The sequence below is a fragment of the Pleurodeles waltl genome, chromosome 4_2 (assembly GCF_031143425.1).
Source record: "Pleurodeles waltl isolate 20211129_DDA chromosome 4_2, aPleWal1.hap1.20221129, whole genome shotgun sequence".
Lineage (NCBI taxonomy): Eukaryota > Metazoa > Chordata > Amphibia > Caudata > Salamandridae > Pleurodeles > Pleurodeles waltl.
Window position 1 is genome coordinate 765,338,023 of NC_090443.1, and position 72,089 is coordinate 765,410,111.

Sequence of the window (72,089 nt, forward strand, 5' to 3'; positions counted from 1 at the left end):
TAATCACCCTGTCTACTTATCAGGTCCACATTTTTCTTTTGTGACTGACAGTAGTTGTTGGAAAATGGGTTATTGGTAGGGCAGGTAGGTACCTACACCTAGCAACAAGCCACTAACCTCCACATAGGTACAGTTGGGTCTCAGTAAATTAATCCCAGCTCAACATGTGGGATGTAGGGGTTATGGGTGCGGGAGTGTATTAATATTCAGGTATTAATTTAAGTACTTGTGTTTTTTTATATGTTGTAATTTATGTTGTGGGTTTAGGGGCGGGATATGTGGGATGTAGGGGTTATGGGTGGGGAAGTGTACTAATACTCAGGTATTAATGTAAGTACTTGTGTTTTTTTATGTGTTGTAATTTATGTTGTGGGTTTAGGGGCGGGATATGTGGGATGTAGGGGTTATGGGTGGGGAAGTGTACTAATACTCAGGTATTAATGTAAGTACTTGTGTTTTTTATATGTTGTAATTTATGTTGTGGGTTTAGGGGCGGGATATATGGGATGTAGGGGTTATGGGTGGGGAAGTGTATTAATACTCAGGTATTAATTTAAGTATTTGTGTTTTTTATATGTTGTAATTTATGTTGTGGGTTTAGGAGTGGGATATATGGGATGTAGGGGTTATGGGTGGGCGAGTGTATGAATATTCAGGTATTAATTTAAGTACTTGTGTTTTTTTTATATGTTGTAATTTATGTTGTGGGTTTAGGGGCGGGATATATGGGATGTAGGGGTTATGGGTGGGGAAGTGTATTAATACTTAGGTATTATTTTAAGTAATTGTATATTTTTATATGTTGTGATTTATGTTGTAGGTTTAGGGGCGGGATATATGGGATGTAGGGGTGATGGGTGGGGAACTGTATTAATACTCAGGTATTAATTTAAGTTATTGTATTTTATTAAAATTTGGCATTTATGTTGTGGGTTTAGGGGTGGGATATATGGGATCTAGGAGTTATGGGTGGGAAGTATATTAGTAGTCTGGTATTATTTATTGTATTTGGTTAATTGTTTATTATTTTTTATTGAAAGTATATTTAGAATTAGGGGTGGGATATAGGGGATGTAGGGTTTATGGTTGGGGTTTTGTTTTTATGATTAGTTTTTTTTTCTATGTTTGAGTTTTTTTTAATTTATTTATTATTATTTTTATGGGATGCAATTTGGTTTATTGGTGGATTATGATTTTGAAATGTATTGATAGTTTATAATTTTTTTATTATGGGTGAATTATTTTTTTGTGTTATATTTTTAGGTATTGTATTTTTTTGTTGTTTTTATTGAAGGTGTAAAAATAATTTTGTTTAAAAATAGTTATTTTTTAGAATTTATATTTGATTTTTTAATAGTATAGTAGTTGGTATAGTAGATTTTGGAATATAATAATGTTATATTTTTTTATTTTAATTATTTATTAGATTTTTATTTTTTTTGTGATTTTAAAAATTTGTGAATTTTTTTTATATTTTTTATTGTGCTTATTTTTTTTTATGTGATGTAATTAACATTATTAATATTTGTAATTATTTTTGGGGATGTATAATTTTATATATATATTAATTTGTTTTAATATTATTTCAAAAAATTAATTAATTAAATAATTATTTGTAGATTATTATATAGATTTTTTTTTTTTTTAGGTGTTAGAAATATTTGCATGTGCAAAAATGTTTTTTTATGCAAATTTATTTTTTTTTAAATAAAAATACCATTCGTTTTTTAAAAATATTTTTTATTTTCAACATAATCAAGTTTAAAAAATGCAAAAAAAAGTTTGTGATGCTAATTTGATATGTACAGATTTATAGAAATGTTTTACTTATTTATTTATATTTTTTTATCTATTTTCTGTGGTATTTTCTTATTTTCTCCATTATAGTCTATGAGGTATATAGTCCGTTTTCTATTTTTAGTGCTCTTCCATGTTTACGTTGTTTGACGTCTTCTGTATTCAGTTGGAGGAGCGTCGTGGTCAAGATAGGACGGAAGCGGAGACCTCGTTCAGGTAAGCGGGATTATAATTTTTTTTACAGTATGTAGTACGGTATTTTTATTACGGAAATAGTTGTCGGAGGTAGTTATAAGGTAGGTAGTAGATTTTCGGTGTTTGTTATGTTTCTTACGTTTAATTATTTGTTTTCGTATATTTTTGTATACGATAGTGGTTTCGTAAAAGTAAACAAAATTGTTTAGCAGTGTTATATCTTACAAATGATTATACTACTTTTGTAGTAGTTGGAAAGAAATGTATTTTTTTTAATGAATTTAGTTTTGGGATTTCTAAGCGAGTCAGTTGTTCGGTTTATGACAAAAAAATTTAGTTCATTGTAATAGGTTTTGTGATTAATTTTTTCTTTTGTGTTAGTAGTATCCTTTATATTGTTTTCATGTCTTTTTCTTGATAGTTAATGTTTTAATTAATGATGTGGCTTTGGTTAGTATGTGATTAATTTCTTTACTTTTTTTTGGTAAAAAAAGTATATTTGGTATTTTACGCTTTTAAGATATTTTTCGAATTTCTGGTTTGGTAAAGTATTATATTTTATTTCTTTGATTGTTTGTATAGTATATAGAGTTGTTTTTTTTATCATCCATTTAATATGAATATTTTTTAATTGTTTTTGGATGATTAATGTTTTTTTTTTTCTTCTAATTATGAGATGCTGTTTTCTATATTAATGAAGAAGATTTATTCAGCATCACGTGTTTGGATAAAGACATGAAAACGTCAAAGGTAGGAACAATTTTTCTTGTGTACATTAAGTGTAAAAGAAAATAGAAAAATGCCAATTTAATTGATGGTGTTTGTTTTTTTTAGAACTGGCAAGTAATGTTTTAGTAGGTTAGTGGTTGTTAGTAATGTAGAATATATGCTAGACTGTTGAGGTAGTCTGATGGTGTTATTGTATCAAATTGTTGTATTTTTGCCAAAATTCTTTCGGTCATATTTTTGCTTTTTTTACTTGTGCGTGGGTTCAGGCTACCTGACAGTGATTGAGCAAGTCTCATTTCTTGGAAACTTTGTTCCTTTTTCAAAATTTCCATGAAATGATACAGGTTTGGGTGGGGTTTACCTATTACTTTATTGAAGGCGTTGTGCCATCCTTCTATGGCATTGTTAGTTTTTGCACCACCTTCTAAACAGGTTTGGTAGCAGTTCCACCATTCTATTGGAAATCTTGGTTTTCGTCTGCGACCAGATCTGTTTAGGTGTCCAATCCAGGTTTGTTCGAAGTAATTTAGTAAGGGTTCTAATTTGTCTTCATTTTGTGTATAATAGTTAGACTCTGTTATTGCGTTGTAATACTCATCTACTTTTGTAGGTGGTACAAAGCATAATGCTGTGAGTTTTTTAAATTCAAATTGTAGTATGCAATCTGAGAAATATTCTCTACTTAGGGATCATTTTTGTATTCTATGCCAATATGCTTGTGAATAGTGGAAAAAGCATCCTTGAATTTGGGTTTGTGGATATATTTTTAGTATTGTATTTATCATTGATAATTCGAAATCTAGTATTACTTTTCTAGGTGTTTTATTTGATGTTTTGTTTTTGATTGTTGATAAAAATTCACTGTAAGTAGAGGAATGTTTATCAGGCAGTAATGCATACACTAGGGGGATTGTAGTGTTATTTTTTGTGGCATGTATGGTGTAAATTTGAGTGAATGGATGGGGTGTAGTTTTAAAGGTTCCATCCATCATCCAAATTTCACTATTTTGTAGGATTAGTAAGTTGCATGTTGTGCTGAATATTAAAATTCTTTTTTGAGGGTTTTCGTTGTCGTGAATGAGGAAAGTTTCTTTGGAGAAGGTAATTGTTAGTTCTGGGGGGATGTTAATGTCTTCATAGGTTTGTGGTGTTATATGTTGGGGATTACTTGCCAGTCTTTGTCGTTGAAATATTCTCCTAAGGTTTGGTACAGAAGGCATGCTACCAGAAATCTGTATTGGAATATTTTGTACTGCCTCCCTTATAACCTGTCCGCAGGAGTCATTGGAGGTGTGTGCAATGTTTTTTATTTTCTGTATGTTTTCTCTTATCTCAATTTCTATTGCAGAGGCAGAGTGGTTGTGATCTGTTGTTTTAACAACAGTGTTTTCTAGAGTTACAGCTCTGCCTCTACAATGTGAAGAGTAGAATTGTACACACCTCCAGTGGCTCCTGAGGTTGACAACCTTGTCTCTGCAATAAAGATAACCTTCATACTTTAGTAGCTGGTTTACGGTTCTTGAGGTTATGTAACTTGCTTCTCCTTGCAATGCCATTTGTGAAATATCTGTAAATAATATAAAAGAAATAGGTTAAAAGAAGTTTGCAGTTTTTATTATTAAACTTGTGGTGGATTTAGTTTACCACTTAGTAAGTTAATTAATATATAATGTGTGCTATTTGTAAGTGTTTGGTGTAGGTGGTTTGTTATCTTTTATATTTGGTGATTGTGTGTTATTTATTGAGGTAAGTAATTTTTGCTTTTAGATTTGTATTTGTGGGTCTATTGTGTTCCTAGTTTTTGTTATGAGGTAAGTAGTTAGTGGAGTTGTAATAGTATATTATTTGATAATTATTCTGCAGCACCTATTTTAATGTAAGTATCTAGTGAAGTTGCTTTGATTATTTTTTAATGTTTTGAGTATTTTAATGTGATATGAGGTAAGTAGTTGGTGGAGTAGGAATAGTAATTTTCGTGCTATTAATTGTGTAGCAGGGGCTGTGATGTAAGTATGTGGTGGAGTTGTTATAGTAAATTTTGGGAAACATCCTTTATTACGATGTCTTATTTATGAAGTCATGGTTAATTAAAGTGTAACAATGCTTTTCTTAACAATGAATACGTTATTTTGTGAGTTAACTATGTATGTTCTGAATAATGAACATGTGTGGTTAAGATACAAAGAAGGGAGTTGGTGAAGGAGGATTATGCAGCTGACAAGGGGTTTAATTAGGTTAGTGGGGGGTTTTAGGTTTTGGGGAGGAGGTGGAGGGTTAGGGGGTTTTAGGTTTTGGGGTGGGGTTGGGGGGTGGGGCGTTTTTGGTTTTGGGGAGGGGGTTGGGGTGAGGGGCTTTTAGGTTTTGGGGTGTGTTTGGGGGGGTGGTGTGTTTTTGGTTTTGGGAGGGGGTGGAGGGTCAGGGGGGTTTAGGTTTTGGGGTGGGTTTGGGGGGGTGGGGCGTTTTTGGTTTTGGGGAAGTGTTGGAGGGTGAGGGTGTTTTAGGTTTTGGGGTGGGGTTGGGGGGTGGGGTGTTTTTGGTTTTAGGGAAGTGGTGGAGCGTGAGGGCGTTTTAGGTTTTGGGGTGGGGTTAGGGGGTGGGCCGTTTTTGGTTTTGGGGAGTGGGTGTGGGGGTAGCGGGTTTTCGGTTTTGGGGTGGGGTTGGGGGGTGGGCATTTTTGGTTTTGGGGAGGGGTTTGGGGTGAGGGGGTTTTAGGTTTTCGGGTGGGGTTGGGGGGGTGGGGCATTTTGGTTTTGGGTAGGGGTGGGGGGTCAGGAGGTTTTAGGTTTTTGGGCGGGTTTGGGGGGTGGGGCGTTTTTGGTTTTGGGGAGGAGGTGGGGCTTAGGGGGTTTTAGGTTTTGGGTGGGGTTGGGTGGTGGGGCGTTTTTGGTTTTGGGGGGTGTGGGGGGTCAGGGGGTTTTAGGTTTTGGGGTGTGGTTGGGGTGGTGGGGTGAGGGATGTAGGGTGAATGATGCCTATTAGTAATGCTTTTATCAAGAATGCTTTTAGAATTAAATATTGTTGTTAAGGCATTTGTGGTAAAATTATTAGTAGTAAGAACAAGGTTGGTGTTCTGTCCTTGTTGTTAAGGCACTAGTTGTTTTGGAAGTTGGTGTTTTGTTGTAAAATTTATTTATGTTTATTGTTCAGCAGCTGTTCAGAGGTAAGTGTTTGGTGGAGTTGTAATAGTTTTTTTTTTATATAATATATGTACTGTGTTTGCGAGGTGTTTTTAATTTTATTGAATTTATGTGTGTTTGGTGTTAAGTTAAGGGGTATTTGAATAAGAATATTTGTTTAGTTTTATTTAACTAGAAAGTTCTATGGTGGCCCAGGCTTGCTCAGTAGTCAGGGAAGTAGAATTTATCCTCAAACTCAAGTGGTTCAACCAGAAGTTAGTCAGCTAACATACTACCATGACCTGAGTCTGACCAATCACCCTCATCCACCTCCTGTTGTACTTCAGGTATGCTGTAATTTGGGGCTAAAAAGTGCTGATTCATTTTGATCATAGTCATCCTCTCAATGTTTTGGGGCGAGAGACTAGTCCTTCTCACTGTGAGAACTGTACCAGCTGCACTGAATACACGGTCAGCAGGAACAATTGCAACAGGGCAAGCCAGATACATTATTACCAGTCTGCTGAGGACTGGCCATTGGTGCCTCTTCCCATACTGATACACCAATGGGTTTTGATCCAGATAGACCTCCGTTGGGTCATCCAGGTAGGCCTGGACCATCCCCTCAATAGCCATTGGTGCTCTCCCTTGCTTAACCTCTTTTGCCTGTACCTCTGCAGTGGACTTAAGCCCTTTTTTTACAAAAGCAATCACATGCAGATTTCGTGGCTTCTGCTCCTATTACTTTTGTTGTTGCTGGTGTTGGTTTTGGCTGCTGTGAGCCAACAGCACTTTCCACAGGCTCTATCGAAGTTGTAGGCTGCACCCCAGAACTTCTGTCCATGAGGGGGCCTCTATTTCCCAGCCGTTCTTTTTCTAGGTCACTGAACTTCTGTCCATGAGTGGGCCTCTAATTTCCAGCCGTTCTTTTTCTAGGTCACTGGTTTGCTCAGCAATTCATGTCTTGTAGGTTGAAACTTCCCTGTCTGAAAAAGGAATGAAAGTGGCCAGTAATTGTTTGCACCGTGGGTCAAGAAATGTGGCACAGATATAATGTTTGGATGACAATATGTCTCTTTGCAGCCTTGTATTAACAGAAAAGCAAAGGATTAAGCTCTCCGCCAACTCCTGCACATCTCTTTCTTCAACCACACATGTGTACATTTCAGATAGCTCCTTTAGCTGTTTCTGCAGCATATGCAACAATGGGATGGCTTGGCCCATGGTACAGTCCTCCTTGCTGACTTCCCAGGTTAAAATTTCAAAAGGAAGCAGCATCTCTGTCAGGCATTTGACCAGGCCCCATTGGTCCATTTCAATGAATATGACTTTCACAGTTGCATCCCCTCCTTGCATGACATATTCATTGATCGGTCTGTGCTGCAACATGTAATAAGTTGAATCCCAGTGTTTTGCCACCTCCTGTATGAGTACTTTAAATGGGATTCTATTATCATGCTTGATAATCCTCAACAACTTCCGCGCTTTAAAAGAATGGATTAAATGAGTGCAGATTCTTCTGCATGTGGACAGTAAGTTGCTGACTCTGGGTTCTTTTGTGAGAAAGTTTTGTACAATGATGTTGATGCAGTGTGCCAAACACAGGATCCTGAAATATCCACCATCGACATGACCTTAACTATATTACTGCCATTGTCCATGGCAACAAATCCAATGTTAAGCCTTCTGGGGCACAGCCATTCAAAGACCTTGTTGTTAAAGTCATCCAAGATGTTTCCAGCTGTAGGGGATTTCTCCATGGCAAACATAATTACCGTTGCATGCTTCCGACCACCATCAAAAATGTAAACAGTGTCAACACCTGCAGACATCATTTCTCTAACCCTCACAAAAGAGATCCAATGTGCAGTGATGCACATGTAATCAGTGGCTTGGCAACTGGTCCACTGTCTGTTATCAGGTGGATTGTGTGGACAATACTCTGCTGCAAAGCGTGTCTGGACAGTTCCAGTGCATCGTGATATAGTGCTGGGAAAGCAACTCTGTCACAATAGGTTCGGCTGGGAACCTTCCATTTCGGGCAGATGGCAGCCACAGATTATAGAAAACCCACTCCTGGGTGGGTGTTCTGATGACATTTGCCTCTCTGCATTGCTTACTTCTACTGAGAAGGATGTGGATGTAGGTCACAGCCGGGGCATTGTTGTAAATATGTAAGCTGGCGTTGCTGGTGGTGGTGGTATCTCTGCCACATCTCTCAGAGCAGGTTGATAAGATGGGGTAATGTTGGATTCCACTGGAGCTGGGCTAACATCAATGATGACTGGCTTGTCGACAGACTCATCCTCTTCTTCTTCATCCGTAACTCAAAGACTTTCAGGAACCATCCTTTTCACTCCTTGCCAATCCTGGCATGTCTCAGACTGAGGTGTCATCCAATTGGAATCTTGATAATCAGGAGGAGAGCTTGAAGAAGAAGATGGAGAAGATATGTAAAACAGAGGATATTGTGAAAGAGGGGCTTCTTCGACTTCCTCAGCATGAAGCTCAATATCCTCCTTATGTGCTCCTACGTCGGGAAGAACTACTAGTGCTGACTGCAGCTGTTGTCCACTGAGCTGAGTTTCCAGCAATGATTGGGTACTACTTTGAGAAAGAGATAAGTCAAATTCAACATCACTGCTTGTCCTGATTGCTCGTGATTAGAGAGGCTGCCTCAGTTCCAGACGTGGACTTGGGCCTAGTTTGGAGTGGGGGAGCTGACGTGGGAATGCTGCTTCCAACTTGCTCCCCAGAGGTCGGTGTGGAAGGCACATGTTTTTGCCCAAAAAAAGTCTGGGACGACATACCAGTGGAGGGAAGCTCCTTCTTATCACTGGCCGCTTTCTTCATAGCACCTTTCTTTGGGGCCCTCTTGAAGCTGTCAGTAGCACTTAGCTTCACATGCTGAAGAGATGTCCGTGATGTGACTGTGGTCATTCATCACATCATGCACAGGCCTTCTGTCTGGCAGTAGTGTGGGTCTCTTTCTTTTTGTGTACCTAAAAGCAAACATGCAAGAAGAATATCAGTGAAAGTTGGCATTGTTGCAGTTGAGTTAGTAGTAAAAACAATTTCATTTAGTGGTTACTTAAATTAAAAATAATTAACAATACAGTGTATCCATTCATAAAACCATACCAACATTAACTTTCATCATCATGTACACTCAGGAAGGATAAGAGAGAGCAACAACTACATCATACAGAATGTAATTGTTAGCTTTATATGCATCAAGTTGGCATGTGGAGATGTTGGTAAAAAATGGAATAATCCTTGAATAATGTGAAGCGTTGTGCCTATGGCTTGCATGGAGCTGATGCTAAAAATGAAAAAAAAATAACATAATAATAATTAAAAAAGTAAAAAAATGTTTTTTTTTAACAAATTCTAAGAAAATTACAAATAATGGTAATATGAATTATCATTATTAAATTAAATACAGTTTGTGAAACAAATTATTAAAATATATATATATATATATGATTGCTGATGTATTAGAGATAGGGGACTACAATAAAAAACCACTGGGATTTGGAAGGCAAGAAGTGAGGCAGCTAAAGAAAGCAAAACATATAAAACACTGTTCATACAGTACATTTAGTAATGAGCATTGACCAACTAGGCCTCAAGCATTACACACAAAATGGCCACCAGACACATGGTCAAATAACAACAAGCAGCAAGGAGTCATGGCTACCACAACAAAGAAGAACACATACAGGCCCACTGGCTGCCTACCTAAAGTGGCCACCAGCCGCATGGTCAAACAGCAACAACCAGCAAGGAGGTGTCAACATCAGGACAGGGCGCGTTCTACGGGCGACAAAAATGCAAAAACCCAGCCTTTATGAAGGAGCATAATTCATGCATTGTGTTTATATGCAGTATGTTAACCTTTTGCATTGTAGATTTTACCCTTGAAAATCACTATCAATGATGTTTGCAATGATTTTGTTTTTCAAGGTATTGCTGCAGGCTTACTGAGTGTGTTATGTTGTGGTCCCTTTCTAGGACCTTCTAGAAGCTTTCTCTGCAGCATGACTGGGTGTGGTTTGTGGGCTGGGCCAGACTCTATATAAGGGAGCCAGCCCAGCTTCACGTGCTCACTATTCAGAGGTCCTGGTGCAGAGCAGCAGCAGCTTCCTGAGCTCCCATTCCGGAGGCCTACCCTGATGTTCCAGGCCTGCCCCGCATTATATTAGTGATCCTTGAGCAGGGTGGTAAGGCGGAGGTCGGGCTGGGCCCGACCCCGTTCTCAAAGACTCTTGAGTTTTGGGCCTACTCGTGAAACTTTCAGAGTACGCGATTCATCGCTCTCATGTAAAACTTGGTGTTCAGATCGGCAACAGCTTGCGCGATCATTTCATGGAATTTGCATATTCTTGTTCGAATCGGCAGGGTGCGCAATTCATTTCCCGCATGTAAAACTTGGTGTTCAGATTGGCAAAAGCTTGCGCGATCATTTCATGGCATTTGCATATTCTTGTTCGAATCGGCAGTGTGCGCGATTCATTTCCCGCATGTAAAACTTGGTGTTCAGATCGGCAACAGCTTGCGCGATCATTTCATGGCATCTACATATTCTTGTTCGAATCTGTAGTGTGCGCGATTCATTTCCCACATGTAAAACTTGGTGTTCAGATCCGCAACAGTTTGCGTGATAATTTCATGGCATTTGCATATTCTTGTTAGAATCAACAGTGTGCGTGATTCACTTCCCGCATGTAAAACTTGATGATCAGATCGGCAACAGTGTGCGCGATCATTTCATGGCATTTGCATATTCTTGTTAGAATCAACAGTGTGTGCGATTAATTTCCACCATGTAAAACTTGATGTTCAGATAATTTCATGGCAATTAAAAACTTTGATGTGTAGTGTTTGTTGAAGTGCACGCATTTATCCTCAGCTTTTGGATTTTCTGTGAAGATGCTAAGTTCAAAATGTGACATTCGTTCTGCATATTAAGTCCCTAGAACAATTCCTATTGTTTTCCAGGGAATGTTTCAGATTGCCCTTTGGCCTCATGTAAAAAATGCAATGTTTGTTCTGAAACATTATTCTAGAAGGTTCTTGTATTCCTAGACAGTATGTGACATTTCATGAAAAGCTCATATGAAACATTGTATTAACCATTCTTGATTTTTTCTAGGTACCCAGAGTTCTTGAGGTCTAGTTAGAGTCACTTCTTAGGTTATCCATGGTTACAGTATGAGAACGCTTAGAACCATAGTCTAGTGAAAGTCAATGTGATAATATCTTTATATTGTGTTGTTTAACCTTTTGCTTCCTGCAGGTCTCCTTCCCAGCTGTTCCCTACCTAATCCCCTTTTCCCCCACTTGGACTCTCGCAGTCTCTGTGATATTTCTATCAGAGTTTTGGAGCTGTCTAGTGGTGGACATGTTGGGAACGTGTGCAGGCCCGAGGATCTGGTCTCCCTGACAGGAGGCATGGCTACTACAACAAAGAAGAACACAAGCAGGCCCACTAACTGCCTACAGAAAATGGCTGCTAGCCACATGGTCAAACATCAACAACCAACAAGGAGGCATGGCCACCACAACAAAGAAGGACACATGCAGGCTCACTTGCTGCCTACACAAACTGGCCATCAGCCACATGGTCCAGCAACAACCAGCAAGGAGACATGGCCACCACAGCAAGGAAGAACTGATGCAGGCCCAATGGCTACTTGCACAAAATAGCTGCCAGCCAAATGGTCCAGCAACAACCAGCAATGAGGCATGGCCACCACAAAGAACACATGCAGGCCTAAAAGCACACTGGCTTACTATACAAAATGGCCACCAGCCACATAGTCAAACAGCAACAACCAGCATGGAAGCATGGCCATGGCAAAGAACCCTTGAAGGCCTAAAAGCACACTGACTGCCTACACAAATATGCTCACCAGGCACATCGTCAAACAATAAGCAGGATGAACAGAAGAAAATAAAAAAACACATATTGGACTATAATTGACTTTACAAAAAGGGCCCCTGGCCACATGACATTGGGAACAAATGGGGAACACATGGCATGAGGAATGGTTGCCCATGGCAAACACTCTCATACACTGGCCAGGCAAAGAAGCCATTGGAGAAAAACAGCATTAAGTTAGCAATTCCAAAAAAAACAATGGGCTAAAAAAGTACATTTCACAACAACACACATCATACAAAGGCATCAAATACATCACCCCATCATACACTGTTTGTAGAAAAAAAAGCTTGAAATCTGGCCAAAATACATTTTGTAATTATTTAATCCAATACCATCCATAGTCTAAATATTGTTTCAGTTCTACAGGCACCACAAACAGTTGTTTCATCATGCACCCATGACTAGTACTGTCATGGGCCTACAGATGCAAGGTCTACTCAATTAGCAGACTAGGCCACATAGCACAGTGAAATAAATGTATATTGCAAATTTGCAAAACATGGAGAAAATGCACTGAACTGTGAAAATATTTCCTTTAAAGAAAACAAATTACAAGTAAAACAATAACCACTAGGTCCCTACTGAAACTGCAGGCCACTAACCACTATAAAATAAAAAAATATAATAAAACTACAGATATATTTTGGTGCATGCCGTCGATCAAACAATTCGTACAACACTCTTATACAAGTATTTGTGAGCTGAAATCTCAAATACAACAAAGTTCTTAAATCCAATGATACATCCAGGAGACAAAAAAAGTGATCCTTTCAGCTTGAAATCCAAGTGAAAAGTGACCAGGAGATGGACAAAGCACTGGGAGGAGCCTGCTGGAGAGAAACAGAAAGTTGGTGTTTCTGGGCCACTTCCTGTTGTTAAAAAAAGTAATTTAAAAAAAAGTACTTCTCAAACAAAAAAATCTAAGCAAACAATCCACTAGAGAAGGTTTTTAACTCAAAATTGTCTTTGTGAGGAGACTTTAGCTACTTGAGCTTCGCCATATGCAGCCGTAGTCGATCATGCTCGCTCGCGCTCTCCTACAACACAAAAGACACACCAGAAGTTCCTGGCGCAGCACAAAATCTAGAAGGCAGGAACAAAATCAAATTTGTGCTCGCGAGTGACCGGAAGTCTCTCGACGCACTTCCCATGCACCTGAAATGACATCAAGTGTGCGCTGAGGGAAAAACTTTGCTCCCCTGTAGAGTGCAAAGTCTATCGGTGACTCCGCATTCTCTGCAGAGTTGCTGAATTCCGCAAACTCCACAAGCGTTTTTGCCTATGCATAGTGATGACCAGAGGAGTTTGTTATGGGAAAAATCATGGATGGCAAGCCCTTGTTAATTCAGGTGGGAGGTGTTTGTTGAACAAGATTATGAAACATGTTGATGCTGTTTTTGTTGCTTTGCTGTGCTCTGATATTTTGTCATGGACTGTGTGCTCCAGGAGTTGACTCTCTGAATAGTCTCACTTGAATGGGTTGAAAGCAAATTTTCATTACTTATCTGTTTAAGCTATCTTCTATATTGCATCATCTTTTGGACATTTCAGAGTTGTGACAGTTTTGAATATATAGTGTTGTTTGGATACACAATGGTGACAATGGTTGGTCCTGGGTATGACATACACAGACTTGTGGTGTACAAATCCTGTACCAGGTACGCTTGCACAGTGATATGGTGGAATTAATGATGAAATGAATGCAATGTGTGTGCTATCATGTGCTACATGTGTTGTGGTGGAGGCAAAACATGCTGTTCTCCCTCCAGAATGGCAAATTCCTTACTGTGTGTGATGTCTATGTAGCTGTTGATGTGTTTCATCATTGTAGGGCAAGGTGATTGTAGCACAACACAGATATTGTTGACATTCCGCCAGATACTGGGAATCTAGTTTGAAATTATCCTGTGATCAGACAATGTAGTACTGCCATGTGTATATCTATTGGTGTTATTGATGAGGGATTACCTTTGTGGGCTAGGTGAGATGGCTCCAGCTAGTGACATAGACCAACTAAAGTTTACCTAATCACAATGAAATTGTCAGATGTATTCCCTTCTTCCATGTTGTGAATTTTTCAAAATAAATTGTGAACACTCTTTCTTCAAACTCTGGCCAAGTGTTCTGCCAGATCGATATGTAGATCCTAAACTTTTGTGACACAGTAAGTAAACAACTAGGAGGAGAAAAAAATAGATAGAGGTTACTATTGTGATATATTTCAGTCGTCTTACAGTTTTTGACAAGACATTTGTAGACATAAAATACATATCCTTGAAATATGCAGCTCATTAGATATACTGAGGTGTTGTCCTTTTGGATTGAGTGATGAACATGGCATCTCCCCAACATTCTAGTCAACACAGTGGAGAGTTAACAGGTGTATATGACCATTCCAAAGGCCTAGCTGGATACAATACAAGCAATCACACAACTTAGTTGATATTTCAATTAGTCATCATGTGACCGGTACATCATTCACCAGCAATTTCTAGATAGATGAGTTGAGTTCATTCCTTGCAAGACTTTGCCACACACACTTGGTATGAGGTCACTCATCCCATCATTTGTTTCAGGTGGGGAGGCCAGGACAACATAAAGCAAAGTATGCAGAAATGTCTCTGAGTAGATCATTGTATGTTGATTGCTCACTCCTTGTGAAAAGAACATCAGTTGTCACATGTCAGGCAAGTGAGAATTGTCAAAATCTCATTTTTGTTATGTTTTGATTTGCTAAAACAAGGCCTCATGATAGTTGTAGTCCTTTCAATATCTACTTCACAACACTCACAAAAGGGTTGGTGTAACATACCTGCTCACAAACTGCATTTGGGATAGTCCATCTAGTTACCAGTTAACACATATAATGGGTCCCGAAATTTGATTACAGACTACATTGCAACAAGTGGCATGTGATGATAAGTGATACATTTGATCTTATCTGCAGCAACACACATTGACAATGATGAGACAACCTCTCTGCTATTTTGTGGGTTGCATGTTGGGAAACTAGGCAGACAACACAATGGCAAAAGCTGAATGGGGGCGGACAGGACATTGAGCTTTGGTGGCAGTTAGTGAGATGTAACTTACCAAAGTCTACTCCCTTAGGTATTCTCGTGAAGACTTCAGGATGCAGGGTGGCCAAGACCTTCTCCTTCCATGGGAACCATCTGATTGGGTTGCTGGGAGGACCACCACCAGTCCTTTTGGACTCCATGTGTTGCTTGGAGGCCAGGGTATGCACCTTCCCCCTCAAGTCATGCCACCTCTTCCTAATTTCCCCCTGTGTACAAGGTGGTGCCTACTGTAATCACCCTGTCTACTTATCAGGTCCACATTTTTCTTTTGTGACTGACAGTAGTTGTTGGAAAATGGGTTATTGGTAGGGCAGGTAGGTACCTACACCTAGCAACAAGCCACTAACCTCCACATAGGTACAGTTGGGTCTCAGTAAATTAATCCCAGCTCAACCCTTGGTAGCTTGGCATCGAGCGTCAAGGCTTAACTTAGGAGACAAAGTGTAAAGCATTCAAATATCACAAAACAGTAATTAAATAAAACACAGGAAACAGTTTAAAAATCCAAAACCAATTTATAAAAATAGTTTATATTTTTATCTTTAAAATGACACAAAAACTATTAAAATCGGTTCAGGGGAACCGGAGATATGAATTTTTAAAGAATTATTACTTTTCTAGCGCTTAGAAACAAAAAGCGCCAATCGGGTCATCTGGTTGCACCTCGACCGGGGCAAAGTCAAACTTTCAGGCCGACCGCGATGGAGCCCTGCTCGGCCACAGGTCGCGGGAGGCCTCGGTTAAAAAGTTACCTTCTGACTTAGTCTTTATTTTGAAGTTTTTCTTCACCGGGACGAACCTGCCAGTTGAATCCGACCTCCTGGAGCCCTTGTCCGGATACGCGATGTGGGTTTCCTCGGTGGAGACTTTTACCTTCGGACTTAGTCGTTTTTTCGAGATGAAAATCCTTCGACCGGGGTAAACCTGGATCTTGATCCGACGTCCATGGAGCCCTTCTCGGATACGATGGCTGGGAGGTCCCGGTCAACTTTTTACCTTCGGACTTAGTCTCTTTTTTGGATGTTTTTCTTTACCGGGACGAACCACGAAGTCAGGCCGGGTCGCGGTTGAGGCAAGCCGGCTAGAATTTCTGCGGCGGGTCGGTCCCTCTCTGGAGCTTTTTTCCAAAAATTCTCAAATCTTTTCCAAACTTCTGGGGCTTCACCCATATGTTCTTTTAAGGTTCTTTTGGTGTCCACAGCTCACCCCAAGGGTCCAGAAGTTCTGTGATGGTCCTTGGGGGTGCGGACTTCAACTCCCAGAATGCACTTGGCGCAAACTCCTTTTTGGCCACTGGGCAGTGGTCAGCTGGTCGCTTCTTTCAGGAGTTGGTGCAGGGGACTCTGGTTAGCAATTTTTCACCTGTAGCAAACAGGGAGTCCCTCCTTGAACCAGTTGAAGCCAGGCAAAGTCCTTCTTGTGGTGAAGCCCAAGTGTGCAGCTGGTGCAGTCCTTCTGAGTGCAGGGTCCAGGTGCAGGCCAGGGGTCCAGCAGGGCAGTCCTTCTTCTTCCTTAGTTCCTTTCTTGTTGAATACTGGAGGGGATCTGAGGCGTGGGTGCAGGTCTGCCAGTTTTATCCTTGCTCCTGGGTGAAAAGCAGGGGGGCCCTGGTTCTCCAATCAGGGACAGGGTCGTCCCCCTGTGATGACCACTTCCTGGGAAGTGTGGCAAAAATCCATCCCAGAAGGCAACAGTCTCTAAAAATCCAACATGGATGAATCTGATTTTTGGAGGTTACATCTGGCTGAGCCCACCCACTGGTGTGGCTAAAAATCATAAACACACCCCTCTCCTGCCCTCTCCTAATCTAGTCAAGGGGGCACCTAATTGTCTGGGGTTGCAGGATGTGGGGGTGTTGCTGGGTGCTCCAAATGTCCTTCTCTGCCTTTGAAGACCAGTTTGGCAGCCCTCCCCCTTCCTGCCTCACCATCTGCTGAGGGGAGATTCTCTCCCCCAAGCACATTCCTTTGTGTGAAGCTAGGCCACTTCACACCTCATCAAGGCAGCCTGGCAGAAGCTGCTGCAGGCTGGCCAATCAGAGCACAGCAGCAAAAACAATGCAGAGCTGAAATTGGCAACTTTTTAGGTAAAGTCTAAACTTTTTACCTGGACAAGTTATATTAAATCCCACAACTGGAAGTTGTGGGATTTATTACAACAATCAATTTGATACCAAATTCTTGGTATGTAACATTTAAGGAGACTTTAAAATGTAAAATAAAGTCTGCCCATTCTAGCCTATGAAGGCCATTTACTTCAATGAGGGGAAAACGAATTTGGCTGTTTTTACCTCACCAAGGCTTATAAATCTATTTTTATAAAGTCCCTGCTTATAGTTACATGGCACCCAGCCCTAGGGGCACATAGGGCACACCTTAGGGGTGACTTATATGTAAAAATAAGGTAGTTTAAGACTTTGGAAGTACCTTTAATTCCAAAGTCGAATTTGCATATAACTTTAATTTAAAAGCAGCCAGCAAAGCAGGCCTGCCTTTAAAATGACACTGGGCACATCAGCAGTGCACCTAGGTGTGCACCACCTATGCTGTGGTCCCTAAACCTACATTCCCTACCATATACTAGGGACTTATAGGTAGGTTAACTTAGCCAATTATAATTAGCCTAATTTGCATATCCATTTTACTCAGAGCACAGGCCCTGGGACTGGTTAGCAGTACCCAGGGCACCATCAAAGTCAGGAAAACACCAGCAAAAAGAGGAAAATGGGGGCAAAAAGTTATGGGGCCTCTGCAATCAGCCCTGTTTTCTCACAGTAGTATTTTGGAATTGGGCTCCGAACAAATGTGTTCTGGTCTTAAGATTTTATCCACCATGACTGTCAACTCTGCCTCCGAAAAGTGTAGGTTTTTAAGCCACTGCATTTCCCCAAATTAAAGTCAGTGACAGTGCAACAAAACCTACACAAAGGGATGGAAATAAGAGTGCTGACAAGGTCTGTGATGAGTAGTAATAGGGATGGGTAATCAGAATAGCCCTGCCTTCGCTCATCAAAATGCTGTGTCCAAATGGCTGTACTGTGGGGAAATGGCAAAGGATCATGGTCGGAAATGGGGTGTGTTTTATAGTGTGATTTGCAGGTGTATTCACTTTGCAGATGTACATCAGTTGTGTTGTGTTTACCTCCATCCAATTTCCACAATTATGGTACTATGCTGAGCGCAGACTGCGGCGGTCAACTGCTGTCAGTGTTCGCTGCCAGAGTCTCTGTGTTTTCAGAATCTGCTCGGAGGGAACACGCTGTCCTCACAGCGACAGAGTTCATATAGACAACATTGCTGTCCACCGCTTCACTGGTGGCACTCACTAGATCGAAGGGGGCTGCAGTTCAGGCTGCATGCTTTGTAATAGGCTGTGCATAAGACCGCTAACATGACGCTATACTTGGGACCTCAGCTACGGCGGACTGGCGGTCAGCCCACCAAACTCGTAATCGGGCCATACTTGCTAATCTGAATGTATCTGGAAGAAGCTACTTTTGTTTACATATCTTAGAAAAAAAAACACATTTTAAGCAACTTGGTGTATCTGACATGGTCAAGATTTTGTCACAGGTAAGAGAGGAAGGTGTCCTCGTTCTTGACTCCTACAACCCTAAAAGATGGGTTTCCAACCCAATGTTTTCTAAAAAATGCCACTGTCTGTACTAATGTATCTTATAAATCTAATTCAGTAGAGGAGGGTACAGAATATACCAGCACAAAATGATGGTACTGTACAGAATGATGGCTCAATGAGTTAAAGGTTTGTCACTGAAACTTGGTTATCTGCAAGCCACAAGTTTAAATCCTAGCATGGAAGACATCACCTTGCTCCTGCTGAGGTGGGTAATTTGAGTAGCATTAATTTGGGTAATAGCAACACCTATTTATTTCAGTACATAGAAATGGCACAAGTACACACAAAACAAGTTCATATAATATTTAAAACTATGACAAATCTCTGTAGTTGGCCAATCTTCCATCTCGTAAACAAATTCTTTGAACTGAGTTATAAAAAATGTATGTGGATAAGATATAAATCTATTTGAAAGAGATACCAAATGACTTGTGATAATTCCAATTCTGATGCCCAGTTAAGCATTTCTGTAGCAAGCATAGCTGCTTTCAAGCAGTTTGCCTCCACAGAGAATGTTGTAGTGTCAACAATTATAATAAAACATAGTAAAGTCAGGTATATTGTTGGATCATTACACAGTCAAGATTATCAAGCTAGGTTAATAAGGGCCTCATGAACAAGGCCCGTGGTGTGGGATGATCAGCATCTGTCTTGCTGCCCTACCCTGGAACACAGAGAAAAGGCAGAAGTGCACCTTTTATACAAGATACAGTGCATTTCTGTCCTCTCACCCTGCGCTGGCGCACAACTTGCTGCCTAGCACCAACGCAGGCACCCTTGCACCATGGAGCAAGGATATTTGCATTGCAGGAATGATTGTTTTTGTGCAATCACAAGAGGTGCTATCCTCTTTCTATGTGTGCTGAGGAATGGTGGTGCAAGTTGGTGCTAAAAAAGCAGAGCCACATCACAATCTTCTGCAATGACGGAAATCACACTAATGGAAGAACCTGCATTTATTAATTCCTTGATTGGTACAGTGAAGAATAGCACCTCTGAGACAGCAGTTGGGTGGAACTGGCCAAATTCAAAGCACGCTTGGACTGAATGAAGGCTGGAGGTGGAGAAGACAGACTTGGGCCTTATCAGCATGTGGATGGACTTGAGGCAGAAAGTATACAATATAAAAAAAAGTCTAAAAAAATATTAGTCCAGCAGGAAGAGAGAAGCTGATGCAATAGCGTAGGGATCATAGGAATGCCAAAAAATGGAAGAGCAATCATAGTAAAATGTAGACCTGAATGAAGTATAAATTAGATTGGTTTAATTTGCATAATTTTGGGAATTTCACATATGTTTCTTATGCAAAAAATTACAAATTTATGCTATTATGCATTTTAGAAATGGTGTCTTTGATTGGCAGTCAGGTTGCCCCCTGTCCAAGCAAGGACCCTCACTCTAGTCAGGGTAAAGGAGAATCACCCTCAGTTAACCCCCGCTCACCCCATTGGTAGCTTTGCACGAGCAGGCAGGCTTTACTTCAGTAGCAATGTGTAAAATATTTGTACCAATACAAACAGTAATCCGGTGAAAACACTACAAAATGACACAACACAGGTTTAGAAAAATAGGGAATATTTATCTAAACAAAACAAGACCAAAATGACAAAAATCCAACATACACAAGTCAAGTTATGCATTTTCAAAAATTAAGGTGGTCATTATGACATTGGCGGTGAGTGATAAAGTGGCAGAAATACTCTCAACAGGCTGCCGGTAATTACAGCCAAATTATGACCATGGCGGTGATAACTCCCATAGACAGCCAATGTACCACACCATCCACCAGGGCGTTAACACCACTCACCACGGGGGTAACCCACAACAGCCAGCAGGCAGACAAGGTACTGCCCACCATATCATGACCTTGCAATCCTCCATGATTTCCAGGGTGGAACCAACGCCATCAAAAGCCTGGCAGAAACACTGCACAGAAGACCAAAGACTCACCATCAGAGACACAGAGAAGAACCACGCCACCATGGAACTGGAACTGCAAGTCTTCCCGAAGCTTTCCTACGCCATGCTCCACCTGGAACACCAGCGCTGATGAAGACGACGATGGTGAGTACTGCCGCCTAGCAAACAAGGGAGGGAGGGAGTGAAAGGACCGTGACACATACACACGCACAACACACACCATCCACACACACCATACACACACCAGCTGTAGACGTAAACCAATGGCACACGACACACGTCATAATAAAACAAGGACTAGATTTCAGAAGTACTGAAAATGTATTAGCAAGGCAAAAGCCACTGTAGGAAGGTAGCCTCTTTCTAGCCTTGTTACCCCCACTTTTGGCATGTTTTTGAGTATATGTCAGGGTGTTTTTACTGTCTCACTGGGATCCTGCTAGCTAGGGCCCAGTGCTCATAGTGAAAACCCTATGTTGTCAGTGTGTCTGATATGTGTCACTGGGAGCCTGCTCATAGGTTTGTGGCCTATATGTGTTCCCTTTGTGGTGCCTAACTGTATCACTGAGATTCTGCTAACCAGAACCTCAGTGTTTATGCTCTTTCTGCTTTTAAAATTGTCACTGCAGGCTAGTGACTAATTTTACCAATTCTGAATGGCACACTGGAACACCCATATAATCCCCTAGTATATGGTACCCAGGTACCAAGGGTATTGGGGTTCCAGGAGATCCCTATGGGCTGCAGCATTTCTTTTGCCACACATAGGGAGCACAGACAATTCTTACCCAGGACTGCCACTGCAGCCTGAGTGAAATAATGTCCACGTTATTTCACAGCCATTTCACACTGCACCTAAGTAACTTATAAGTCACATATATGTCTAACCCTCACTTAGTGAAGGTAAGGTGCAAAGTTACTTAGTGTGAGGGCACCCTGGCACTAGCCAAGGTGCCCCCACGTTGTTCAAGGCAATTTCCCCAGACTTTGTGAGTGCGGGGACACCTTTACACACGTGCACTACAGATCGGTCAATACCTCTATGTAGAGTCACAATGGTAACTCCGAACATGGCCATGTAACATATCTAGGATCATGGAATCGTTCCATGCACAATTCCATTCATCCCTGGGGCTCCATCATAGAGCCCGGGTACTGCCAAACTAACTCTCTGGGGTTTTGTCTGCAGCTTCCACTGCTGCCAACCCTCAGACAGGTTTCTGCCCCCCTCGGGCAGCCCAGTCCCAGGAAGGCAGAACAAAGGATTTCCTCTGAGAGAGGGTGTTACACCCTCTCCCTTTGGAAGTAGCCTCTCCTCGCCTCTAGAAATGCTTTGAAGGGCACAGATGGTGCACTCCTTGCATAAGCCAGTCTACACCGGTTCAGGGATCCCCCCAGCCCTGCTCTGGTGAGAAACTGGACAAAGGAAAGGGGAGTGACCACTCCCCTGACCAGCACCTCCCAAGGGGAGGCGCCCAGAGCTTCTTCAGTGTGTCCCAGACCTCTGCCATCTTGGATGCAGAGGTGTGAGGGCACAATGGACATCTCTGAGTGGCCAGTGCCAGCAGGTGATGTCAGAGACCCCTCCTGATAGGTGCTTACCTTTCTCTGTAGCCAATCCTCCTCTGAGGGCTATTTAGGGTCTCTCCTGTGGGTTTCTCATCAGATAACGAATGCAGGAGCTCACCAGAGTTCCTCTTCTCTACCCTCTTTGAATTCTACCAAGGATTGACCGCTGACTGCTCCAGGATGCCTGCAAAACTGCAACAAAGTAGAAAGTAGACTACCAGCAACATTGCACTGCTTCATCCTCCTGGCTTTCTCGACTGGTTCCTGGTGGTGCATTCTCTGAGGACTGTCTGCCTTCACCCTGCACTGGAAGCCAAGAAGAAATCTCCCGTGGGTCGACGGAATCTTACCCCCTGCCAATGCAGGCACCAAACTTCTGCATCACCGGTCCTCTCGGTCCCCTTTCATCCTGACAAGCATGGTCCCTGGAACACAGGAGCTGGATCCAAGTGTCCCCGACAGTCCAGAGGCCCTTCTGTCCAAATTTGGGGGAGGTAAGTCCTTTCCTCCCCACAGCAGACAGTAATCCTGTGAACTGCAGCTGCTAGGGTTTCTGTGCACTTTTGCAAGACTTCCTTCGTGCACAGCCTAACCCAGGTCCTCAACACTCCATCCTGCATTGCCCAACTCGCTGAGTTGGACTCCGACTTCGTGGGACCATCTTATGTTGTGCTGAGTCAACCATTGTGCTCAGATTTTCTGAATGCCTGTTCAGGTCATTCTGCGGGTGCTGCCTGCTTCTGCGTGGACTCTCTGTCTTGCTGAGCGCCGCCTCTGTCTCTTCCTCCAAAGGGCTACCTCCTGGTCCTTCCTGGGCCCTGGCAGCACCCAAAACCTTTAACCGTAACTCTTGCAGCTAGCAAGGCTTGTTTGCGGTCTTTCTGGGTGAAAACAACTCTGCATCCTCCACCACGCCGTGGGACATCTTCTGACCAGAGGAGAAGTTCCTGGCTCCTTCCGTTGTGGCAGAATCTTCGGCTTCTTCCACCCTGAGGCAGCCCTTTTGCACCTTCATACAGGGTTTAGTGGGCTCCTGCCCCCCTGGACACTTGCTTGACTCTTGGACTTGGTCCCCTTCCTTTGCAGGTCCTCAGGTCCAGGAATCCATCTTCAGTGCTTTGCAGTCAGTTGTTGTCTTTGCAGAATCCCCTATCTCGACTTTACTGTCTTTTTGGGGTTGTAGGGTAACTACAGGAATTCAGGATTTTGGGGTGGGGTATCTTGGACTCCCTTAGTGTTTTCTTACACTTACAGCGACCCTCTACACACTAAACTATGTCTGGGGTACATTCGTAGTTCGCATTCCACTTTTGGAGTATATGGTTTGTGTTACCCCTAGGCCTATTGTCTCCTTTTGCATTCTATTGTGTTCTACAGTGTTTGCACTGCTTTTCTAACTGTTTACTTACCTGATTTTGGTCTGTGTGTATATTTTGTGCATATTACTTACCTCCTAAGGGAGTATATCCTCTGAGATACTTTTGGCATATTGTCACTAAAATAAAGTACCTTGCTTTTTAGTAACTCTGAGTATTGTGTTTCTTATAATATAGTGCTAAGTGACATACGTGGTATAGTAGGAGCTTTGCATGTCTTCTAGTTCAGCCTAAGCTGCTCTGCTATAGCTACCTCTATCAGCCTAAGCTGCTAGAACACTTGTAATCTACTAATAAGGGATAGCTGGACCTGGCACAAGGTGTCAATACCAAAAGGTACCCACTATAAGCCAGGCCAGCCACCTACAGCCACCACATGAACCAAATAGGTACAATTGTCCACAAAGGCTACAGGGCACAGTCCAAGGCCCAACTCGTTTCCTGATGACATCCTCACAGAACTGTGCAGGGGCATCATTATGAAAATGGGCAGCACCTGAGAGGGGAGGGGGGTGGGTGGCACCTCAGCCGAAGGTGGGAACTTGCCACTGGTTCTGGAGGGGGGTATATACCCATTTCTCAATGATGGGGAGTGCAAGGTCACGGTCTCTGAGGTAGAGAACTTGCCCACTGGTTCTGGAGGGGGATCCATGCCCATTTCCCTTTGCTGGGGAGTGCAATGTCACAGTCTCTGACGTGGCGAACTTGCCCACTGGTTCTGGAGGGGGCTCCATGTCCATTTCTCTTTGCTGGGGAGTGCAAGTTCACAGTCTCTGAGGTGGGGAACTTGCCCACTGGTTTTGGAGGAGGATCCATGCCCATTTCCCAATGCTGAGGAGTGCAAGGTCACGGTCTCTGAGAGGGGGAACTTGCCCACTGCTTCTGGAGGGAGCTCCATGCCCATTTCCCTTTGCTGGGGACTGCAAGGTTACTGTCTCTGAGGGGGGGAACTTGTCCACTGGTTTTTGAGGGTGCTCCTTGCACAGCAGTCCCTGTAGTGCGGCCCACATGTCCACTGCTCGAGGCGAGGGCTGCACCGTCTCAGCTGGAGGCGAGGGATCCGTGACCACTGGTGGTGGTGATGTTGGTACCCTGCCAGCCCCTGCTGGAGGTGAGGGCTGCTGTGTCTCAGCTGTGGAAGGTGCCTTCTGGGCAGCCTCCGATGGAGACTTGGGCTGCTGTGTCTCACCTGTGTAAGATGCCTCCTGGGCAGCCTCTGTTAGATGCGTGGGCTGATGTGTCTCAGCTGTGGAAGGTGCTGCCTGGGCAGCCTCCGCTGCAGGGTTGTTGGAGTGGGATCCTTCCCCTTCCTGGCTGGTGGACTGGGATCCTTCCCATTCCTGGCTTGTGGAGTGTGATCCTTACCCTTCCTGACTTGTGGAGTGGGATCCTTCACTGATTGCCTCCACGACTAGGAGGGGCCTCCACTATCCCCATGGACTGTTTGGCTGAGGTGGTGGGCTGAGTCGTTGGGCAGAAAGGGGGAGGGGGAGGGAAGAGGTCAGGTTGGGCAAGGAAAAGGTTCTTAGGGATGGTGGGGCGGGAGGAAGAAGGAGGGATGGGAGTGGAGGTTGAGGGAGTGGTTGTTGAAGGAGTACGTTTGCTGGGCTTGGGTGCAGGTGCATAGGCACTGTGCTGATGTGAGGTGGATGGCTGTTGGGTGTCTGAGTGCTTGCGTTTGTCTCAGTTAGTGGGGGCTGACAGGATGGGAGAGGACACAGGGGAAGCTTGGATGGATGTTGTGGAGGTGTCTGCTAGCGAGGTGTGTGTGCCGCTTGGTGTGTTGATGCTGGTGGTGAATGTTGAAGCAGTGCATGCAGGTGTGAGTGTGGACGTGACTGTGAGGGAGGTCAAGGAGGAGAAGGATGGGGAGACAGTGGAGGCAGTGGATGTGGTTGTGTCTGCAACTGTCTGGTATTTGCATGAGTGCTTGTGGGCTGAAGTGTGGTGCCTGTGTTTGACTGTGCCACTCTTGTGTGATGTCTTGTGTGCATGCTCGTCTGTATGTGTGCATGTGATGGGTTGGGGTTGAGGAGACTGGGACTGGGAAGCTGTCGATGGAGGGGGAACGGTAGAAACAGGGACAATGGCCAGAGCCTGAATCGATCTCTGTTGGGCTGCCAATCCACCGTGGATGCCCTCCAGGAATGCATTGCACTACTGTATCTGGGATACCAGCCCCTGGATGGCATTACCAAGGTTTACTGCCCTACAGAGATGGATATCAGGAGGTCAATAGCCTTCTCACTGAGGGCAGCAGGGCTCACTGGAGCAGGGCCTGAGGTGCCTGGGGTGAAGGAGTTGCCCAGCCTCCTGGGTGAGCGGCACAGGCAACTCACTGAGGGGCTTCTGGGAGGGCGGTGCTGGTACAAGGGTGTTGTCTGTTCCTGCAGTTGGGGTGGTCACAGAGGTGTCCGCCCCCACCAGAGAGCTTCCATCGGAGGAGGTATCTGAGTCAGTGTTGTCACCTCCTGTCTCCGCCGTGGTGCTCCCCTCACCCTCCTTCCCACTGGCTCCCTCGGCAATGGTGGACTTTGCCTCCTGGGTCCATTGGGATTCAGCTCCCTCTGTCACCAGTGCCCCTGCTCCTCTGCCAGATGATGCTAATGCACACATGGACAGGATGACAGAAGTAAAAAGGGGGGAGAGAGAGAAAGGGTACAGTGGCTCAATTACAGCACCAACACCACAGCTGGCATACACAGTACCTTCACACACAGGGATCAAGATGGAGCACTATGCATTGCACTGCTATTGATTTGGGTAGATGCCACAGCAAGATGAGGGCCAAAAACCGCCAACTGCACCCCTCCTCGAACCCACAAAGCCGTGACTGACATGGAATGCAAACAAGCTAGGTTACCTGCATTTACCATACACCCATTACCCTTGAGCTGGATCATGCTGCAATGTCTGGCCTGGCATTAAAGAGCACCCACTAACTCACAACCACCACCCGGATCCCATGCCACCTACCAATGATTGTAGTAATGCCCACTGTACTCACCCCCTTGTGGCTGCTGTGATGCCCTCAAAGAAACCCATCCAGCTCCGGGTAGGCCACCGCCAGTATGCAGGCCATCACGGTGTTCAGGTTCCGAAGGGCACCCCTTCCTCGTTGGGAGGCCATCCCCAGCTGGGCCTCAGCGGTCTTCCATGCCCAGCGTCTCAGGTCCTCCCACCGTTTCCTGCAGTGGGTGCTCTGCCTCCTGCAGACCCCCAGGATCCACACGTACTGACAATGGCATGCTACAATCACTTCTTCTGATGGGCGTTGACCTGCAGAGAAAACACAGACAGAAGGACACCATTGACTCAACAATCGACCCAGTCACACATATGGCCAACCATTCCTGTTTCCATCAACATTGGCACACATCGTCTGACACTCACCATGAATAGTACCACTAAACATCCCCGATCACATGATGCTTGCACACACATTCCCATGCGTTCTTCCCACACGCATCGTGCCCATAGTATACTCACCAGTTGGTCTGGAGGCCCATACAGCAGTCCATACTGGGGTAGGACCCCATCCACCAGTCGCTCCAGCTCCTCCGAAGTGAAAGCTGGGGCCCTTTCCCCGGTCACACGGGCCATTTTAGGTTCCAGACACAGGTCACAGCAACACACGCAGTGTAGGTGTCGTCCTGTGGAAAGTCAGGAAACAAGTAAGGATTTGGATAGAAAATGGCGGTCACGTCCGCGGCGGAGTATACCGTCAACACCAGGGTAGATCTCCATTGGCCACTGTACTCCATAGAGCCCCATATTAGACAATGAGGAATTGCACGGCAGTGCAAGACCGTCTTCCACCACAACACCTAACGTCGGTGGAGCTACGTCCACCTCTTCCAAGATACAGGACCGGTGGTTGTCATTTCATGGTGGTGGACAAAGATCAGATAAACCATAACTGTGTCATTGCCTAAAATAGCACATATTGCCATTCCCACTGTCCTATCACATTGATGCTGTATGTACACTGAGGTGGTGGTTCTATTGTTCAAATTGTGACAGCCTACTAACTCTTGCGTCCCTTAGATACCTACCACTGGGGATGAATAGGAGGAGGAGACAAACCCCAGTGTACAGACCCCTTGTGGTCTTGGCTACGCTGGAGGACAGGCACATTATACTCACCTGTAGACTGGACAGGGCCACAATCACAGAGCTGTGTGCCCAATTGGAACCTGACCTGATATCAGCCATCCGTCATCCCACTGGGATCCCCTATCCTCACAAATGGTTCTTTCCAAGTGACAGTGGCCTTGGCAAAAGGAATGTCACAGCCAATGTTCTCAATCATGCTGGCAAGGGTTCTGTCTGCCCTTGTGAAGCACATGTGCAGCTACATTGTTTTCCCCCAGATGGAAGATTTGGCCACTGTTAAGGCAGGATTCTATGCAATGGGCCATATCCCCAATATTATTGGGGCAATTGACTGTAGACATATTGTGTTCATCCCCCTCGCCAGAATGAACAGGTGTTCAGGAACCGGAAGAGTTTCCACTCACCGAATGTGCAAATGGTGTGCCTGGTTGACCATTACATCTCCCATGTCACTGCCAAGTATCCTGGATCGGTGCTTGACGTCTTTGTCCTGAGGAATATCAGCATCCAAATTGTGATGGGCCAACTACAGAGGCGCAGGGTGTAGCTAATAGGTGAGCAAGAGTCCCACCCCACTGTATGTCAGAGTATGCTTTGAGGTGTTATCCCATATGATTGTGTAAGGCTAAAGTTTGTCCCTCACTATTTGCAGGTGACTCTGGCTACCCAAACCTTTTGTGGCTCCTGACCCCTGTGAGGAATACCAGGACAGAGGCTGAGAACTGTTATAAGGAGGCACATGGGCAAACCAGAAGAATAATTGAAAGGTCCTTTGGCCTCCTGAAGGCCATGTTCAGGTGCCTCCATCTGACAGGTGGATCCCTGTGCTACTCACCCGGGAAGGTCTGCCATATAGTAGTGGCATGCTGCATGTTGCACAACCTGGCCCTCAGATGGTATATGCCTTTTCTGCAGGAGGAGGAGACTGGAGATGCCCCTGTGGCAGCAGTGGACCCTGAGGAAAGTGAGCATGAGGAGGCAGAGGGTGAGGATGTTGACAACAGAACATCAGTTATACGTCAATACTTCCAATGACAAACAGGTGAGACAGCTGAACTGGTCATTGCTCTGAATATTGATTTTATCTGTGTGACTTATGGCATTTGCTTCCTTTGCATCTAAACTTACTGCCACCTATGGCTTGTCATTTTACAGATGGTGGTGATATGACAACAGTGTTCTGATGTGATTACTACAGACAGATACAGCTCATTAATTGTATGTTATCACACTGTCCATATCATTTGCACCAGATGTAACTGTTTCCCTAAATGCATATTTTCAACACATAAAATACTATCAGTCAAATTGTGTTTAATGGTGTTTTTTGTGGTGCTATAAAATTGAGGGTAGAGTGCAATGGAATGGGGTGATGGTAGAGGAAAGTCCAGGATATTGTTCCAGTCTGTTTGTAGCACAGGTTCAGTATCCAAGGGGCCATAGGAAGGGGAGCAAAGGCAGTTCAAAGTGGACAAGGTGACAGGGTGGGACACAAGGGGGACAATCAGGAGAGGCTCATTTCCTTGTGGTGGTCTTGGTCTTGGCAAGTGTCTCTGGCTTCTGTCTGGGTCACAAGGAAGGTTTACGGGGTGGTTCACCTTCTGCAGGGGGAGGGGTACTGGTGGTCTGTGGGGCCTGTGGCAGGGCCTCCTGCCCACTAGCTGCAGCGGAGGTGGTGGGCTAGTCAATAGACTGGCTAGTGGTAGGGGTCCTCTGGTGCACTGTCAATTCCCTCATGATGTTGGCCATGTCTGCCAGCACCCCTGCTATGGAGATGATGGTGGTGTTGAGAGCATGCAAGTCCTCTTTGATATCCTGATTGTGTTCCCCCTGCAGACGCTTGTTCTCCTGCATGTTGTCAAGGATCTAGCCCATCATGTCCTGGTATTGTTGGTAGGCATCCAGGATCTTGGTGAATGCCTCCTGGAGAGTCAGTTCCCTGGGCCTGTCCTCCCCTGGCGCACATTGGTCATCCCAGTGTCCCTGTTCCCCTGTGCCTTTGTCCCCTGAAAGGTGTGCCCACTGACCCCAGGTACCTGATTCTCTTGGGTGTGAGTTGTGGACTGGGGTCAATGTACAGGTGGGCACACTGCTGATTGATGTGTCCTGGGGACAGAGGTGTGGGCACGCTGGGTGGGTGCTGTGGTGTTGGATACTGATGGGGGAGGCTCTGTGGTGGACTGTGAGTGGGCTAGGGTGACAGACTGTCCAGTGGTCCCTGATGAGCCAGGTTGTTGATCCAGATCCTGAAGTCTAGAGTTACTGTCATCACTGGGGGCATCTTCTGTTGGGGGACTGGTTTGTTGTGGCACCTCCTGTAGGAGGCTGGCCTGGCTTATAGTGGGTACCTGATGATACTTACACCTTGTGCCAGCTCCAATTATCCCTTATTAGTAGATTAGTAGTGTTCTAGCAGATTAGGCTGATAGAGGTAGCTATAGCAGAGCAGCTTAGGCTGAACTAAGAGACATGCAAAGCTCCTACTATACCACTTATATCATATAGCACTATATCATAAGAATCACAATACTCAGAGTTACTCAAAATAAAGGTAATTTATTTTGGTGACAATGTGCCACAAATATCTCAGAGGATATACTCCCTTAAATAATATACACACAAACCAAAATCAGGTAAGTAAACAGTTAGAAAAGTAGTGCAAACACTGTAGAACACAATAGGATGCAATCGGCCTAGGGGCAACACAAACCATATAGTCTAAAAGTGGAATGTGAACCACAAATGGACCCCAGGCCTAGTGTAGTGTGTGGAGGGTCGTTGGGAGTATAAGAAAACACAAAGGATGTCCAAGATACCCCACCCAAAAACCGTGAAAAGTAGGAATAAAGTTACCCTACTTCCCCAGAAACACACTAAAGTTGTGATAGGAGATTCTGCAAAGACAGCAACTGACTGCAAAGCACTGAAGATGGATTCCTGAACCTGAGGACCTGTAAAGGAAGGGGACAAAGTCCAAGAGTCACGAAAGTGTCCAGGGGGGGCAGGAGCCCACTAAACCCCGGATGAAGGTGCAAAAGGAATGCCTCTGGGTGGAAGAAGCTGAAGATTCTGCAACAACAGAAGATGCCAGGAACTTCTCCTTTTCACAGAAGATGTCCCACGGCGTGCTGGAAGATGCAGAGTTGTTTCCACGCAGAAAGACTACAAACAAGTATTGCTAGCTGCAACAGTCGTGGTTGAATAAAATGGGTGCTGCCCGGGCCCAGGAAGGACCAGGAGGTCACCCCTTGGAGGAGGAGACAGAGGGGGCACTCAGCAGCATAGAGGGCATAGGCAAAAGCAGGCAGCGCCCGCAGAAGCACTTAAACAGGCGTTCAAGAAGTCTGAAAATGGCAGTTGTCTCAACACTACAGAGGGTCCCACAAAGCCGGTGGTCAACACAGCGAGTTGAGCAATGCAGGACGGAGTGCTGGGTACCTAGGCTATGCTGTGCACAAAGGATTCCTTACAAAAGTGCACACAAGCCCTAGCAGCTGCAGTTCATACTGTCTGGAGTGGGGAGCAAGGACTTACCTCTACCAAAATTTGAACATAAGGACCTCTAGATTGTCGGGGTCACTTGGATCCAGCTCCTGTGTTCCAGGGACCAGGTTCATCAAGATTAGAGGGGACCCAGAGGACAGGTGATGCAGAAGTTTGGTGCCTGCATTAGCAGGGGGAAGATTCCGTCGACCGATGGGAGATTTCTCCTTGGCTTCCAGTGCAGGGTGAAGGCAGACAGCCCTCAGAGCATGCACCACCAGGAAACAGTCCAGAAAGCCGAAAGGATGAGGCGCTTGCATTGTTATCCCCATATGATTGTGTAAGGCTAAAGTTTGTCCCTCACTATTTGCAGGTGACTCTGGCTACCCAAACCTTTCGGGGATTCTGACCCCTGTGAGGAATACAGTGTTACTGGCAGTCTTCTTGCTACTTTGTTGTGGTTTTGTAGGCGTCCTGGAGCAATCAGCGGTTGATCCTTGGCAGAAGTCTAAGAGGGAGATGCAGAGGAACTCTGGTGAGCTCTTGCATTTGTTATCTGATGAGAAACCCACAGGAGAGACCCTAAATAGCCCTCAGAGGAGGATTGGCCACCTAACCAGGTAAGCACCTATCAGGAGGGTTCTCTGACATCACCTGCTGGCACTGGCTACTCAGAGGTCTCCATTCTGCCCTCACACCTCTGCATTCAAGATGGCAGAGGTCTGGGACACACTGGAGGAGCTCTGGGCACCCCTGGGGTGGTGATGGACAGAGGAGTGGTCACTTCCTTTTCCTTTGTCCAGTTTCGCACCAGAGCAGGGGCTGGGGGATCCCTGAACTGGTGTAGACTGGTTTATGAAAGGAGGGCACCATCTGTGCCCTTCAAAGCATTCCCAGAGGCCAGGAGAGGCTACTACTCTCAGGCCCTTAACACCTATTTCCAAAGGGAGAGGGTGTAACACCCTCTCTCAGAGGAAATCCTTTGTTCTGCCTTCCTGGGACTGGGCTGCCCAGACCCCAGGAGGGCACAAGCCTGTCTGTGGGTTGGCAGCGGCGGTAGCTGTAGTGAAAACCCCGGAGAGCTAGTTTGGCAGTACCCGGGGTCCATCCTGGAGCCCTGGGGATGCATGGAATTGGCACACCAATACAAGATTTGGCGGGGGGACAATTCCATGATCTTAGACATGTTACATGGCCATATTCAGAGTTACCATTGTGAAGCTACATATAGGTATTAACCTACATGAGGTGCACGCGTGTAATGGTGTCCTCACACTCACAAAGTCTGGGGAAATTGCCCTGAACAATATGGGGGCACCTTGGCTAGTGCCAGGGTGCCCTTACACTAAGTAACTTTGCACCTAACCTTCACTAAGTGAGGGTGAGACATATAGGTGACTTATAAGTTACTTAAGTGCAGTGTAAAATGGCTGTGAAATAACGTGGACGGAAATAACGTGGACGTTATTTCACTCAGGCTGCAGTGGCAGTCCTGTGTAAGAATTGTCTGAGCTCCCTATGGGTGGCAAAATAAATGCTGCAGCCCATAGGGATCTCCTGGAACCCCAATACCCTGCGTACCTAGGTACCATATACTAGGGACTTATAAGGGTGTTTCAGTGTGCCAATGAGAATTGGTAAAATTAGTCAGTAGCCTGCAGTGAGAATTTTAAAAGCAGAGAGAGCATAAACACTGAGGTTCTGGTTAGCAGAGCCTCAGTGATACAGTTAGGCACCACACAGGGAACACATATAGGCCACAAACATATGAGCACTGGGGTCCTGGCTAGCAGGATCCCAGTGACACATATCAAACACACTGACAACATAGGGTTTCCACTATGAGCACTGGGGCCAGGCTAGCAGGATCCCAGTGAGACAGTAAAAACACCCTGACATATACTCACAAACAGGCCAAAAGTGGGGGTAACAAGGCTAGAAAACGGCTACCTTCCTACAATTGTGTCTAATGTGGGTTGGTGTTTTATAGTGTCATGGGGTGGGTGGTGTGTATATGAGTGTCAGGTGTGTGTTTTTGGTATTGGCCAATGTGGTGTAGTTTAGTATTTGGGTGTTCATTCTAAGTGTGCCGGTGTGTACCGCCAATGGTTTACCGCCATTGAATGTCTGCCGTGGTGATTTGTGGGTCATGATATAGTGGGCATTGTTTTGTTGGCGTAACAGTATGGGTGTTGGTGCTGCCACATTAGCACTGACCTATGGGCTGGCCCATTTGTGTATGTGGCAGTATTCTGTCGGATTGGTGTGTGTGTCATAATATGGAGAATGGATACTCACCACCGCGGCGGAACGTTGGCGCCCGTTACCGTGGCAGTAAGCAGTATTTTACCACCAATGTCATAATGAGGGCCTAAAAGTCTTAGGGGGTCATTACAACATTGGCGGTAAAAGCCGCTTACTGCCGTGCAGAAGAACGCCAGCTCACCGCCGCGGAAATCTGCCACAGCTATTATGACACACAGCTCGGAATCCGCCAAAATTCAGACACCCACACAAGTCCACCACACCAAAGGTCAGCGATAAACTGGCAAAAACAAATCCTCCACCGTCACGCCAACAGAAATACGCCAACACAATTACGACACACGAATCCACGCGGCGGTCTTTCAACTGTGGTATTCCATTGGTGGTACACACCGCCACGCTCAAGATACACACACTCTTACAAAACACAGCCATATTGGACAATTCCAAATACACACACCTGATACACATACACACACCACTCCCACACACCCATTAAAATATAAAACACACACCCACATCACCCACAAACCCCTATGACAAAATTACCAATACAAGGTCAGAGAGAGACACCACAAACAACTACCAAGCATCCACAGGCACACAATACCATCACTCACAGAACTTCCACGCACCTCACACAACACACCACTAAATACCACCCCACTTATCACTACACTCACCACCCCACACATCACCCACACCACCCCATGGCACGGCAAAGACACCCCAGGTTCTCTGAGGAGGAGCTCAGGCTCATGGTGGAGGAAATCGTCCGGGTATAGCCACAGCTATTCGGATCACAGGTGCAGCACACCTCCATAGCTAGGAAGATGGAGCTATGGCGAAGAATAGTGGACAGGGTCAACGCAGTGGGACAGCACCCAAGAAATAGGGATGACATCAGGAAGAGGTGGAACGACCTACGGGGGAAGGTGCGTTCCGTGGTCTCAAGATACCACCTTGCGGTTCAGAGGACTGGCGACGGACCCCGACCTCCTCCCCCACAACTAACAACATGGGAAGAGCAAGTCTTGCTGATTCTGCATCCTGAGGGCCTTGAAGGAGTAGATGGAGGAATGGACTCTGGTAAGTCAACTCTTAACTATTACATCCCCCACCCTACTTGCATGCTATCACATACCCCCACTCTCACCCCCATCACTCCAACTCCTCGCAAATGTCCCAACATCACAAACCACACATCCCAGCACCAAGCCCTGCATGCAACAACAAAGCATGGATGCCCATCACCAAAGCATGGCCACTGCACATACCCACACACCCCACTAAACTACCATCACACAAGGTCTCACACAGGAATGCAAACACTGGGGTACATGGTCACCCACCTATTGCACACCATAGCACACACAGATGTAATAAACATCCTTTTATACCCCTGCAGGACCCCTACCCAACGTCACCGGACAGGAGGGTCCACACATGTCCACACCACCAACAGAAGAGGCCCACAGTGATCACAGCAGCTCTGTCCAACTTGATCAAGATGACCAGCCCGGCCCATCAGGGACCTCGGTACAGTCGGTTCCCCTCAGACAATCACAGGCCACCACAGAGCTTTCCCCCTCTGGAAACACCAGCACAGCACCCACCCAGCGGGCCCATACTTCTGTCCCCAGGACACGTGAAGCAGCATTGTGTCCACCACTACAGGGAACCCAGGCTAACCCACCACCCCAACAACAACATGGACCTGGGGGCAGTGGTAGTGGGCACACGGTCCAAGGGACGGAGGCCCAGGAACACAGGGGAACTGGGAGGGCTGCTGTGCAACAGGGGGAGGAGAGGCCAAGGGAACCCACTCTCTACGAGGCCCTCTCCAACATCATGGGAGCCTACCACCACTCCCAGGAGACGATGGCAACGGTACTGGCCAAGTTTCAGGAGACCCAGCGCCTGCAGGAGGAACAGTATTTGGGCTTTAGGGAGGAACTCAGATCCATCAATTCCATCCTGAGCACCATCATAGGGGTGCTGAAGGAAGTACTCAACACCAGGAGGGACACTGTGGCACAACAAGGGGCCCCTGACACTAGCCTGGACGATGAACTGCCCACCACCTCCGCCTGCGCTAGTGGACAGGACGCCCCACCACAGGACCACCACACCAGCACCCCACCCCATGCAGAGGGAGAACCACCCCGCAAACGGTCCCTGAGATCCAGGACAAAGACAGAGAACAATGCCAAGACCCCGCCAAGAAATGAGACCACCCTGAATGTCATTTTTCTGTCCCACTTTGTCACCCTGTCCAAACTCAAACTGCCTCAGCTCCACTTCCTATGCCCATTTGGGAAATGCACCTGTGAAACTAATAGACTGGACTCTGCCATGGACATTCCTCCACCATCACCCCTCACCATTTTACAACCCCCTCCAATATTGAGCACTTAAATAAACACCCTTGAAGCACAAAACAATCTGGAGTCAGTCTGTGATTTCGAAATAGTGTATTAGCAAAAACAGTGTCAAAATGCTCATTCAAATGTAATGTCAACATACCTATGTCACACAGCTCTAGTCCATGAGGAAACAAAGCAGATGTCACACAGTGGGACCCACATCTGTGAAATAGTAATAGAAAGTGACAACTCAGTGACCATACACTGGGTGAAAACAACAGACAGTAGAGAGGTAGTAGTGTAAAAGTACATGTAGTAGGCAGGTTTGGGTTCTTACCTGTGTCTCACTGGAAATATTGCAGGATCACCGAGTTCCTGTTATCGATGTCCTCTTCTTCTGCTTCCTCGTCTTCACTGTCCGCAGGCTCCACAGCTGCAAGAACACTGCCATCTGGACCATCCTCCTGCAGAAAAGGCAACTGTCGTCCCAAAGCTAAGTTGTGAAGCATACAGCAGGCCACGATGATCTGGCACACCTTCTTTGGTGAGTAGACTAGGGATCCATCTGTCATATGGAGGCACCTGAACCTGGCCTTCAGGAGGCCGAAGGTCTGCTGTATTATCCGCCTAGTTCGCCCATGGGCCTCATTGTAGCATTCCTCTGCCCTTGTCCTGGGATTCCTCACTGGGGTCAGTAGCCATGACAGGTTGGGGTAACCAGAGTCACCTGCAAATGGCGAGGGACACCTGTAAGACACACACTAACCTGTAGGGATATCCCCAGACCTAGACAACCATTCCCACTGACTTGCTTCCAGGTGCTCACCAAGTAGCCACACACGGTGCCTCTGGAGTTGACCCATCACATGAGGGATGCTGCTATTCCGCAAGATGTAAGCGTCATGCACTAAGCCAGGGAATTTGGCATTCACATGGGAGATGTACTGGTCGGCCAAACACACCATCTGCACATTCATGGAATGATAACTCTTCCGGTTTCTGTACACCTGTTCACTCCTGCAGGTGCGTACCAAAGCCACATGTGTCCCATCAATGGCACCTATGATGTTGGGGATATCTCCCAGGGCATAGAAGTCACTTTTCACTGTAGGCAAATCCTCCACCTGAGGGAAAACGATGTAGCTCCATGTTTCAGCAGGGCAGACAACACTCTGGACAACACGTTGGAAAACATAGGCTGGGACATCCCTGATGCTATGGCCACTGTTGTTTGAAATGTCCCACTTGCAAGAAAATGGAGTGCTGACAGTACCTGCACTTGAGGGGGGATTCCTGTGGGATGGTGGATAGCTGACATCAGGTCTGGCTCCAACTGGGCACACAGTTCCAGGATTGTGGCACGATCAAGCCTGTAGGTGATGATCACATGTCTTTCCTCCATTGTCAACAGGTCCACCAGCGGTCTATACACCGGAGGATGCCGCCATCTCCTCACATGTCCCAGCGGACGGTGCCTATGAAGGACAACAGTGAGCACAGAGTCAACCAACTCAGAGGTACGTACCCACAGCTAACACAGAACACGAATCATAATCCAAAATTTGGCCTGTATGAGAGTTGAGGCAAGGACTAGGTATATGTGACGGAGTTAAAAATTAAGCCATGTGGGCCCCTGAAATGGTGGCTGTCTGATCTGTAAAGTGGGACAATGGGATGTGAGGTAACTGCACTGGCGTTGTACACCGTCGCGGTAGGCGTTCGAAGACCGCAGCGCAATTCTGCATTGGTTAACATTGGACCCTATGGGTCCCAGGAGCCAATGATGATGTACGCTGGCGGTGACGGTACGCACCGCCACGGACGTGACCGCCATTTTCTATCTGTTCAATCACTGGATACCTAATCTCCGACAGGACAGAACCCACACTGCAAGTGCTGCTGTGACCTCGGTCTGGAAGAGACAATGGCTCATGCGTCTGGGGAAATGGCCCCTGCCTTCACATCGTAGGAGTTGGAGAAACTCGTGGATGGTGTCCTCAACCATTACACGCTACTCTATGCTCCTCCAGATAAACAGATAAGTACACTGGGAGCATGCTGTATGGGCTATGCCTGTGTGGAGTGGGGTGGATGAAAGATGGGGGGGGGAATGAGGCGCGCATGAAACGACGGTGAGTGCATATGCCACATGGCAAGGGTAGGGATGGGGGCCAATGACTGTGACAGTGCAGTTGGTAATAAGTTTTCTTTTCCCCCTGTACAATTCATGTAGGTCAGCACCCGCCAGAAAAAGGATATTTGGCGTGCCATCGCCAAGGACGTCCGTACCCTGGGGGTCTACCACAGATGGAGCACTCACTGCCGTAAGAGATGGGAGGACATTCGCCGCTGGAGCAAGAAGACGGCGGAGGCCCAGCTGGGGATGGCCTCCCAACGTGGGAGGGGTGCCCGTCGCACCATGACCCCCCTGATGTTCAGGATCCTGGCGGTGGCGTACCCGGAGTTGGATGGGCTCTTGAGGGCATCACAGCAGCCACAAGGGGGTGAGTACACTCTCATTCTGCTGATTTTGCACGCAGTGAAGGTGACTGGGTGGGGCAGGTGGGGTGTGGGTTTCCCTAGGCCAAGGCGAGTGTGCTAGTTAGGTCCCCTTGTTCAGGCAGACCCTGTGGCACCCCACCCCACCTGTGTACAGTGGCAAGTACACCTAGTCAGGCTCCTGTGTCATTCATGTGTGCAGATGTTGGCCATAGCCTTGTAGGCCATGTCCCAGGGATTGAACCGTGGAGCCCAAGTGCGCAGCGTAGTGCAGGGGGCTTCTGTGTTTGTCGTGTCTGCCAACGGAGCGGTAATGCATGCACTCAACATGTCTTTCTTCTGTTGTCCCCCCCCTTTTTGTGGTTTCCCTGTTCTTGTGTATTAGCATCATCAGGCGGAGGAGCAGTGGCACCGGAGCAGGAGGGAGCTGCATCCCACATAGCCCTGGAGGGGAGACAATACGCTCTGAGTTCACCAGTGGGACGGAGGGTGAGAGGAGCTCCACGGCTGGGACAGGAGCTGACACCAGTGATACAGACTCGTCCTCTGATGGGAGCTCCATTGTGGTGGCAGCAACATCAGTGCACCCCTGCATCTACAGGTACAGCCACCACCCCCCCTACCCGCACCGCCCTCCCAGCAGCCCCTCAGCCTTTGCCCCGTGCCTGCTCACCCAGGAGGTTGGGCATCACCTTCGCTCCAGGCATCTCAGGCCCTGCCCCAATCACCCCTGCTGCCCTCAGTGAGGAGGCCATTGACCTCCACAGGTCCCTCACTGTTGGGCAGTCTACCATTTTGAATGCCATCCAGGTTGTAGAAAGGCAGTTGCAACAAACCAATGCATTCCTGGAGGGCATTCATTCTGGTCAGGCGGCCCTTCAGCGAGCTTTTCAGACTCTGACCTCAGCACTGATGGCAGCCATTGTCCCTGTCTCTAGCCTCCCCCTCCAACTTCATCCACCCAGATCCAATCCCCTCTACCTCAGCCTATGCCAAGCACACCTTCAGACCAGCATGCACACACCTCAACACACAAGGGAAGCTCAGGCAAACATAAGCACCACACATCCCACAGGCACTCACTCAAGCATCACACACATGCAGACACAGCAACATTCAATGCCTCCACTGTGTCCCCCTCCTCCTCGTCTCCCTCCTCCCTCCCAGTCCTGTTTCCACTCACACCTGCATGCACTACACCTACAGCCACTACTTCCATCACCAGCACACACACCACCACACCCCACTCATGTGCAGTCACCAGCCCCACTGCCATTCACACGTCCCCTGTGTCCTCTCCCAGTGTGTCTGTGACGCCACCTCCCAAGATACACAAACGTAGGCACACACCCACCCAACAGCCATCCACCTCACAACAGCCTCCAGCACATGCACCTTCATCCAAAGTCACCAAACGAACACCTCCTACAACCACAAACTCTTCCTCCACTCCCAAACCCCCTCCAGCTACCTGTCCCAGTGTTCCCACAAAACTTTTTCTGTCCAACCTTGACCTCTTTCCCTCACCTCCCCAACCACAACCGTCTGCTAGGGCCCGACTCTCCAGGTCCCAACCTAGCACCTCAGCCACAACATCTCCAGGACCAGTGGTGCCTGTAGTCACCGGAATCTGGAGTGCACTGGCCACCAGGGCAGCCAGTGTGGCACAGAGCCACAGCACGGACAGTCCCCCACCTGTCAAGCATCAAAAGTTGGCCAGTGCCCAGCCAGAGAGGGGGAAGATTCCAGACACCAAAACCTCTCCCAGGGGTACAGGTGGGAGTGTGGAGTCAGCTACAACACCTTCCAAGGTGGGGAAGGGCCACAAGAAAGTCAGCATCCCCGCTGCCAAGGAGGCCACCGCCATCATCCCGGCTGCCCAGGAGGCCACCGCCATCATCCCTGCTGCCCAGGAGGCCACCGCCATCATCCCCGCTGCCCCAGAGCCCACCGCCAGCACCAGCCCAGCTGCCCAGGAGGCCACCGTCATCATCCCTGCTGCCCAGGAGGCCACCGTCAGCACCAGCCCAGCTGCCCAGGAGGCCACCGTCTGCACCAGCCCAGCTGCCCAGGACAGGACCGCCAGCACCAGCCCCACTGAGCCAGACAGGACCATCAGCACCAGCCCCGCTGTGTCAGACAGGACCGCCAGCACCAGCCCCGCTGGCAATGACTCCGCCGCAACAAGCACCGCTGGCCCATGAGTGCCAAGGGCACTGACGCTACTGAGTCCATCACGAGCAGGATGAAGCACTCGGGGCACAAAGCCCCCTCCAGAACCAGTGGAGTATCACATCCACTACCTCTGTCCTTGGCAGGATGAAGCACCCTGGGCACAAAGCCCCCTCCAGAACCAGTGGAGTAAAACATCCACTACCTCTGTCCTTGGCAGGAAGAAGCACTCTGGGCACAAAGCCCCCTCCAGAACCAGTGGAGAAAAACATCCACTACCTCTGTCCTTGGCAGGATGAAGCACTCTGGGCACAAAGCCCCCTCCAGAAACAGTGGAGAAAAACCTCCACGACCTCTGTCCTTGGCAGGATGAAGCACTCAGGGCACAAAGCCCACTCCAGAACCAGTGGAGACTGTTATCCACTTGAGAGACTGTGGCTTTGCACTCCCCAGGATGGAACGGTGGGCAAACCACCCACTGTAGAGACTTGAGAGACTGTGGCTTTGCACTCCCCAGGTTGGAACAGTAGGCATGTGGACCCCTCGTGGATTTGACATCGTACACTCAACCGGCTGAGGTGCCCCCCCTTTCCCTTCCCCCTGAGGTGCCTGTTTTATTGCTATCTGATGCCCCTGCAGTGTTTTCGCCGTCATTTCGGGGATTGAGTGTGGGCCTCGCCCATACCGTGTGGGCCCAGTGTTCCACGGACTTCAATGGAGCACTTCCTGGACTACTATTCTTGGTGTATATTTTGTTAATAGTGTATATATATATTTTTGCGTACTGGATTTTAATATATTATATATTACAAAGGTTACACTCATTTCCTTTTGTCATTGCATTCTTCCCCAGGGGGTCGGGGGGTGTAACTGTTATGTGTCATGCTGTATTAGTGTGTGTGTTGTCGTGGGTGAGGGTGGGGGTGGGAGTGTTGCGTGTGTGTGACCCTGTTTTTTCCCTGCCCTGTGTCGTAGGTGCAGTACTTACTGTGGTCTTCGCCGCCGGCGCTCGTGCTCCTGGTAGAGGGCCTTAATCCTTAGAAAACAGTGAGAATGCTGTTATTTCACAAAAGTACCTGGGTAGAGTCAAAATAAAGCCGCACAGGCGAGTGCGCGTTAAAAGAAGTCAGCAATGCATCGATTTCTCACTCGCAAGCGAGACCGTGCATTGTTCCTCTTCCGGTCAGGTCGGCATGCGTCATTTCTTCTCTCCAGCAAGAGAGCGATGCATCGATCCAGACAGGCATCTTGGGTCGGGCAGCCTTTATGTTGTTTTTCCACGCCCATCGATGTTGGGTTGAAAATCCTGTTGCACAGTGTTGGGCCTGGCTTTTTGACAGGGTCATCCCCAAACTTTTTGCCTCCTTCCTCCTATTTTTTCTGACCTGTTGTTCTTGGCTTTTGACCTCTGGGCACTTTACCACTGCTAACCAGCGCTAAAGTGCATATGCTCTCTGTGTAAATTGTACTATTGATTGGTTTATCCATGATTGGCTATTTAATTTGCTTATAAGTCCCTAGTAGAGTGCACTATATGTGCCTAGGGCCTGAAGATTAAATGCTACTAGTGGGCCTGCAGCACTGGTTGTGCCACCCACTTCAGTAGCCCCTTAACCGTGTCTCAGGCCTGCCATTGCAAGGCCTGTGTGTGCAGTTTCACTGCCACTTCGACTTGGCATTTAAAAGTACTTGCCAAGCCTAGAACTCCCCTTTTTCTACATATAAGTCACCCCTAATGTGTGCCCTAGGTAACCCCTAGAGCAGGGTGCTGTGTGGGCAAAAGGCAGGACATCTACCTGTGTAGTTATATGTCCTGGTAGTGTAAAACTCCTAAATTCATTTTTACAATACTGTGATGCCTGCTCCCTTCACAGGCTAACATTGGGGCTGCCCTCATACACTGTTGAAGTGGCAGGTGCTGATCTGAAAGGAGCAGGAAGGTCATATTTAGTATGGCCACAATGGTAATATAAAATCCTGCTGACTGGTGAAGTCGGATTTAATATTACTATTCTAGAAATGCCACTTTTAGAAAGTGAGCATTTCTTTGCACTTAAATCTTTCTGTGCTCTTCAATCCACGTCTGACTAGGTTTAGTTGACAGCTCCTTGTGCATTCACTCAGACACACCCCAAACACAGGGTACTCAGCCTCACTTGCATACATCTGCATTTTGAATGGGTCTTCCTGGGCTGGGAGGGTTGAAGGGCCTACCCTCACACAAAAGACTGCCACACCCCCTACTGGGACTCTGGCAGACAGGATTGAACTGAAAGGAGGCTTGGTGCATTTCTTAGACACTCTTTGAAGTCACCCCCACTTCAAAGGCACAACTTAGTATAAAACAGGGCCTCTGCCCTACCTCATCAGACACTTGCTGGAGAAGAAACCTGAACCAGAAACTACATCCTGCCAAGAAGAACTGCCTGGCTGCTCAAAGGACTCACCTGTCTGCTTTCTACAAAGGACTGCTGCCTTGCTGTTGGCCTGCTGCCTTGCTGAACTCTTGTCTGGCTGTGAAAGTGCTCTCCAAGGGCTTGGATAGAGCTTACCTCCTGTTCCCTGAAGTCTCAGGACCAAAAAGACTTCTCTTTTTCATTTGGACGCTTTGTGCGCTGAAATTTTCGATGCACAGCTTGTTCCGGGGGGAGAAAAATGGCGCACACCGACGCTGATCGACGGGACGACCGGAAGTTCGACGCATGGCCTCGCAAGAACAACGCCGCCCGACCTCCAGAGGAGAAATCGACGCGCTGCCTGCCGTGAGAGCGAAACTTCAACGCACAGCCCCGCAGAACGACACGCAGGCGGAAAACAAGAAGGAGAATCCACACACAGACCCGGGACATATGGTAATCCACGCGACCCACAGAAAGAGAATGTCAGCGTGCCAGAAAACGACGCGCGACTTCCCTGCATGAAAAATAACGACGCAAGTCCGTGTGTGCTGGGGAGAAATCGACGCACACACTATTTTTCCACGTATCTCTTCTTCTACGGCCCTTTGTGGAGATTTTCCACTCCAAACCAAGTACTTTGTGCTTGAAAGAGACTTTGGTGGTCATTCCGACCTCGGCGGTCTTTTTTCCAGACTGCCGAGGCCGGGGGAGACAGAATACCGCCATTGCCGGCGGTATTTATGCCTCCCTATTCCGACATTTCCACTGGGCCAGCGGACAATAACAGCGTTACCGTCCGCTGGCCCAGCGGAAATGGCACATTAACATTGCCGCCGGCTCGTAATAGAGCCGGCGGCAATGTTGATGTGCAGCGGTTGCAGTAGCACCCGTCGCGCATTTCACTGCCCAAAATTCGGGCAGTTAAATGCGCGACGGGGCTACGCCTGGGGGCCCCTGCACTGCCCATGCCTAGTGCACGGGCAGTGCAGGGGCCCCCAGGGACCCCGTGCGTCCCCTTACCGCCAGCCTTTCCATGGCGGTGTCTACCGCCACGGACAGGCTCGCGGTCGGGGACTCATAATCCCCGGGGCAGCGGTGCTTGCACCGCTGCCCTGGGGATTATGACCGCCAGGCAGAAACCTGGCGGTTAAGTGGAGGGGCCGGCGGTATGGCCGTGGCTTTTGCGCCACAGTCATAATAGCTGTCGGGACACCGCCAGCCTGTTGGCGGTGTTCCCGCCAGCAAACCGCCGGCCGCCAGGGTCGGAATGACCCCCTTTGTTTGCTTTTTAAAGACTGAAGACACTTTATATCACTTTTCAGTGATATCTTTCCAAATTCATATTGCATCTTTGATCGTTTTGACCTGCAAATACACAGATAAATATTATATATTTTTCTAAACACTGTGTGGTGTATTTTTGTGGTGTTATACTATGGTATTGTATGATTTATTGCACACATGCTTTACACATTGCCTTCTGAATTAAGCCTGACTGCTCGTGCCAAGCTACCAGAGGGTGGGCACAGGCTGATTTTGGATTGTGTGTGACTTACCCTGACTAGAGTGAGGGTTCTTGGTTGGACAGAGGGCAACCTGACTGCCAACCAAAAACCCCATTTCTAACACACAGTATCACAAGACCGGGCTGCGTGGGGTTTGCATCATTATCAGTCTCTGTTAGCAGGTGTTGCACGTCGTTTCTCCAGCCACGTTGCATCGATCTTCCAGCTGCGATGCAGGTGGAGCATTGATTTCAGACACGAAGCCAGCGGCTCATCGTTTATCAGCTGCGTCACGGAAGGTGCATTGAACATTTCCCTGCATGGCATTCTGTACATGGATTTTCAGTTCTTGTCTGCCAACTTCACCTTTCAAGGGCCCAGGGACTGCATAGGGCACCCCTTGGCAGGGAAGGAGACTCAGCAGAGTGTCCAGGGGTTGGCAGAGGAAGTCTTGGAAGTCTTTGATGGCCCTGAGACTTCAACAACAGGAGGCAAGCTCATTACAAGCCCTTGGATATTCTTCACAAGCAGGAATGCAGAACAAAGTCCAGTCTTTGTCCCCTTTCACAGTCACAGACAGGGCAGCACTTCTCCTCAGCTCTTCAGCTCTTCTTCTTGGCAGAGGTTCCAGACGTGATGTAATTTTCAGGGGTTTTGGTTGCTCTTCTTATACCCCTTTCTGCCTTTGAAGTAGACCTACTTCAAGGGAAAGTCTCTTTTGCTTGTGAGGTCCTGCCTTGCCCTGGCCAGGTCCCAGACACACACCAGGGGGTTGTAGACTGCATTGTTTGAGGGCAGGCACAGTCCTTTCAGGTGTGAGTGACCACTCCGCCCTTCCTTCCTAGCATAGGAGGCTGGCCTGGTTTGTAGTGGGTACCTTGGGAACTTACACCTTATACGAGTTCCAGTTGTCCTTTATTAGTGAAATGTAGTAGTGTTCCAGCAGCTTAGGCTGATAGAGGAAGCTGTACCAGAGCAGCTTAGGCTGAACTAAGAGACATGCAAAGCTCCTGCAATACCACTATAGTTACACAGTACTTATACACAATAAAAGACAATACTCAGTGTTATCAAAAATAAAGGTACTTTATTTTAGTGACACAAGGCCACAAATATCTTAAAGGCAATACTCCATCTGGAGGTAAGTATTATACACAATATACACTCTAGATACCAAAATAAGGTAAGTAAATAGTCATAGTATAGTGCAAACAATAAGAAATACTATAGAATGCAATAGGAGAAAATAGGTCTGGGGCAACACAAACCATATACTAAGAAAGTGAAATGTGAATCACAAATCCCCTCCTAGACAAGTGTAGTGTGTGCAGAATTGCTGGGAGAGTAAAAAAAAACACAAAGGCGAGTAAAATACCCTGCCCCAGAGCCTAGGAAAGTAGGAGTAAAGTAATACAGGTCTTCTTAGGACACACTACAAGTCGTGATTAGCGTTATTGCAAGAACCAAGCAAGACTGCAAGCAACAAGTGGTGGATTCCTGGTCCTGAAGACCTGTAAAGAGAGGAGACCAAGTCCAGAAGTCACAGAAGATTCCAGGAAGGACAGAAGCCCCTGCCAACCTAGAACATGGTGCAAAAGAGGCGTCTTCGGTTGGAGGAAGACAGCAGAAGAGTACCAAGGAAGCTGGCCGCGGGTTCCTGCATGATGCAAAGGATGTACCATGTGGAGATGTTGGATGCAGGTGAGTTGCAGCGCTGGATTCATCCAACAAGCCTTGGTTCAAGCGCTGTCACGAATTGCAACAAAATGGCAATGCCTGGACCCAGGAGGGGCATGGGGGCCTGAACTTGGGCTGAGAAGGCAGAGGGGGCTCCCAACACTGGAGGGAACCCACAGATGACCAGGCAGAACCCACTGAGGTCCCAGGGCACAGGGACAAAGAAGGTGCAAATTGCAGTTGTTGCAGCACTACAAAGAAGGTCCCACGCCGCCGAAGAACAACCCAGTGAGTTGAGCGTCACAGGATAGAGTGCTGAAGACCTGGGTCATGCTGTGCATGAAGGATTCTTGCAAATAGTGCACAGAGGCCTCAGGAGGTGAAGATGACGTGTGCACAGGGGTACTGTCGCAAATGGGAAAGGCAAGCTCTTACCTCCTCCAAATTTGGAAAGCAGGACCCTAGGATGGTATGTGTCAAAGGGGTCTACCACCTGTGTTCCAAGGATCACGCTCGTCACCAGAAGAGGAGTCCAAGAGAATCGGTCATCATTTTAGAAGGTGCCTCCTGGAGCAGGGAAGTGACTCTGTCACTCCACAGGAGATTTCTTTGGTCCTTCTGGTGTAGGGAGAAGACAGGGAGTCTTCAGAGCATTAACACTATGGAAACTGTTGCTGGCTGGAGCTGAAGTTGCAGAGTCGAAGTAGCCCTTCTGGATACTTTGTTGCAGTTACAGCGCTCCCTGGAGCAGTCTGCCGTCGATCCGAGGTCAGAGGATGAAGTAATAGTTGCAGAGGATTCCTGCTGGAAACTTGAAAGCAGAATATGAAGCAAAACCACCTGTAGAGACCCTGAATAGCCTGTAAGGGGGATTTGGCTACCTTATCAGGTATGGACCTATCAGAAGGGGTCTCTGATGTCACCTGCTGGCACAGGCCACTCAGAGGCCTCCAGAGTGTCCCCACACCTTGGAAAACAAGATGGTTGAAATCTGGGACACACTGGAGGAGCTCTGGCACCACCACTGGGGTGGTGATGGACACAGGAGTGGCCACTCCCCTTTCCTTTGTCCAGTTTCATGCCAGAGCAAGGACTGGGGATCCCTGAACTGGTGGAGATTGGTTTATGCAAGGAGGGCACAATCTGTGCCCTTCAAAGCATTTTCAGAGGCTCTGGGAGGCTACCCCTCCCAGCCTGTATCACCTATTTCCAAAGGGAGAGGGTGTAACACCCTGCTCCCAAAGGAAATGCTGTGTTCTGCCTTCCTGGGACTGAGCTGCTCAGACCCCAGGAGGACAGAACCCTGTCTGTGAGGTAGCAGCAGCTATAGCTGCATTGCAAGCCTCAGAGAGCTGGTTTGGCAGTACTGGGGGTCCATGGTGGAGCCCCCAGGATGCATGGAATTGGCTCCCCTATACCATATTTAGAATGAAGGGGAAAATCCATGATCTTAAACACCTTGCATGGCCATATTCGGGGTTGCCATTGTGAAGCTACATATAGGTATGGACTTATATGTAGTGCACGTGTGTAAAGGCATCCCCGCACTCACAAAGTCTGGGGAATTGGCCTTGTACTGTGTGGGGGCACCTTTGCTAGTGCGAGGGTGCCCTCACACTTAGTAACTTTGCATCTAGTCTTCAGTAAATGAAGGTTAGACATATAGGTGACTTATAAGTTACTTAAGTGCAGTGAAAATGGTTGTGAAATGATGTGTGTACTATTTCATGCAGGCTGCAATGGCATGCCTGTGAAAGGTTTTGTCTGAGCTCCTTATGGGTGGTAAAAGAAATGCTGCAACCCATAATGATCTCCTGGAATCCCAATGTCCTGGGTACCTAGGTACCATATACTAGGGACTTATAAGGGGGGTCCAGTGTGCCAATTGAAATTGGTAAATGAAGTCACTAGCCTATAGTGACAAATTTAAAAGCAGAGAGAGCACAAACACTGAGGTTCTGATTAGCAGAGCCTCAGTGATACAGTTAAGCACTATTCACAACACACACATTAGGCCACAAACTATGAGCACTGGGGTCCTGAGCAGCAGGATCCCAGTGAGACAGGCAAAAACATACTGACATACAGGTAAAAATGGGGGTAACATGCAAAGAAAGATGGTACTTTCCTACAGAAGCCCCTAACGTTTTGCCCCCTTTTTCACTTATGCTGGTGTCTTTCTGACTCTGATGGTTTCCTGGGGACTGCTAATCAGTCCCAGGCCCTGTGCTCTGATTACAATGATTATGCAAATTATGCTAATTAAATTTGGCTGTATCCACCTACCTATCAGTCCCTAGTATATGGTAGCGCATGTAGGTATAGGGACCCCAGCATAGGTAGTGCACCCCGAGATGCACTGCTGTGGTGTCCAGGGTCTTTTTAAAGGGAGGCCTGCCTTGCTGGCTGCTTTTAAGTTAAAGTTAACCCCAAATTCGACTTTGGAATTAAAAGTACTTCCAAATTTCTAAGCTACCTTTTTTTTTACATTTGTCACTCCTAAGGTATGGCCTAGTTGCCCCTAGGGTTGGGTGCAGTGTAACTATAAGCAGGGTCTTTATAAAAGATGTTTGATAAGCCCGGGTGATGGAAAAATAGCTACATTTGTTTTCCCCATTCTAGTGAATGGGCTCCACAGGCTAACATGGTGATACTTTATTTTAAAATAATAAAGTTAATTTTCCATAGAAATTAAATAAATATGGCATGTCTAGTATCAAATTAAAATGTATAATAAATCCAACAACTTCCCACTGTTGAATTTAATATAGCTTGCACCTAGAAATAGTTTTAGAACTCTTCTTAAAAGTTCCCAGTTCCAGCTCTGTAGTGCCCTTCTCTGATTTGTCAGCCTCTGGCAGCCTGGTCAGGCTGCCTTGATGAGGTGTGAAGTGGTCTGGGCTGAACACAAAGGAAGTGCCTGGGGGAGGAGAACTGCCTCAGCAGATGGTGAAACAGGGTGAAGGAGAGCAGTCAGACTGGAGGTTAGGACATTTAGGCCAGCCCCATTTCCTGTAAAACCAGACAGCCAGGTGCCCCCTGATTAGAATAAGAGAGGGCTGGAAAGGGGTATGTTAAGGGAAACCTAGCCATCCCAGTGGCTGGGCTCAACCAGACCTAACCTCTGAGATCGGATTTTTGCCATCTTGGATTTTGGGAGAATGTTGCTCCCTTGGATAGATTTTTGCCACACTTCCCAGGAAGTGATCACTCAGGAGCATGGTGGCCTGCACGTGATTGGACAGAGGCCCCCCCTGCTTTCCACCCCCAGGAACAAGGATAAAATTGGCAGAGCTGCAGCCCCACCTCAGATCACTGCAGGGAACAAGACAAGAAGAAGAAGGACTGCCCTTCTGGGCCTCTAACCTGCACCTGTACACTGCACTCGGAAGGACTGCACCAGCTGCACACTTTGGCTTCACCACTAAAGTGCTTCAAGAAGGGACTCCCTGTTTAGTACAGGTAGAAAATAGCTGACCAAAATCCCCTGCATCAAGCCCTAAAGAAACTGACCAGTGGTCATTTTTGAATCTGAGTCAGGTGCATTCTGGGAGTTGGAGTCCTAACCCTCAAGGAGCATCTCAGAGCTTCCGGGACCCTGAGGTGAGTTGTGGACTCCATAAGGACCTTCAAAATCTTCTGGAAGAAGATCCAGATTTTTGGAGAAGTTTGGAGCAACTTTGGAAAAAAGCTCCATAAGTGGACCAACCCGACGTCGTGAGTCAAGCTAGCCTGACTTGCAAGTTTGTCCTGCTGAAAAGCTCCGGAGCCCCAAACTTACAGGATTTCACTGGGGACTTGTGGAATAGTAATCTGACAAAATGGAGGGTCATCCAATGTTGGAGAGAGAAAAAGCTCCCAAAAAGTTTTTAAGCCAAACCTAAAAAGTTGACCAAGGCTTCCGAGGAGGGGTCCTTGGAGGTCAGCTTCAGTTTCAAGTTCCTCCCAGAGGAAGATTTCCATCACAAAAAATCATTTAAGTCTGAACATTGAATTCTTCACTGAGGTCTTCTGTGATGCGTATCTGAAGAGGGCTTCAGAAGGAAATCTTCAAGAAAAAGACTAAGGGGCTCATTATGACTTTTCAGGTGGCAGAGGCCGCCCGCCAAAATCCTGCATCGGGATGACCACCTATGTGGCTGTCCCTACGCACTCCATATCATACGTTTCCAGCTGGTCTGGCTAGTGGAAACAGCATTTCCGTCCGCCAGCCCAGCGGGAAAGTCACCACAACATCGACGCTGGCTCGTAATCGAGCCGGCAGCAATGTTGCGGTGCATCGGGTGCGAGAGCACCTGTCGCGCTTTTCACTTCCTGTAATTTGGGGAGTGAAAAGCACGACAGAGCTATCCATGGGGTCTCCCTGCACTGCCCATGCTAAGTGCATGGGAAGTGCAGGACCCACTGTGGGGCCCCTGATGCCCCCTTTCAAGCAGTCTTTGCATGGCTGTCCAACTATCATGCAAGGATGGTGGAAAGGGGACTCGTAATCCAGAGGGCAGCGCTTGTTGCAGTGCTGCTCTGGTAGATTACAACCACCAAGACCGCCAGGCTGTCAATTGGATACCGAAGATGGTACAGAAGGTGGTGCCGGTGGTCAGACCATGGCGGCTCAGTCACTGTCATAATATGGAGGCCAGACCGCTGCCAAAGCAGGGGTCCGACCGCCATCACAAGACTGACGGTCCCCTTGTAATGAGGCCCTAAATCCAAAGGTAAATCTTTGGCCGAGGCTTCTCACTCACTGTAGCTGAGGAGGGCTCCATTGCGGTCAGCATCAAATTTTGACTTGCCCCGATTAAGTCCGAACAGATGTCCAGAATGGCACTTTTAGTTTCTAGGTGCTAAATATTGTTATTCTTTAAAAAATCATATCTCCGGTTCCCTTTATTGGATTTTTGTCATTTTAGTTGGAGTTAGATTTTTATTGTGTTTTACTTATTTACTGTTTTGTGATTTCTAAATGCTTTACACACCTTTTTCCTAAGTTAAGCCTAACTGCTCATAGCCAAGCTACCAAGTGTTGAGTTGAGATTAATTTATTGAGACCTGACAGGTCCTAGTGGGGGTTAGTAGCCTATTGCTAAGTGTAGGTGCTTACCTGCCCTTACCAATGATCCACTTTCCAACTTCTCCAAAATTGCAAGATGCCAGACTGATTCATATGTATGAAAAGGGGGGCAGGGAGGACTATATGATCTGGTGGCTTTCACTAATAGTAAAAGGTAATGAAAAGTCTGCCACTATGAATGCAGCATTGGATTCTATATAGGAGGCAAATCATAGGAAAGGGCACTAAATTGATATTTTTAGTTATGGCATAAAAATATGGTGGTAGAGGTTTTGAAATTCAGCCATTGAAGTGTATAAGAATATTATTATCGTTTTCAGAATTTACCAGTGTGTTCCTATTTTATGGTTAACTTGCTTTCGATCTACTTTATGACAAGTAGTCCCACAGATGCACTTCCTTTAATGCAGTTATCCTGCTGTAAATAAAACCATACCGAGTCTTCTTTCTAAATGTTCCTTTTATTGTTGTTAAAATAAAATTCTATTGTATGACGGAGTCACACATGCAGTTACCCAGCGGTCATTACAATGACTGCGGCATTACCATGCATTCATTTACAATGACAAATTTTACCATGAATATGCCTCTACCACGCATGCCTTTGCAATGGAAATTTCATTGTAGAAGCATGTTTGGTAAAGGCATACACATGGTAAGACTTTAAGTGGTAAGTACTGCAAATATATATATATATATATATATATATATATATATATATCCACAACAAGTTTGTAGTGGTAGCACCCGGGACTGTGGATTATTGAAACATCAAAAATTGTGAAAGAGGAGGCGAGGGGACACTGTGCCTCTGCGTTTGTACTTTACAATGAAGATTAACGACGGGATGTCGAACTTCCAATGCGCCTTGCAGCACTCTTCTACTTATGGGACAATCTCATCGCGAAAAATGGTGAGCATGTGCCCCTTTGTTTTTCACAATACCGATGCAGCCCTTGAATTGGATGAGGGCCTAGAGGCGATGTGGATTTTAAATCAATACATTTAATAGTTCTCTAGGAACGTGGGAAGAGAAAACGGAAATTAAATAATTATTGTGACATTGAGATGATTTATAAATAGACACGACTTGGGAATACTGTTTAAAATATCGGCATGAAAGTTAAATGTGCAGATGCACAGAGATAAAGGCAATGAAGCAATTAAACGATTTTATGGGAGCCGTTTTGAAAGTGAAAATGTATCAAGCCGTGTTGATTACTAAAATGGAAATAATGATGTCACAATTTACGAACAAGCCCCAGGTGGAACACACCAGAGAACTATAAATCCCAGAATGCACCAGTAAAAATAAATATGTCCCAGAATGCTTTGCGCATATATAAGCTGTGATTGCGCCAATAATGTGAATACAGACGAAATACCACTTGAGGAAGACGATAGTGGAAACGCGTTGTGGGGTCTGATTTTATGCTTTTTGGAAGAAATAAATGGTTACCACAAAGAGAAACCTCCGGGAGTGCAGCGGCTTCTGTTGTGTTTGAATATATATATATATATATAGTCACTTAAAAATAAAGGTTACATGGGATGTTAAAGTTAGTTTCTGAATTTACTCACACAAAATCAGAGTGATTTCAAATAACTATAACTCGTGGACTAAGCTAATAATAACATACGCCAGCCATGTACAATTATTTCTTCAATAATTTGGCTGCTAATATTTCATTAATATTTTTATTGATGTTATAAAAGTTGTTATGAGTGCTGTAATATCTGAGGTAATTAGCAGTGTGTGGTGAGGGCACCAATTATAGTGACCTTAGGCTGCAAATTATAGTTACTTGAAATAACTCTAACTATAACTGCTATTTCTAAAGTTTTGTGCAAACAAATTCAGAACCTAACTATAATGTCCCTGTAACCTTCGTTTTTTAAGTGAATTTCTAAGTGTTTTTATTAATTCTATTTCCTAACTATAACGTCCATATAGGTGGATCTTAAACCAACAAAAAAACTGGCATTCTCTTCCCATTTATTCCTAAAGTGCCACATTTATCTCAACCCTTGTGGTCAGGGAATTCCTACCCTGAGCCCTTCATATGTATTACTGCCCACATTACTGACCCGTTCCTGTTACAACAAAATGGCACCCACAACTCTACATCTCAGGTCGCAGCCACACTAGACTGTATGAGTATCTGTGTGAGTGTGCATGAGAGTGTGTGACTAGATATGATAGTGGCTATAAGAGTATGTGTCTGGGTATGTGAGTGGATGTAGGAGTGTTCCTCTAAGTGTGAGAGGGGATGTGAGAGTGTCCGTCTCTGACTGTGGGTGAGAGAGGGTTTCTCTAAGTGTGAGTGTCAGAGTGTCTGTGTGTGTGTGTAAGATTGTTTGTGAGAGAGTGTAAGAGTGAGTATGAGAGTGTCTGTCTGTGAGAGTGGGTGTGAAAGGGTGTCTCTCGGTGTGAGTGTTTATTGGGTGTGAGAATGAGTGTGAGAGTTTTTGTCCAGATGTGACAGAGGGTGTGAGAGGTAGAAGGGTGTCTGGCTGTGAGAATGGGTGTGAGAGTGTATTTCTGGGTGTGAGACTGGGTGTGAAAGTGTTTGTCTCGGTGTGAGAGTGTGTGGGAGAGTTTCCTTGAGTGTGAGGGTAAGTGTGAGAGTGTCTGGGTGTGAGAGTGAGTATGAGAGTGTATGTGAGAGTGGGTGTGTCTGAGGGTGTCTGAGTGTGAGAGTGGATGTGAGAGTATCTGTCTGGGTGTGAGATTGAGTGTGAGAGTGTCTGGATTTGAGACAGGTTGTAAAAGGGTGTCTGTGTCTGTGAGAGTGGGTGTGAGAGTGTCTGTCTCAGTGTGCGAGTGAGTGTGAGAGTGTCTGGCCGTGAGAGTGGGTGTGAGAGGATGTTTTTGGGTGTGAGGGTCTCTGCCTCGAAGTGACAGCGGGTGTGAGAGTGTGTAACTGGGTGTAAGCAGGGGTGTGAGAGAGGGTGGCTGGGTGTGAGAGTGGGTGTGAGAGTATCTGTCTTGATGTGAGAGTGGGTGTTAGAGTGTCTGTGTGGGTGTGAGAATGTGTGAGAGGGTGCCTCTGACTGTGAGAGTGAGAGTGTCTGGCTGTGAGAATGGGTGTGAAAGAGTGTGCCTGGGTGTGAGAAAGGGTGTTTGATGTCTTAACAGTGAAATACTGTCAAATTCGGTTTTCATGTTGCAAGGCCTTTCTCTCTCATAGATTAACATGGGGGCTGCCTTTAAATATTATTAAAGCACCGATTTCCTTTGGGAGCAGATAGACATGTAGAGTATGAGGTCTCTGACCTCACAATTTAAAAATAAATCTGTAAGTGAAGTTGGTTTTTAGACTGTGTGTTTGAAAATGCCACTTTGAGAAAGTAGGCATTTTCTTGCTTAAACCATTCTGTGACTGCCTGTTTGTGGATTCCCTGTCTGGGTCAGTTTCACAGTTGGGCTGTTTGCACCTCTACTCTAGACAGTGACACACAGGGATCTTGGGTGTAGCCTGCATATCGTGATGAGCCATCTGTGCTGGGAGGGAGAGGAGGAGTGGTCACTTACACCTGAAAGGGCTGTGCCTGCCCTCACACAATGCAGTCTCTAACCCCCTGGTGTGTTTCTATTCAGTTCCTGGGCCCATTGAAAAGTGAAGCTGGCAGACAAAGACTGAAAATCATCGCACAGACTGTTGTGTGGGGAAATTTACGATGCACCTTCTGTGACGCGGCTGATAAACAATGTGCCACCGGCTTCACGGCTGAAATCAACACTCCAACTGCATCCCGGCTGGAAGATTGACTCAACATGGCTGGAGAAATGATTCACAAACACCTGCTAACGGAGGCTGATAATGACGCAAACCCCTCACAGTGCAGCTTTCTGATACTGTGCGACCGAATTTTCAATGCAACATCACTGGGCGTGGAAAAACAACGCAAAGCATGTCCGGATCGATGCATCTCTCTCTTGTGGGAGAGAAAAAACAACGCACGCTGACCCGACCAGAGGAGGGACGATGCACGGTCTCCCTTGCGAGTGAGAAATCAACACATCGCTGGTCTTTTTCGATGCACAATTGCCTGTGCAGCTTTATTTTAACGCTACCAAGGTACTTTTGTGAAATATTAACAGCGGCGGTAGCAACAAACACCACAGCGGTAATCGGCAACAGCCAGGCAGAAGACAAGGTTCCGCCCACTGTAGTGTAAGAGGCCTATCCGCCAGCTTTTCCGGGGCGGTACTAACGCCATTAAAAGCACAGCGGAAACAGTGTTCTGAAGGGAAATGACTCACCTCTCGACACTCAAGGAAGAACTAGGACGTCATGGAGCCCGAGCTGCAGGTCTTCCCCATGCTGGTGTATCTGCTCATATACCAGGAGCACCAACGCCGGCGATGACGACCACGGTAAGTACTGCACTTAGCACACAAGGGTGGGGGGGAGGAAAAAGAGAGTGACACACACACGCAACATGTAGTACCCCCACCCTCACCCTCACCCTCACCCCCAATACCATGCACACAAACACATGCAACAACATTACATATACACCCCGTAACCCTCTAGAATTACGCAAGGACAAAAGGAATGGAGTCAAATGAGTGTAATATTAGAAAGCAAAAACAGTATTTACAATATATAAAACACATCGGCCAAGCCCACACTTGACTCCTGCCTCAATACGGGGAGAACACTGCAGGGGCATCAGGTTGAAAACACATGGGCACCTCAGGGGGATGGGGAATGGGGGGGTACCTCAGCTGAAAGATGATACAATGCCACTGCTCCTGGAGGGGGATCCATGCCCACTGCTTGGTCCTGGGGAGTGCAAAGCCACAATCTCTCAAGTGGGTAGTTTGCCCACTGCTTGGTCTTGTGGAGTGCAAAGCCACAGTCTCTCTAATTGGTGGTTTGTCCAGTGCTTGGTCCTGGGGAGTGCAAAGCCACAGTCTCTCTAATTGGTGGTTTGTCCGGTGCTTGGTCCTGGGGAGTGCAAGGCCACAGTCTCTAAAGTGGGTGGTTTGCCCACTGCTTGGCCTGAGGAGTGCAAAGCCACAGTCTCTTATGTGCGTGGTTTGCCCACTGCTTGGTCCTGGGGATTGCAAAGCCATAGTCTCTCTAATGGGTGATCTGCCTACTACTTGGTCCTGGGGAGTGCAAGGCCAAAGTCTCTCTAGTGGATGACTTCTTCCACTGGTTCTGGAGGGGACTTTGTGCCCAGTGTGCTTCATCCTGCCAAGGATAGGGTGAGTGGATGCCTTCTTCCACTGGTTCTGGAGGGGGCTTTGTGCCCAGTGTGCTTCATCCTGCCAAGGATAGGGTGAGTGGATGCCTTCCTCCACTGGTTCTGGAGGGTACTTTGTGCCCTGTGATGCAGATCTTTGGAGTGCAAGGTCACAGTCACTCACCTGGGTGTCAGACCCACCCGATTTTCTGTGGGCAGGATGCATGACACTCCATGGAGGCATGACTACAGTCCATCCGCCGGCTGGGATGGCTGTACAGTGGTGGCAGTGTCGGTGCTGGTGTCGGTGCTGCCAGTGGTGGGGGGAGGCTCCAGCCCTTCCCCTGCAGCTTTGGACGGCTGCCCACTGGGGCTGCTGCTTCTGGCAGTGGTGCTACTTGTGGCAGTGCAGGTGGCGGTGCTGGCCGCGGTGCAGGTGTCGGTGCTTCCAGTGGTGGGGGAGGCTCCAGCCCTTCCCCTGCAGCCCGAGACGGCTGCCTACTGGGGCTGCTGCTGCCGGCAGTGGTGCTACTTGTGGCAGTGCAGGTGGCGGTGCTTGCTGTGGTGCAGGTGGCGGTGCTGGCCGCGGTGCAGGTGGCGGTGCTGGTGGTTGTGGAGGTAGTCTCCAGGCCTTCACCTGCAGCCTCGGACAGCTGAAGTGCCCTGGATGGTGTTCTGTGCCCCTTCATGCCCTTGGCAGATGGTGGTGCCTCCTTGGTTTTGCCAGCTGGAGTCTTTGACTTGGCTTTGCTGGCTGGTTGTGGCTCCTTCTCCTTGCTGAATGCTGTCCCCTTCCTGCCCTTGCCAGGTAGCAGAACCTTCTTGGCCTTGGCAGGCATTGGTGGCACACTGGCTGGGCTGAAGGGTACCTCCTTAGAGCCTGTCACAGCTGCAGAAACCACAGCGGACGTGGACTTGGTGGCTGAGGTGCTGGGCTGGGTTCTGGCCACCCTGGCCCGAGGAGAAGGACGGGAGAGGGGTAGGGAATAGGTCAATGTTGGCAAGGAAAAGCTTCTTAGGGACATTGGGGCAGGAAGAGGGTGAATATTTGGAAGTGGAGGAAGAGGGAGTGAGTGTTGGAGGTGTCAGTCTGCTGTGTTTGGGTGCAGGTGCATGAGCTGGATGCTGTTGTGAGGTGGATGGCTGTTGGGTGGGTGTGTGCTTGCGTTTGTGTACTTTGGGAGGAGGGGTCATAGACACAGTGGGAGAGGACACAGGGGAGGTGTGCATGGATGTCGGGGTAGTGACTGCCAGTGAGGGGCGTGTAGTGATATGCATGCTGGTGATGGAGGAAGTGGATGAGTATGTAGTGCATGCAGGTGTGAGTGGAGACACAACTGGGATAGAGGTGGACGAGGAGGAGGAGGGGGACACAGTGGAGGCAGTGGATGTTGGTGCGTCTGCATGGGGATGGTGCTTGTGTGAGTGCCTGTGAGATGAAGTGTGTTGCTTGTGTTCGCCTGAGCCACTTCTTTGTGTTGATTTGGGTGAATGCTGGTCTGTAGGTGTGCTTGGGATATGTTGGGGTTGAGGGGATTGGGACTGGGTAGAGGAAGATGGAGGGAGGAGGCTGGAGACAAGGACAATGGCTGCCATCAGTGCAGAGGCCAGAGCCTGAAATGCTCTTTGTTTGGCTGCTACGTCAGAGTGAATGCCCTCCAGGTACGCATTTGTTTGTTGCAAATGCCTTTTGAAACCCTGGATGGCATTTAGTATGGTTGACTGCCCAACAGTGGGGGATCTCAGGAGGTTCAATAGCCTCCTCCCTCAGGGCAGCAGGGCTGACTGGGGCAGGGCCTGAGGTGCCTGGGATGAAGGAGATGCCCACCCTCCTGGGTGACCGGGCACAGGAAACACGCTGAGGGGCTGCTGGGATGGTGGTGCTGGTACGGGGGTGGTGGCTGTACCGGTTGTTGGGGAGGGCACAGGGGTGTCCGCCACCGCCAGGGAGCTTCCATCGGAGGAGGAGTCACTGTCTGTAGTGTCCCCTCCTGTTTCCGTTGTGGTGCTCACCTCGCCCTCCATCTCATTGGTGCCCTCACCGTCGGTGGATTCGGCCTCCAGGCCCATGTGGGATGCAGCTCCCTCCATCGCCGGTGCCTCTGCTCCTCCGCCAGATGATGCTAATGTACATAAGGACAGGGTGACAAAACAAGAAGGGGGGGAGAGACAGAGGATACACTTGGTCAATGCCAGCATCAACACTACTGTTGGCGTACACAACACACAGGGATCAGCCCTATGCACTAGGCCATGCACTACCAGTTACAAAGCTAGTCACCAGCCCATGGGGTACAATGCCTAATGCCATTAGCTGGACACCTGAAACCAACAGGACCCAGCCCAGTAGTAGATGCCCACTAACACTATTGGGGTTGGTGTGCTTTGGAGCCTGACCAACAAGGGATCTACCCTGCCATTTCGCCCTGGCCTACGGGCACCCACAGCCCACATCCCCCACCCAGGTACAACTTTAATGCGCGCAGTCATGCTGCTTCAGAATCTGTACTCACCCCCTTGTGGCTGCTGTGATGCCTTCAAGCGCCCATCCAACTCCCGATAGGCCACCGCCAGGATGCGGAACATCAGGGGGTCATGGTACGACGGGCACCCCTTCCTCGTTGAGAAGCCAGCCCCAGCTGGGCATCCGCCATCTTCCTTGCCCATCGGCGCAGTCCTCCCACCGTTTGTGGCAGTGGGTGCTCCGCCTGGCAACGACCCCCAGGATCTGCACCTCCTTGGTGATGGCATGGAAAATACCATTTTGTCTGATGGGCGCTGACCTGCAGGAAAAAAAACAGCAGAAAAGGGATTAGTCATACTGTCCGGACTGTCATACTCATAGCCCACCATATCCCACCATATCCCTCCAATCCCCTTACACACACAGACATTGACCACCATACATGCAGCACTCTGCCCAGGACCCCTCAGCCCCCCCCACACGAGGCTTACACACACAGCACTCCATACATTCATGGGCCACACATCATGCTCACAGTGTACTCACCTGTTTATCTGGAGGACCATAGAGTAAAGTGCACTGGGGTAGGACCCCATCCACCAGCCTCTCCAACTCCTCCGAAGTGAAGGCGGGGGCCCTTTCACCAGACACTCGATCCCTTGTCGCTTCCAGACACAGGTCACAGCAGCACTTGCAGTGTAGGTCCACTCCTGTAGAAAGTCAGCTAGCAAGTGAGTGAACAGATAAAAAATGGCAGTCACCCCTATGGCGGTGCATACCATCACCGGTGGCGTACATCGCCATTGGCTTCTGGAACCCATGGGGCCCAATGATAACCAATGCGCAGTTGCGCGGCGGTCGAACCACAATGGCGCACAACGCCAGCGAAATTACCTTATTTCCACTTGTCTCTCCTCACAGGTCAGGCAGCCACCATTTCAGGGGGGCACAGGCCGTGGCACCTAATTTCAGCTACCCGCCAGCCCACAGGTATCTTGTGCAGGTCCTGTCAGTGCTCCATTTCCTGGCAAGTGGTTCCTTCCAAACAACAGTGGCCATGGCATCAGGAATGTCTCAGCCAATGTTCTCCAACATGTTGACCAGAGTGTTGTCTGCCCTGCTGAAACACATGCGCAGCTACATCATATTCCCCCAGGTGGAGGATTTGGCCACAGTGAAGGCTGACTTTTATGCTCTGGACATATCCCCAACTTTATTGGTGCCATTGATGGTACACATATTTCAAGAGTAGAAATAGCTTTCACTCTCTGAATGTGCAGATGGTGTGTTTGGTGGACCAGTACATCTCCCATGTGAATGCCAAGTATCCTGGCTCTGTGCATGACCCCTTTATCTTGAGGAATAGCAGCATTCCATATGTGATCTCTCAACTCCAGAGGCACCAGGTGTGGTTAATAGGTGAGCCCATGGTCCCCACCCAGTTGATGTAGAAATATGGGTGCTTGGTTGTCCCTAAGGGTGAGCGTGTGTCTAACAGGTATCCCTCGATATTTGCAGGTGACTCTGGTTTCCCCAACCTCTCATGGCTACTGACCCTAATGAGGAATGCCAGGACAAGGGCAGAGGAACGTTACAATGAGGCACATGGGCGAACAAGGAGAATAATTGAAAGAACCTTTGGCCTCCTGAAGGCCAGACTCCGGTGTCTCCATCTGACAGGTGGATCCCTGTACTACTCACCCAAGAAGGTGTGCCAAATCATCGTTGCATGTTGCACAACCTGGCCTTGAGGCTCCAGGTGCCTTTTCTGCAGGAAGATAAGCCTGGAGATGGTCTTGTGGTAGCAGTGGAGCCTGTGGACAGTGAGGAAGAGGAGGCAGAGGAAGAAGATGTGGACAACAGAAGTTCACTCATTTAATAGTACTTCCAGTTACACACAGGTAAGACACTGTAACTTCACTTTCCATTGCAGTTTTGTGTTAGACATTGAACATGGCAACTTGATTTCCCTATGTCTATGGCCACTTACTGTACCCTTTGGCATCTCAATTTACCTATATCTGTGCCTCACTCTGGCTCCTGGTGTGTTTACTGCTGCCCACTACCGGTCATACCTTTGTATATATAACTGTACATTTGAATTGCAATGTTTGCAGCTTGTTAAACTTATACATAGTTGTTAAACTTATACATATTTCAATAATTTGACAGACTCCATACTTGTTTTTGTTTCAAGGGGGTATTGCATTGGGCTGGGTTGCTGATCGATGAATGTCAAGGGTAGAGTCCAGTCTATTTGTATCACAGGTGCATTGTCCAAAAGGGCATCGGAAGTGGAGCAATGGCAGTTCAAGGTGGACAGGGTGACAGAGTGGGACAGAAAGGTGACAATCAGGAGAGTCCTATTTCCTGGCGGGGGTCTTGACAATGTTCTCTGACGTCTGCCTGGATCACAGGGACCATTTGTGGAGTGCTTCGCCTTCTGCAGAGGGTGGGTGCTGGTGGCCTGTTGGTCCTGTGGCGGGGCCTCCTGTCCACTAGCGCCAGTGGAGGTGGAGGGTTGTTCTTCGGTTTGGCTAGTGTCAGGGGCCCGTTGGTGTGCCACTGCCTCCCTCATGGTGTTGGCCATGTCTGCCATCACCCCTGCAATGGTGACCAGGGTGGTGTGGTTGTCTTTGAGGTCCTCCTTCATCCCCAGGTACTGTCTCTCCTTCAGCCGCTGGGTCTCCTGCAACTTGTACAGTATCTGGCCCATGGTATCCTGGGAATGGTGGTATGCTCCCAGGATCCCTGCAAGTGACTCGTGGAGAATGGGTTACCTGGGCCTGTCCTCCCCGTAGCACAGCAGTCCTCCCAGCTTCCCTGTTGTCCTGTGCCTCCGTCCCCTGAACCGTGTGCACATTGCTACTGACCCCAGGTCTCTGATTGTCTTGGGTTTGTGGGGTTGCCTGGGGTCCCTGTAGTGGTGGACGCACTGCTGATTGACGTGTCCTTGCGACAGAGGTATGGACCCTCTGGGTGGGTGCTGTGCTGGTGTTTCCTGAGGAGGGAGGCTCTGTGGTGATTTGGGACTGTGGAAGGGTAATTGTGATCCAGGCGTGCAGAGCTGCTGTCATCAATGTGGGCCTCTTCGGTGGGTGGACTGGATGTTGGTGGTACCTCCTCTCAGGTGGCGTTGAGTGGAGGTCCCGTGGGGATGTAAATGCAGTGTTATTGTATCTGAGTGTGCAATCTTGTGCATGGATATGTTTCCCTCTATGGTTGTTATTAGCAAGGCACCTTTGGGTTGTGTGAGATGTTATTGGTTTGGCTAAGTGATTGTCACTAGTGTGAATGCTGTGGGGATGGGTGTCCATGCAGGTCTGTGATGCGTGTCCATGCATTGGTGTTGCATGCAGGGCTTGGTATTGGGATGGGTGGGTTGTTATAGTGGGGTATATGTGAAGTGGCGGAGTGATGGGGTGATGGTAGGGGTGGGAGTTTGTGATGGCATGCAGGTAGGGTGGGGGATATAGTAGTAAAGATTTGACTTACCAGAGTCCAGTCCTCCTGCTACTCCTGCAAGTCCCTCAGGATGCACCTTGCCCCATAGGTCGTTCCACCTCTTCCTGATGTCATTCCTTGTTCTTGGGTGCTGTCCCACGGCGTTGACCATGTCCACGACTCTCCGCCATAGCTCCATCTTCCTTGCAATGGACGTCTGCTGCACCTGTGATCCGAATAGCTGTGGCTTTACCCGGATGATTTCCTCTACCATGACCTATAGCTCCTCCTCTGAGAAAATGGGGTGTCTTTGTGGCGCCATGGGTGTAGTGTGAGTGATATGTGTGAGGGTGTATGAATGATGTGTTGGGTTGTGTGCTGTGAGGTGCGTGGATGGTGTATGGGTGATGATGTTATGTGGCTCAGATTCAGTGGGTGCTCCTGGCTTGTCTCTCTCTCAGTTGGCAATATATTTTTTTCGTCATAAAGGGTTTGGGTAATGTGGGTGGGTGTTTTATATTGGATTGGGTTTGTGGGTGTGGTGTGTGTATGTGTGTCAAGTGTGTATAGTTTGAATTGTCCAATATGGTGTCATTTTGTATGTGTGCGTATTTTGAGCGCGGCGGTGTGTACCGCCAATGGTTTACCGCAGTTGACTGACTGCCGCAGTGATTTGTGGGTCCTGATGCTGTGGGCATATTTTTGTTGGCGTAATGGTGTAGGTTTCGACACCGCCAGTTTATCACTGACCTTTGGTCTGGCGGACTAGTGTGGGTGTCTGTATAGTGGCGGATTTCTCCGTGTGGGTCATAATACCCATAACGGTATACTGCTGCGGTCACGGTATGTTGTCGGCCATCAGCACGGCGGTCGGTGTCATTTACCGCCAGGGTTGTAAGGGGGGCCTAAGACTCCTATTTTTTTTTAATTCAAAACTTGACTTGTGTATGTTGGCTGTTTGTCATTTTGGTCTTGTTTTGTTTAGATAAATATTCCCTATTTTTCTAGACCTGTGTTGTGTCATTTTGTAGTGTTTTCACTAAATTACTGTGTGAGTTGGTACAAATACTTTGCACATTGCATCTGAAGTTAAGCCTACATGCTCATGCCAAGCCACAAACGGGATGATCTGGCGGTTAACTGAGTGTGATTCTCCTTTACCCTCACTAGAGTGAGGGTCCTTGCTTGGATAAGGGGTAACCTGACTGCCAAACTAAAAACCCAATTTCTAACATTGGTGATCAGTGGGTGGGATACAGTGATTAAGGGCCAGATGTAGCAAAAAGCCAATTTGCAACTTGCAAATTGCGAGTCCCTGCGACTCGCAATTTGCAACTCGCAAATTGGTATGCAGAACGGTGTCTCAGACACCGTCTGCGAGTTGCTATGGGGTCGCAATGACCCACCTCATTAATATTAATGAGGTGGGTCGCAAATTGCGGCCGCATAGCGAGTCTAGGCACTCGCAAACATGGAGGCCTGCTGTAGTCAGCAGACCTCCATGTTCGTGACTGCTTTTAAATAAAGCAGTTTTTTTTTTTAAGTGTAGCCCGTTTTCCTTAAAGGAAAACGAGCTGCACTTAAAAAAAAAAATGAAACCTTTAGTTTCGGTATTTTTTCAGGGCAGGTAGTGGTCCATTGGACCACTACCTGCCCTGAAAAAAATAGTTTTGGGTCAATTCACAAAGTGGAAGGGGTCCCATGGGGACCCCTTCCAATTTGCGAGTGGGTTACCATCCACTTGAAGTGGATGGTAACTGCGACACCCTTTGCGACCACATATGCGGTCGCAAATGGTATTGCATACCACTCCGAATTGCAAATAGGAAGGGAACACCCCTTCCTATTTGCGATTCTGAAATGCATATTGCGAGTCGGTCGCGACTCGCATTATGCATTTCTGCATTGGAAACTGGAATTTGCGACTCGCAAACGGCATTTTTTGCCGTTTGCGACTCGCAAATAGTTTCCTGCATCTGGCCCTACGTGTACACTACTGTGTTCAGTGCAGAGCTCTACGTGACCACTTTTGGCTTTTTCTCTTTTGGATTGTTTTTTTTCCTACTTCCATATTTTTGGTGATCCTTGATTGACTTTTTTTAACTTCATTGGGAACTTGTTTTCTGCCTTTGGAACTTTGCACTTTTGTTGACTTTTATCATGTCCCAATCTGGAGATGCATCAGTAGGAGCTGCTTTTGACTCAGGGAAACTGGAGAGCTATACAGTGGCTCAGTTGAAGCAGTTCTGCAAAAATTGTGCCTGTCCCATTAATGGCTCTACCAGGAAGGAGGAGCTGCGAAAGGCACTGAGGGCCTGGGTGACAGCCAAGGAGGCTGATGGGCACACAGAGGAGGATGAGAAGGAAGAAGAGCAATCCATACACAATGGCATAGTGGGTGGGCCTGTTATATCCAGGGACAGGGTCTCCAGGGCAGGTAGCAGTGTCTCATCTAAGGGTCTGACTCCTCAAGAGGTACAGGACAGAAAGACAGAGAGGGTTCATCAGCCGGAGTTAGAGAAACTTAAAATGGAAATGGAGGAGAGAAGGTTGGCCATAGAGGAGAAAAAGATGCTTCTGGCTCATGAGCTCAGTTTAAGGGAGCTAGATCAGAGGAGCCAGTCTAGCAGAGAGGGTGGCAGCAAAGGCACAGTGCAGCCTGAGAGGAGGGTGCAAATTCCTAAGGACCTTGTGAAGGATTACAAAAGGGAGGATGACATACTGTTGTGGTTTAAGGGGTATGAGTCAGCTCTCCATAAATTTGGTCCCTGAAGCTCATGGGGGGCAGTTCTGTGGAAGCACTTTGAGGTGGAGGGGTGGGATAGTCTGACATCCTTAGAGGATCCCCAGGGGCTCACCTACCCTATCATGAAGGACGCCCTGATCACAAGGTATGGTCTCACCCTTGAGCAGTACAAGGACAGGTTTAGGTCCTATAAGAAGGAGTAATCCCAAACATGGTTGGAATGTGTTGATTCTTTTTTCAGGTCACTGGATGGTTGGGTGAACGGCAGTAAGGTAACGACGTATGAAGGGCTTTACAATTTAATTGCGTGGACGCACTTGTACAGTTTATGTTTTCCAGAGCTGCACCAGCACCTAATTGACAGCAAGCTGACTGACCACCGGAAGCTTGCGCAGGAAGCGGACCACTGGGAGAGCACCAGGATCCAGAAGAGGTATGGGAGGAGACACCATGCCAAGGGTGGGCAGGGTCACTCTCAGAAGAAAGGGGGTAAGGGTAAAGAGGGGAAGTTGCCTAGAGGGCCCCAACCTATTTCCCAGGGTAAGGATTCCCAGCCCCCTAGTGAAAAGAAGCCATGGTCTCTAAAGGGAAAGCTGTGGAAGGGGGTCCCCCATGTAAGTGTTATGCATGTGACCAGCTGGGTCATGTGATGGGAGACCCCAAATGCCCCAAGAGTACACTGGCACCCACTAGTACGCAGTCCCAGGGTTTGGCTAGTGTAGCGCTTGGGGAGGAGTTTGTTCCAGGTGGGTGGGAGCCAGTTGAGATGACCCTTGTCTCACTAGGAGACAGTGAGATGGTCCAGAGAACCCTAGTGCCTGAGAACACTAAAATGTACAGGCAGTAGGTGACCATCAATGGACAGAGGGTAGAGGCTCTGAGAGACACAGGAGCCAGTGTGACTACAGTGAGGAGTCACCTGGTGTCTGAAGAGTAAATAGATCCCCAAGTACTTCACCAAGTAGTTGCAGTGAACATCTCAGAGCGCCTGTGCAGAGTGGAGCAGGTTCCCTTTGAATGGGGGGGATCTCAGGTTCCTTGAAGGTAGCTGTGAGTCCAGCCATGCCTCTAGACTATTTGCTTGGCAATGGCCTGGAGGATTCCCCTGGAAGGAGGTGGAATACAGGTCATACTTGGAGATGTTGGGTCTGCCTTGGTGAGTATGTGTATCTACAAGGTCAATGGCAGCCCATCAGGGTGATCAAGAGCCACTGGAGCCTGAAATAGTGGCCCAGGAGACTGCCAAAAAGCAGAAGGGCAGAGGACGCGGGAAACCGGCCCCAGAAGTTCCCAGTGTCTGGGCAGAGGCGGAGCCTGAGGGTGACACCCCAGAGCCTACAGGGGAGCAGGTGGCTGAAATGGGTGAGGTCCCTGAGCTCTCACAGTGGCAGCAGGAAGGGGGACCCACCAGGGAGGCATTCTGTGAGGCACTGAAGACATGCCCTACTCTAGTGGGTTTGTGACAGCAGACTGCAGACCAGGCAGCTGGCAAGGAACCAGGATCTCACTTGATTTATTGGGAGGACGGCCTTGTGTATTGTGAGCATAAGGTTGCTGAGCCTGGGTCAGCCCGTGTGCTGGTGGCACCCCAGTGCTTCAGAGCCTTCCTACTGGGTCTAGCTCATGATGTGCCTTTGGCTGGAAATTTGGGGCAGGACACGACCTTTGACAGGTTTGTCATCCACTTTTGCTGGCCCCTCATTCGCAGGCACTCAGATGCTCATTGCAGGTCTTGCCAGACTTGTCAGGCAAGTGTTAAGAGTTAGGGAAATGTAAGGCTCCCCTCCAACCTTTTCCAGTGGTTAGTAACCCCTTTGAGAAGGTCGGTATTGACATTGTCCCAAGACAGCCATGGGCAACAGGTTCATCCTGATCTTGGTGGACCATGCCACCTGGTACCCAGAAGCCATTCCTCTGAGGTCAATCACTTCCCCTGTGGTGGGTCGTGCATTAATGGGGGGTTTTACCCACATGGGGTTCCCCAAGGAAGTGGTAACTGATAGGGGTACCAACTTCATATCCACGTATATGAAGTCTTTGTGGCAGGAGTGTGGGGTAACGTACAAGTTCACCACTCCTTACCTCCCCAAAAGAAAGGGTCTGGTTGAGAGATTCAAACGCACCTTAAAAGCCATGGCCGTGGGCCTGTCAGAGCCCTTGAGGCAGAATTGGGACATCCTCTTGCCATTCCTTCTGTTAGCCTACAGGGAGGTGCCTCAAAAGGGGCTTGGATTTAGTCCTTTTGAGTTACATTATGGCCACCCTGTTAGGGGACCTTTGAATCTGGTGAAGGAGGGCTTAGAGAAAGCCCCCAGTAAACCTCCTCAGGTTGTACTTAGCTACATGCTGGCCTTCAGAAACCAGACTGCCCGCTTCAGAGCTCTTGCCAAAGAGAATCTGGAAGCAAGCCAGGCAGACATGAAACTGTGGTATGAACAGAATACCACTCTGGTTGAGTTCCAATCTGGGCAAAAAGTGTGGGTGATGGTGCCAGTGGAGCCTACAGTGCTCCAGGACAAGTGGACTAAGCCATTTTATGTCGTGGAGCACAAGAGTGAGGTCACCTACCTGGTCATTTAAGGGTCCTGCATCTTAACTGTCTCAAGCCACACTTTGAGCTGACTGAATTGTCCATGCCACTTGCAAGAGACCATGGGGTGGAAGAAGAGAGTGAGCCTCTTACTGACCTCCTGGCTGCTGGAGAGCAAGATGAGTCCTTGGAAGGAGTGAACCTCTCCCCCTCCCTGACCTCAGAACAGCAGGCGGACTGTCTCCAGGTGTTGGGTCAGTTTGCCTCCATGTTCTCCCTGATCCCAGGGGTTGCACACTTGTGTACACATGATGTGGACACAGAGGACAGTCCACCCATTAAGCAGAAGGTTTACAGGGTGACTGATAAGGTCAGGGTTAACATCAAAGTTGAGGTGTCTAAAATGTTAGCCCTCGGGGTGATTGAGTTTTCTAGCAATCCTTGGGCCAGCCCTGTGGTCTTGGTCCCAAAGGCTGCTGCTCTTGGTGCCACCCCAGAACTCCGGTTCTGTGTGTACTACTGGGGTCCCAATGTGGTCACTACAACTGACGCACACCCCATCCCCCGAGCTGATGAGCTCATAGATCGGTTGGGAGCTGCCCGATACCTCAGCATGTTTGATTTGACGTCTGAGTATTGGCAGATTTCTCTAACTGACGGGGCCATGGATAGGTCAACATTTTCTACCCCAGATGGACACTTTCAGTTTAAGGTGATGCCATTTGGGATGAAAAATGCCCCTGCCACATTCCAGAAATTGGTCAACCAGGTGTTGACTGGGCTGGAAGACTTCAGCGCAGCATGCCTGGATGACACTGCAGTGTTCAGTATCACTTAGGAGGAACACTTGCAGCACCTCTGCAGAGTGTTGGAGGCCCTACAAAAGGCAGGGCTCACTATTAAGACAAGTAAGTGCCAAATAGGGCAGGGTTCAGTGGTGTATTTGGGACATCAGGTGTGGAGTGGCCTGGTGGCACCCCTATAGCCAAAGATTGACACCATTCTGGCTTGGGAGCCTCCCAAGACCCAGACTGAGGTGAGAGCGTTTTTGGGCCTCACTGGTTATTACTGGAGGTTTGTCAAGGGATATGGCACCATTGTTGCCTCTTTGAATGAGTTGACTTCCAAGAAGTAACCAAAGAAGGTAATCTGGAGCAAGGCATACCAGACCACTTTTGATGCCCTGAAGGCTGCCATGTCCCAAGCCAGTGCAGACAAAAGACCATCAGTAATGGAGGTCTTTTGCCCATCATATTAGGAGTGTTCTGCTGGGCAAGTGGGCGAAAACAGCTTTTTCACCCGCTGGCCCAGAGGAACACTCATCACAGTGCCAAGTGCATGGGCAATGCAGGGGCCTCCAGGGGCCCACAGTGCCCCATTCCGCCAGCCTTTCCATGGCAGTGTTTACCGCCATGGAAAGGCTGGCAAATGGGGACTCGTAATCCTCAGGGCAGCGCTGCTTGCAGTGCTGCCCTGGTGGATTACAACCGCCGGGACCACCAGTCTGGCTGCAGCCTGGAGGTGTCCGCGTTTTTTCTGTGGCGGCTCTGCCATGGTCATAATGGGGAGGTCGGACCGCCCGGTCTATGGCGGTCCAAACGCCATCACGTGGCTGGCGGTATTAAGACCGCCAGCCTCGTAATGAGGCCCTATGTGCGCAAACCCACTCAGTACCCACTGAACATAAAACATAAACTTACTGCACTATAAACATGAAAACACTAAAACAACAAAAAAAACTATCTCTTTACTCCCTGGCCGGCAACCAGCCCGCTTCGTCAAACTCCTCAATCTAAGTGCACCAAACAAACTCATAATTTGTAACCCTGTGACATACACCACTGGTGAAACTCATCTGTTCTAAAAACCAAATGAAGCACATGAGTCCACAACCCAATCCAGACATAAAAAAGCTCTGTGCACCACTACTTAAAAGCATAACATGCATTTGTGTTCTTAAGCTGTACTATTGCTCTGACAGCTCCCACCAAGTCAGAACAAACACACTACTCTCAATGAGGAAGAGCTGTTTGACAGCTTTCCCTCACTGCGAGTAGCAGTTTCCCCTGCTTCCTTGCCCGCAGAAAGGAAGACAGGGAAACAGAAAAAACATTGCCTTCACTGACAGAGAGCTACTTTAGCAGCTCCCTCTCTGTGACAGCAATGTCAGCTCCACAGAAGATGAGGAGCGGGCTGGAGTCTTAAGGCACCCCGCTGTCCCCAGCATTGTGACAGGGTGCCTCGCCACACTACTCTCAATGAGAGAGAGCTGTCAAACAGCTCCCCCTCACTGCGTGTAGCAGTTTCCCCTGCTTCCTTGCCCGCAGAGAGGAAGGCAGGGAAACTGTGGTTCTAAAAATTCTGGACCCATGTAATTTACTTTGCCACAGCAGTACGATTTTAGTATCAAAAGACCGATAATGACTAGTACACTAAGCATGAGCATTTTCGCTCAATTCCAGCAGCGTTTTCACCTCGAAATCGCCATTTTCATCCTGCACTCGTGGCTCCCATTTTATACGCGGCAGCCATTTTAAAAGTTGCCCTCACATAGGCTTATAATACAGTCAGATTTGATTCCAAGGACACGTACACCTTGATTGACTTTTCTCTGACCTGGGCAAGCTGGAACCATTGCCTCAGGCCAAACCTGTTTGGTCAGTCCCTCTCCCAGTGGCCGAATCAGATAGCATCAAGGCACACCATGCCATAAAGACCCTTATTATCGCTCACACACCCTGCCTAATCTTGCTCACACCTGCACCTGCTCTTTTCTTCTTCTTAATTTACGAGGGGGAGGTGCCCGTTTTTATTGGGGGTCCACACTTATCTGATGTAAAATACTAGGCCTTGCCGGGTAATTTATTATGGGTTGGATGACATGAAATATGAGGTTTCATCATGACACTGTTTTTTCCTTTGTAGTGAAAACATGTGAATGACCAACCAAAATGTCAAGAATGTTTGCCTGAAGCTTAAAAAACTGTATATAAGGAAACCTGACTTTGCATTGAAACACAGTCTCCTGAGAACATACAAATCGTGCTGTTGTACTTCTAGGACACTTGTCAATTGGTTGCAGCCAATAAATTCGATCTTTGACTTCACCTAGAAGACTCTGAGTTTCTGTAGTCTGAATCAGGAAAGTACCCGAGGTCTTTGGGTGTACCCTGGCACCGCTGGGTTACCGGATCAGTACCGGTTCTGAAAAACCCAGTACCTCAAAACAGAAGAAACATTGCCTTCACAGACAGAGAGCTACTTTAGCAGCTCCCTCTCTGTGACAGCAAAGTCAGCTCCACAGAAGATGAGGAGCTGGCTGGGGTCTTCAGGCACCCCTGCGGTCCCCAACATTGTGACTGGGTGCCTTGTGGGGCACCCAGGTCACATGGCTGGGCCCCTGCCCTGGGGAGGGGGCTCACGCAGCCCCCCTCCTCAAAACAACATTTTTAGTTAGGATGGGCCCCAGAGAATGTGGTCCCTGAGGTGGAGATCAGCCCTGGGGAGGGGTCATGTTGCCCCTCTCCCCAACAAATTCCATACTTAGATTGGGCTCCGGTATATGGGGGCCCTGGGCTGATATCAGCCCCTAGAGAGGGGATCCTTGCAGCTCCCTCACGAAAAAAATGAAAATACTCAGGTTGGGCCCTGGGGGATGGTGTACCCGAAGGAAGTGCACAGGGTGGGGTTGGATAGTTAAAAGCATTAGCTGCATGGCCTAGCCACAGACCAGGCCTTACAGCCAACCCTCGCTGCGCATGACTGAAGGCCGTGAGCAGCATGGGGTTGGTTGGTTATAGGGGTTTGCCACAAGGCCTGACCGCAGACCAGGCATTGCTGGTAACCTCTGCTGCACACGGCCAAAGTCCATGCAAAGCATGGGGTTGGGTGGTTATAGGGGTAGGGTGCAGGGCCTGGTTTGTAGTGGGTTCCTTGGGTATTTACACCTTATACCAGGTCCAGATATCCCTTATTGGTGAAATGTAGTAGTGTTCTAGCAGCTTAGGCTGATAGAGGTAGCTATAGCAGAGCAGCTTAGGCTTAACTAGGAATCATGCAAAGCTGATGCAATACCACGTATAGTTACACAGTACTTATACACAAGTATAGACAATACTCAAAAATATCTTAGAGCTAATACTCCTTCTGGAGGTAGGTATAATACACAATGTATACACTAGACACCAAAATTAGACAAGTAAATAGTCAGTCAGTCAGTCAGTCAAAGAAGTGTATTCTGCAGTTGCCATAAAAGTACAAATTAAGATCAAAATTCCGAAAGTACAAACAAACAGAAAAAAATTAAAACACATCTTACATATGTTACCAAAGAAAAAGGATAACAGAATAATCTTATCCAAGTTCCTCTCTCACAAATATCCCAATATTCTTATCAAAACGTTTACTAGTTTCATGCAATATAGTATTAAAAAACTGTTTAAATAACCTAAAATATAAAAAACCTTACTTCCTCAAAAATAAAAGCTATACTAAACCACATATATGAGGTATAAAATTTTAGACATAAGAAATAGATTTAAAAATCAGCATGAAAAAAAGTTAATAAATTACAGGATATTACTACTGGTTCCTAATAGCAATAGATGATCTAATAAAATTTAAAACCTGATAACAAATTTTGTCATTTGGTAATTTCTGAAAATATATCAAAGCTTCCTTATAATGGATTGGTCTTAGAGTGCGTAAAATAGGTAAAATGAAAGTATTTCTAGGAGAGGCATAAAGAGAGCAAAAGAGAAAAAAATGAGAAGTGGTTTGTTTTGATCT